Here is a 72,089-nt window from a genome sequence, read left to right as displayed (position 1 = left end):
CTTATAAATGAAATAAGCCATCAGCTTCTCTAATTAATCTCATTTTGAGATCTTTGCAACAGTATTAGGCTATAAATTATAGTATATTAGATGATAATGACAAGAAAAAAGAAAAAGTGCTAATAATTCTCTATTAGCTTGGACTCTAATTCTATATTCACACAAAACAGAGAAAATAACTAATGTACATATTTAAAACACATCAGAGAAGAAAAAAGAAAGGGATAGAGATCATTTCAAGGGACCAGAGAAAGTTTCACACTGTGTAATATAATAGACTAGAAGCCTGGTGCACAAAAATTCGAACACTCAGGGGGGTCCCTCAGCCTGGCCTGTGCCCTCTCACAGTCCAGGACCCCTCGGGGGTGTCCACCTGCCGGCTTAGGCCCACTCCCCAGGGAATCAGGCCTAAGCTGGCAGTCAGACATCCCTCTGGCAGCCCGGGAGCCCTCGGAGAATATCTGACTGCCGAGGAGGCAGGAGAGCTCCCACCACTGCTGCTGCACTTGCAGACATCAGCCCAGCTTGTAGCTGAGTGGAGCTCCCTCTGTGGGAGCATACTGACCACCAGGGGGCAGCTCCTGCATTGAGTGCCTACCCCCTGGTGGTCATTGTGCGTCATAGTGACCAGTCATTCAGCTGTCAGGGTCAATTTGCATATTAGCCTTTTATTATATAGGATTCTTGAAATCAAGGGTTTGGGAATCTTTGTGTTTTTTTATTTACATAAATAGTCCAAATCTAGAATAATTTAATTTATTGATTCAATTTTTAAAGTTATGAGTATAATCAAGTATGAGTAGACAGTCACTCTCTTAAATTACATCATCACCAGATTTACCATTACCCAGGGAATAAAGTCCCTTCTATTACATTCTACTGTTCATAGATATTCACAAGGTCAGATCAGATGAAGGGGTGAGGAATACAGTCTACTTAGTAAGAGGAAATGAAAAGTCATATAACAAAAGGAGTGCATAGGAAGAGTTGGGGCCATTATTGCAATATACTAGAGTCCCTGTGAATGATTTCCCTTTTTCAGTAGGTATTATTTATAATATAATTTCTAATTTTATACAATTCCTTATAATATATAATTTATATATTTTTATGTTTTTTTAATATATTTTATTTTTTTTACAGAGAGGAAGGGAGAGGGATAGAGAGTTAGAAACATCCATGAGAGAGAAACATCGATCAGCTGCCTCCTGCACACCCCCTACTGGGGATGTGCCCGCAACCAAGGTATATGCCCTTGACTGGAATCGAACCTGGGACCCTTCAGTCCACAGGCCGATGCTCTATCCACTGAGCCAAACCAGGTAGGGCTATATATTCTTTATAATGAAAAAATCTCTCTCATCAGATCTAGCTTACTTTTTCAGTTTACCTCCCATTACTTTCCTCTTTCCCCTACTTATAAACTAATTTGGATCCTTCATTTATGTGAAAGAGTGCTTTCACACAAATTATCTCAAGATTGGTGTCATTGCCGTTTTGTAGTTGTAAAGACAAGACCCTTCAATGTTAAGCAAGCTGTCCTGGGTGATGCACTGAGTAAGTGGCAGATGTGGGGATGGCTCTGGTCCAGGCCAGGGCTCAAGTCACCTTACCAGGCTGTCCCTCCAAGTGGGCAGTAACAGTTTAACTCATGTATTTAAAAGTGCCTACACTCCACAAGGCATTTCTGGGGACATTGTAGGGCTAATGGCAGGCAAACTTGACTGCTGACTTTTGAAAGATAGTGATCTTAGACACCACTTAAATTTCCTATATAGAAAACTTTTCATCAAATTTCAAATGAAACAGTGGAGTCAGTTAATGAGAAATCATCCCTTTAACATAAAAAATTCACTGGTCTTTTAGGAGCAGATGCTAAAGAGGTAAAATGGATATTAATGTCTTGAGATATACAGCTTGACTTGCTTTCTTAGAAAATGATAAGTAAAAGCTGCCTCTCTGCTCTGTTAGAAAATAAAAGAATAAAAGGAAAGCAAATGTACCAGAAAAAGTCATTGCTAACCAATGGAAATAACAGCCTTACTCTTATTTCAAAACTGGCCCATTAACTGGCCATTATTGACCTTCCCTATCTGCACACAGTTTTTGATGAATGACCTTGACCAACCCCCTTTATAAACAGCTAATGTTATTTACTAGTGGAAATGTCTTTTAAACATGGTAGTCCTGGATTTTTTCATGTAAACAAACCTAAAATTTATGAATTCATGGAGAATGTCTGTTTGGAATATGTGAAAGTTGTCTAAGCTGTGTGATTCATGAAGTAAGAAATAGATGCCCTCGCTGGTTTGGCTCAGAGCCTGCGGACTGAAGGGTCCCATGTTCAGTTCCAGTCAAGGGCACATGCTCAGGTTACCAGCTTGATTCCCAGTAGGGGGCGTGCAGGAGGCAGCCGATCAATGATTCTCTCTCATCATTGATGTTTCTATCTCTCTCTCCCTCTTCCTTCCTCTCTGAAAACGATAAAAATGTATTTTTTAAAAAAAGAAATAGAGATGCTCCAGTCATAACAGCTCCTTTGGGGAACAATTTTTTTTATATATTGCTCAGAAATTCTAAAACAAAAACAGATATTAATGTAAAGTAAAAAAAGACATTTTTTTTGGAACTGAGTGATGTTTCCAGGCTCCCCTAGGAAAAAATTTCATCTGTGCCCTCTGCTGGCCTGCATCTGTTAATTATTCTTGCTCTAGCTGGTTTGGCTCAGTGGATAGAGTGTCGGCCTGCAGACTGAAGGGTACTGGGTTCGATTCTGGTCAAGGGCACATGCCCAGGTTGCAGGCTCCATCCCCAGTAGGGGGCATGCAGGAGGCAGCCAATCAATGATTATCTCTCATCATTGATGTTTCTATCTCCCTCTCCTTTCCTCTCTGAAATCAATAAAAAATACCTGTATTTACATTAATCATTCTAGGGTTTGATGTCAAGTAAGCACAAGTTTCATATAAATTTACTTTGAGAACTCAACATATTACAGTAACACCAAGAGGAATTTAAGAAATATAAAATAATTAAATATAATCATTCATATTCTCTTAAGCCTGACATATAAAGGGCTATCCCTCTCTTGTCTCTTTGGGGGATGCGTCTAATTAAAGCTTTATCTTTCCAATTTTATATGATTTTCATTTCACATATCATGAAAATAATTAGTAACAAAAATCAAGGGGAAACATTCTACAAAGACACTTTTGCTAGAGGGTTGTCATAAGTTGTGTTTGATCAACACAGAATAAGAAAGTAAATACAGGGGTTTTCTTTTTAATTTCTGTAGTTGAAGAGCATGTAATTAATGTTGGCATTTGATTGCAATTTTATCAAATGCAAATAACATCTGAAAGAGTGAGGTGCTTTATCAGCAAGAGAGGTCAATGGCAGCAATGGGAGCAAGATTTTGAGGTTAAGATCTGTGAGAGAAATGAAAACTTAGGGTATCTTCTAATAATGAAATGTCAACATGATCCAGTTTTTTGGCATTTTAATTACTGGTAACTTATTTTGTGAAAATCAATAGTGTCTTAATCCTTTAAAGTATATTTTTCTTTAGAGAAAGACTAAGGGCCATGCAAAAATATCCCTAAATTGGTAATCAAGGGACCTAGGAATTTTATTCCTGTTCTCAGCTGCAAACAGGAGGTGTATTCTTGTCTTATTAGAGGTGATTCCAGGAAACACGTCTATGGGTGTGGGAACGTGTGACAGGGAAGGGAGTGAAGCCAATAGAGGGTGAGCTATTAGCAGGTTATCACTTTGGCCAACTGAGCTTGATCCTTCTAGGAGACCGTACAACACACCTTTGAGCTATTCACCCAGAAGGGTGAAGGAGCTGGGTATGTATCCACTGGCTCCTGTCTGTCTTTGGTTACGTGCTGCTCCCTGGATGAATTTACTCCCCAGCACTTCCGGCAGCCAGAGAAAGTCTGGGAGCAAACAACTGCAGATGCTGCCAGTTGGAAGCCATAGGTTGGGTGCACAGAGGAACGCTGACTCCGGAGCAGGTGCAGAGAGCCAGCAGCCTCTGCCGCAGGTTGTGCACTGTTGTGGTCTCAGTTGATATTTATTTTTTTAAATAAATATTTGTTATTGATTTCAGAAAGGAAGGGAGAGAGAAAAACTTCAATGATGAGAGAAAAGCACTGATTGGCTGCCTCCTGCATACCCCCACTGAAGATCAAGCGTACAACCTGGGCATGTGCCCTGACAGGGAATTGAACTGTGACCTCCTGGTTCATAGGTAGATGCTCAACCATTGAGCAATGCCAGTCGGGCTCTGTTGGTATTTAGAAATCATATTGTAAAACCTACCGTTCAGTGCCATGAAGGCTATCTTAAAATATATGCTTGAGACAATGAACCCAGAATTCATATTGACTCAGATTTCTATTTTAAGACAAAAAAAAATACATTTTCCTTCTGCTTTAATTGGTAGAAGGCAGACTCTAAAGCATCAGCTCTCAAGTTTTTTGGTCCTCGGATACCTTTACACTCTTAAAAATCAAGAACCCAAAAGAACATGTTTGTGTCAGTTATATCCATCAGTATTTACCATATTAGATATTAATACTGTGGCATTTAAATATAGTTATTTCTAAAGTCGTTGTAAAATAGCAATAATCCATATGATATATAAAATGCAGAATAGTAAACATTTTTATGAAAAATGACTATCATTTCCAAAACAGTGAGAATAGCATTGTCTTACATTTTTGTGAAATAGAATTAGTCTGGTTTAACAGAACACAGCCATATTTTCATAGCTGCTTTTCATCCCATTTGTTGTGATATGTTGTTTTGGGTTGAAGTATATAAAGAAACCCCAGCCTCACCCAGACACTCAGCTGGAAAAGAAGCTCGTGGGCCCTGAGGAAAGGTCTCAGGAACACGCCAGTGGTCCTCAGGACACACTTTGAGAATAGCCGCTCTAAAGCTGATCAGCTGAAATGCAGGAATTACCCTAGTTATGCATACAAAATAAAAGAATGTGTTTCACACCTGTAGTTCTGAATAACCATTTAAAATCCTTGCTTGGGCCTAGCCAGTTTGGCTCAGTGGATAGAGCATCAGCCGGTGGACTGAAGGTTCCTGGGTTCAATTCCAGTCAAAGGCACATGCCCAGGTTGTGGGCTCGATTCCCAGTAGAGGGTGCAGGAGGCAGCCCCTCAATGATTCTCTCTCATCATTGATGTTTCTATCTCTCTCTCCCTCTCCCTTCCTCTCTGAAATCAATAAAAATGTATTTAATAAGTAAAAAAATAAAATCCTTGCTTATAGGGAAAATTGTGTTATTGATTGAAAACTAGAAGGCCCTCTATTTGCCCACATTGTAGTGTTAGTTGGGAGCAATTTTTGCATAATTCCTGGCTTTATATGCTTCTAGTTTCAATAACTTTCACAAGAATGGAAAGCAATGTTGATGCATTTGCATGAAGAGAAACTGAAGAGGAGGAAAGTGCACAGAAACAAAACAACCCGTGGAAAAGGACAGTATAATCTATAAATTGAGTTATTGGACAATTTTCCTTGTCAGAGAATGTGCACTTAGGAGCATGATAAAACACTGCAGTAGTTTTATGCTAACGTACATAGATATTTCCAGCCATCTTACTATCGCAATTTGCTGTTTGCAATGTAATTTCTACTGAGTGATATAATAAACAGCATCATCCCTAAAGAGTCCTTCAGCTGATTCATAGTAAGAAAAACTAAAAATATTGACCTATGCTCAGAAAAACGGACATTAAAAGCCCACACCCCTATGCCCTGATTTTATGAGATTGTCGATTTTCCCTTACATTTTAAAATCAGTTTCTTCCTTGATTTGACAAACATTTAGAATACCGAGTTCATTTTTAAATGTGGGGGTTTTAAAAGATGTAGAATACACTTAGTTTTCCTTCATTTTTAATAAAATATTCCTGAGGAGAGCAGCACCAAAATACAATGGATTGATTTATAATGCAGAACACATATAATTACACACATGAACCGTAGTCTTATTACTCCACCTACAAAATACTAAGCTTTTATTTACCAAGGACCAAATAAAATGCTGATTGGGGTTTTATTCAAACTGACAACAAAAATCAGGGAAACCAAGCGTATCTTCACCCCTTTGGGCCCAGCATTAGACATGACTACTTTGCTTCAAAATGGAATCTAGAAAATGGTGTCAGAGGTATTGTCAGTGAATTTTTAAAAGGAAATTGTTTTCTACATATTGGTATCAAAAGAATAGATTCATTGCTTCAACAGAAAAGGTATCGATTATATGTACTTATAATATTGCTTTCATACTTTTAAAATTACCATTGATTATTTTATGAAGAAATGTTCTGATTAAATTTGTAATTAATATAGATTTAAGGAATTCAACTGTTTCTGACAAAGTATCTAATCATTACTCATCTGTGGAGCACTGAGGTAATCTAAAAACTAGATAGCCCTAGCCAGTTTGGCTCAGTGGATAGAGTGTTGGCCTGCGGATCAAAGGATTCCTGGGTTCAATTCATACCTTGGTTGCAGGCTCCTCCAAGGCCCGGCCCAGATAGGGGCTCATGCAGGAGGCAACCATTCAATGTGTTTCTTCTCTCACATCGCTGTTTCTGTCTGTCTTTCCTTTCCCTCTCTTCTACTCTCCCTAAAAATCAATGGAAAAAAATCCTCAGGTGAGGACTAACAAACAAACAAATAAAAACTAGATAAATGATGATATGGGAGCAAACCAAACATTTACAGCCTGTGCAATGACCCACTGCCTGGCAGAGCCCACGTGCCCTCAGTTGTCACCAGGGTGCACCAGATTGTGCTGCATGGGGACTCTGCTCTGAGCTCCTGCAGGATCCCTTTATTCTACCCAGCAGGTCCCCACCACAGTAATGGGTAGTGAAATTCAGGGCAGGAAGTGAGAATAATCTCCCAGGAGTCATGATGTAACATGATAGGAAAGGGCAATGAAAAACATACCCTGCTAAATTTGGTAATTTTCTCTGATTGTTTTCCAAATGGGAAGATTAAGTATTATCTAGCTAGAGTATGTTTAGTCATGAAGATTTCAGGTGGAAAGCTTGAATATTTGCTCACTTGTTTTAAAATAGAATACCTTGCAACCTTACTGGGGGTCCCAAGACAGGCTTGGGCCAGGCCTGAATCAGAACAAGCCCTCTAGCTCCCAGCCCTGCATAGCTCCCACTTGATAATGTTAGTTCCATCATTTACTGTTAAACAAGAAATTAGCAATTATAACTAATCAATTATTAATGTGAGCATCTACACTAATAAAAGAGAAACATGGTAATTGGCGTACGACCGCTACCCTTTTCATTGGCTAATCAGTGAGTATATGCAAATTAACTGTCAGCCAAGATGGCGGCTGGCAGCCAGGCAGCTGGAAGCGAACATGAGGCTTGCTTGCTGCAGTGACTATGGACTCCAACGTTCCCCACCTCACTTTCTGGCCTCTCAGTTGCAACTCTAAGCAACTATATACTATGTTGCAAATAAGAAGCTAAACAAAAGCCCAGAAACTGGCTATCAGTCAGCCAGGCTTTAGCAACATTGTATTGATGTTTTCAGTGGCGAGGCCTCAGAGCTAAAGCTGACCCAGAATTAAAAAAAAAAAAAGAAAACAAGGAGCGGTTGGAAGCTTCAGTCACTCACTTCCGGAAAACAGCCCTCAGCCCCTCACCCAGACTGGCCAGGCACCCCAGTGGGGACCCCCACCCTGATCCAGGACGCCCTTCAGGGCAAACCAGCCGGCTCCCACCCGTGCACCAGGCCTCTGTTCTATATAGTAAAAGGGTAATATGCCTCCCAGCACCGGGATCAACGTGACAGGGGACAGCGCCCAAACCCCCTGATCGCCCTGCGGCTCTGTGTGTGACAGGGGGCGGGGCCACAACCTCCCTATCTGCCCTGCTCTGTGCCTGATAGGGGGGAGCTCCCCAATCCCCTGATTGCCCTGTGACTCTGTGTGTGACAGGGTGCAGCACACCAACCCCCTGATCGGCCCTGCTCTGTGTGTGACAAGGTAGAGCCATAACCTTTCCATCGGCCCTGCCTCGAGTGTGACAGTGGCGGCGCCCCAACCCCCTGATCGGCCCTGCTCTGTGGGTGATAGAGGGTGGCGCCCCAACCCCCCTCCACGGGCCTTGCTCTGTGTGTGACAGGGTAGAGCCATAACCTCCCCATTGGCCCTGCCCTGAGTGTGACAGGGTGCAGCGCCCCAACCCCCTGATCCGCCCTGCTCTGTGTGTGAGAGGGGGCGGTGCCCCAACTCCCCTATTGGCCCTACTCTGTGAGTGACAGCGGAGAGCTCCTCAACCCCCTGATCAGCCCTGCTCTGTGCGTGACAGGGGGTGGCGCCGCAACCTCCCCATCGACCCTGCCTTGAGTGTGACAGGGGGCGGGGCCCCAACCCCCCAATCGGCCCTACCCTGAGCGTGACTGAGGGTGGCATTGCAACCTCCCGATCCGCCCTGCTCTGTGCATGATGGGGCAGCGCCACAACTCCCCAATTGGCCCTGCTCTGAGCCTGACCAGGGGCTGCACCTAGGGGTTGGGCCTGCCCTCTGCCACCCGGGAGCAGGCCTAAGCCAGCAGGTCGTTATCTCCCGAGGGGTCCCAGACTTCGAGAGGGCACAAGCCGGGCTGGGGGACCGCCCCCCCCCCCCCCCCCGCCGCCCCGAGTGCACAAACTTTTGTGCACCGGGCCTCTAGTTATTAATAATCTATGGATAATTAATTTTAAATCCTGATTGGTTACATTGTGGGCATCAATTTCATCATGTAAGTAAGAATCCAATAAGGACTGATTTAAAGCAAGATGATAAAAATATTGTTTTCCTCTCCATTTGGGTAAGCTGTATGGTTTAGGGACTTTCTGCAAATAGGCACCCATTAGTCAAATCTCTTATATTTAAATATAATTCATATTATAGTCCTCGTTCATGCTCAGGCCCTCCATTTCACCAAGGTTTCATCATTTTCTTATGTGAAAAGACAACGTGAAAAGATGTAAGTGACCAGTTCTCATTATTTCCTCATCATTCAGAAATGTCTTAATTAAATCCCATTATTCTTATTCAGAGATCATGACTCCGTTTCTTACAAAGTCTTAATGTCATTGTGTGTGAACATGCACATATATTCCAGCTTTCTGCTTTAATATCCTTTCTATATTTTAACAGCATTTCTCAGCAAATCAATAATTTAATGTTATATATATTATCTGAGGAGAACATATCATTTCCCAATACAGTGTCATTGAAACATGTTTCAGGAGCTGCAGATTCTTAAATCTATGCAAAAACTTTAAAAATAATCAGTTACTGTGGAAATATTCTCACTGAGTGTGACAGCTCTTTAATGAATTTGGATGTACTTTGTATTAATTAAGCTTTCTTTACTTTTCAATTTTTAATAAAAAGCTCTACATACTTACTTTATCTACCTGACACTGAATTTGATAAATTACATACAACTTTATCTATACCCTAACTCTGCCACCAACTTCATCCAAATACAGACACACACACACACAGAAAAGGGAAATGGTTTATGCCTGCTCCCTCTGTGTCTAAGTTTAGTTCTTACTAATGTAGGGCCATGGCTTCTTTCCATTACTATAATGATTATGTGTCCTTTTATATTACTCATAAGTACGTGCATGGGCTTTTAATATGAGATATCACTACACATGGAGAATAAAGTAATGCTCCTTGACATTTCCAAAACCTCTTATTCACCCAGGTTCCTAACTGATACTGAAATCACATTTGGTCTTAACACATGATATACCTACTCCAATATGAATTACACATCATATGTATATAAAGCGCATATCCAGGTTTATCCTCAAATTCTAAGTGCATCAGTACAAAGCTCAATTCTTCATTTTAATGTAGCTCAGGACACCTTCTAACTTGCCACTCATCAATCACTGTAAGTGACAGTATATTAGAAGAAAAAAAGAAACCAAGCCTCATCTCAGCATGCCTGCTCCCCCTGAGTGAAGGCTGTGGGAGAGATTACTACAGGCAAACCATGTTGTAATATATTTTCTTGAGTTGCAATTCCATGCCTCACTACATTTCAATTCCTCTTTTCAAATAGTTTTCATTTGGATGTTTAAAAGAGATATTAGATTGGTTACATAGTCATTTTTGCGATTTTCTTTTCAAGAAAATGTGCCTTTAAACAGGTTACCATGGCTACACATGGGTCACTATTCAGTTTGTTTTTAACTTGCTATGAACCAAATAACAACGGAACTAAAATGTACAAAGTGGATCTATCCTTACACCTTAGAATTTTCAGATAATGACTGTTTCTCTACAAAATGGGTGTAACTGCTTGTTGCTCATTTAACTATTCCTATTCTCCAATGTCTATCCTAGGTCCTACTTTCAGAATGTTCTTCCCAGCTACTAGAAACCTAACATGTCTCTCCCTGGACCCTCTTTGGAATTTCTCCAAGTGTGAGCCACTGAATCATCTTCATAAAAAGCAGCTGTAATTTATTTCTACTTAAATTTCAGTGTGATCAGTAAATATACGTGGGACTACTTTTACTCCTTTTAAATTTAATGAGACTTATTTCATGTAACATTATATGGCCTCTCTTTCTCAATGTTCCATACCCATTTGGAAAGAATGCTTATTCTTTTGTTGTTTAAAAGTTATTTATAGTTAATATAGAGTTGTACCACATTTGTATGGTTAGCCACAGAATATTATAATGTTTGTCATTGAGGTACACATTATTAACACTTGGAGTGGGGGAAACGAGTTAAGTCGGCTCGCGTGAATTGCGCGTACTCCGCGGGAGCCGTCTTAACTCGGTTCATATAGATTTGCGGTGGAGTGCGGGAAACGTGTAAACTCGGGCCGATTGTAACTGCGTATTACCAAATATTTGTTTGTTTGCCGTTCACAAAGATACCTACCTGCGTATGCGAACCGTTTCATACCCATTGGGGTAATAGGTATCAAAGAAATCCCTGATTTTGCGCGGGAAACCTAAATAATTGCCCGCGCCATCTTATATTTTGGCGGGAAATTCACCCCACACCGGAGTGTTAACACAGTTGATGGGAGTTTTGAGGATCTAACATGAAATGCTTTTTAATCTTATGACACACCCATCATTAATAATCCATGTGGCTTTTCATCTGGAAATGATTAAGGAAGCAGGTGTGACAGAATTTATGAAGAACAGTAAAGTCATACTCATATGTAGCCAAATCTGCCACAGCTGCTAAAAATTATTTAGTTCTTAATTAAATTTATTTTAAATGGAAAAGTTTTTTTCTATCAGCCAGCGAAAAGCTTGGGCCATATGCTTAGAAATTGTGAGTACCCTTTATTTTGGGTATGAATAGGAGAAATTCTTTGTCAGTAACAACTGACTTCCTGAAATCAATATAATACAAATCTAATCAGAATATTTATTTATAAAAGAATCATTGATAATTTTAAAGGTATGAATGTAATGTTATTAATACATATAACTGATACATTTTCTATTGAAGCAATTAATCTATTCTTTGGTATACAGGACAACCCTCCAACCAACTGAGCCACAGTGGCCAGTACTTGACACATATTTTTTTAAATATCAAAATTATTTTTATTGTAAGACAGGCACAAAACAGAAAGGGAAGATGGTGGCATAGATAAACACCTGTACTCACTGCCTCCCACAACCACATCAAAATTAAAACTAAAATACCTAACAGCCATCATCCAGAACTGCCAGAAAGCTGGCTAAATGGAAGTCCTACAACTAGAGAAGTAAAGAAGAAAGCACACTGAGACTGGTAGGAAGTGCAGAGGCACAGAATGGGCTGGTCCGACACCCACATGTGCCTCTTTTTTAATGGGAGGGAGAGCATCTCTGCAGAGGCCTCCTGGAGAAGCAAGGGGTCCCAGCCCCACACCAGACACCCAGCCCAGGGTCCCAGAGCTGGGAAAAGGAGTCCCTATGGGCTGTAAAAAACAGTGTAGATTGGGGCTCAGTGACACGGAGCTGTTACTCTTAAAAGTCCAGCACCACAAACTGAACTTATGAGGTCCTTCTTCCTCTGAGCTCCAGAGCCAGGGCGAGGCTCTGAGGGACACAGACACATACAAGGAGGAATTGGACTGTCTGGCATCGGGGCAGGAACTTGGGGGTGGCTTTCTCACAGATGGAGGTGCTCGCAGGGATCATTGTTCCTATTCTAGGACCTCCCAGGTCACAGGGTTGACTAGAAACTATTTCTGTTTGCTCCATCCTGGTGATTCCCTAAGACCCCACCTCATCCAATTTACAACCACACCCAACCTGTGTGCAGCAGCTTTTGCATCTAAATGGCCTGTCTTTGATCAAACAAACTGCAGCTGGGTCAGAGAGCCACAAACCTATCAATAAAAGGCCCAAGACCCGGCACCAACACCAGCCAGCTTTGCTTCACAGCTGGGCCTCATCTGGGCACTTCCAAACCTGATACAAAGAGGAGGAATCTGAAGATCTCTCTGTAGATCCTGCTGAGTGGCCCCAGGCAGTGGCTGACTTTGCACCTCCCTGGAGACCCAAGAGCCAGTGTACCCAGTGGTCAGTGTCAGACCATATCAGATTACAACTCTACACATCCATAAGCAACACACTCAAGGGGCAGACTCAGTGAGCACCAAAGCCCCACTGAAGCAAGTCCTGCTTCATAGGGGTGTTTCCTGCACAGCAGCTCTCCCACTGTAGTCTCAGCTGGTCCTCACAGCCAATTGGCTTACAGGTCAATTCCTCCCAGTGCCACCAACAGCAATCAAGTCTCAATTACAACAAGACTGTACTCACAGCCCACAAAGAGGTGCACCTAGAGTGCCCAGCTCAGGTGACTGGAGAGGCTGAGCCACGGGACCCTATAGGATACCCACTACACAAGGCCACTATACCAACTCAAGGAGACCTGGCAGCTCTACCCAATACATAGAAACAAACACAGGGAAGTAGCCAAAGTGCTGAGACAAAGAAACATGTCACAAATGAAAGAAATGGAAGAAAGTAAACTACTGGATATAGAGTTCAAAACCACAATTATGAGGTTATTCAAGAATATTCTAGAAACCTCCAAGGGACTTAGTGAGACTTTTAATGATCTTAGTGAGAACGCCAAAAAAAATGGAAAAGGATTAGTAAAAAATTAAGCATACACTGACTGACAGGAGTCAACAGTAAAGGATTCTGAGAATCAAATCAATGATTTGAAATATGAGGAAGCAAAAAACACCCAACCAGAACAGCAAAAAGAAAAAAGAACCCACAAATATGAAGATAGTGCAAGGAGCCTCTGGGACAATTTCAAGCATTATGGGGGTTCCAGAAGAAGAGAGAGAGCAAGACATTGAAAACCTATTTGAAGAAATAATGACAGAAAACTCCCCCTACCTGGTAAAAGAAATAGATTTATAAGTCCAGGAAGCACAGAGAGTCCCAAACAAGAGGAACCCAAAGAGGACCACACCAAGACACATCATAAGTAAAATGCCAAGGGCTAAAGCCAAAGAGAGAATCTTTAAAAGCAGCAAGAGAAAAGCAGTTAGTTACTTACAAGGGAATGCCCATATGACTGTCAGCTGATTTCTCAACAGAAATTTTGCAGGCCAGAAGGGAGTGGCAAGAAATATTCAAAGTGATGAATAGCAAGGACCTACAACCAAGATTACTCTACCCAACAAAGCTATGATTTAGAATTGAAGGTCAGATAAAGAGCTTCACAGACAACAACAACAAAAAAGCTAAAGGAGTTCATCACCACTAAACCAATATTATGTGAAATGTTGACGGGTATTCTTTAAGAAGAAGAAGAAAAAGATAAAAAATATGAACAACAAAATGGCAACAAATACATACCTATCAACAATTGAATCTAAAAATCAAAATAAACGAATAAGAAATCTAATGAACAGAATAAACTGGTGAATAAAATAGAATCAGAAGCATGGAAATGGGACAGACTGACGATTCTAAGAGGGAACAGGGGTGGGGGTGGGAAGAGATTAAACAAAGATCTTACATGTATATATGCATTACCTATGGACACAGACAATAGAGTGGTGAAGGGAGGGGGTGGGATGGGACCTGGGTGGAGGAGGGCAATGGGGGAAAAAAGGGACATCTGTAATAATCTCAACAATAAAGTTTAAAAAGTAATAATAATAAGTAAATAAAAAGAAATACTTCCATTTAAGGCAATAAGCATGGGCCTCGAGAATATTATGCTAAGGAAAGTAAGTCAGTCACAAAAAGCTAAGAACCACATGATTTCTCTCATATGTAGGATATAAAACTGAAACTCATAGCCACAGACAACAGTATGGTGGTTACCAGAGGGAAGGGGGTGGGGGCTAGCAAAGGGTAAAGGGGACCAAATATATGGTGACCAAAGATTATTTGACTTTGGGTGGTGGGCATACAATCCAATATATGATTATGTATCACAGAAATGTACACTTGAAACCTATATGATCGTATTAACCTATATCAGCCAATAAATTTTTAAATAGATGCAAATAAACAAAGAAATTATATAGATTTCAATTGTACATTTCTATAACACATGCTCTGTATAATGCATTGCATGCCCACCACCCAAAGTCAAATATAATCTTATTAAATAATATGCAATCTTATATAATCTTAATAATCAATGTCACCCCAATAAATTTAATTTAAAAATGAAAAATTTTTAAATATTACACAAACTCACAGCTTCATGTACTAAATTTGTTTTCCTATTTAGCCATTTATCATTAAGCAAATGAGCCAGATAAGCTCCCCAAATGAAATGTGGTTTTGAAAGAGATTAGGGTTCTAAGTAGGAGCTGAATTTAAACACTAAAAGCACTAAATTAAGAGACAGGACAGATAAGAATGTTTTCCATTTTGTCGGGTTCTATACCATTTATAGATACTTCCATTGCTCTGAGTGGTTTTTGTACTAGTGGATAAGTGGAAACCTACATAAAAAGCTATCTCCAAATGCCATAAAGATGAGTAATCTAAATATAAAGTTGTTCGAAGTCATTTTTGCAGCAATATGTGGGCAAATTTTCCATGAGAGGCAGCTTACAAACAGGATTTAGATCTTTATATCTCTAATTAGATATCTGGGGTAGAATTAGAAGAAGAGTTTAGATTCAAAAGTTATTTTTTATTGTGACAGTCATGAAATATTGAGAGATCAAAAATGCTTTAATCCAAAATTATAATCACATTATAATTTTTTACATTCCCATAACTATTGCTAATTCTACTATCAAAATAGTTGATCCCTTGTTGGGGTGTGTATGGGAGGCAAGCGATCCATGTTTGTCAGTCAAATTGATGTCTCTCACTCTCTCTCTCTCTCTAAAAATCAATAAAAACATATCCTTGGGTGAGGATTAAAAAAGAATTGTGGAAACTAATTCTTTTTTTTTCTCATTGACTTAGCATACTATTAGGTAATCAGAAATTAGATGATTTGTTCCAGATCAAAGTGGCTAAGCCAGGATTTGAACCTCATTCAATCTGACTACAAGGCCCCTGATTATGGCCCTTTTTACTTTTTCATAGTGTGTTATAAAGATTATATGATAAGATACTAAAAATACTGAGCTCAAATCCTAAAACAAAGTGAGTGTACATTAGTTAATTACCTATGTTATTCCTAAACAACCCACAAGGAGGCCCCCTTTTCAGCCTAGAACAGCGGTTCTCAACCTGTGGGTCGAGACCCCTTTGGGGGCAGTATGATCCTTTCACAGGGGTCGCCTAAGACCGTCGGAAAACACATATATAACTACATATTGTTTACAGCAGCAAAATTACAGTTATGAAGCAGCAATAAAAATAATTGTATGGTTGGGAGTCACCACAACATGAGGAACTGTATTACAGGGTCGCGGATTAGAAAGGTTGAGAACCACTGGCCTAGAACGTCCCAGAATGAGCAGGTACGAGCTTTCCTGAACAATTGATCACCTGTGTATCTTAGGGAGAGGGTCTGAGAGTGGAGGACATAGGCAGAGCAGACTTAATGAGAGAAAAAGATTGAAATCCAACTCATAAAACAAGATATTTAATAACACTTTAGAAAACATGAGAATGCCCTTCACAGATTTTTAATTAACTCAACCAGGAAAGTAAATATTAGCATTTCTAAAAGGAAACAATTTCTGGTAAGAGTATGAATTATAGTTCAATGGCAAGCTAGACAACACTCCTTCCTGTAAATGTAGCATATAAAATACCATAAACACTGACACAAGAATTGACCTCCATGTAGCAATCAGACAAAAACAATTACATAGACTAACTAATCAACCGTTACAATTCTTTTCATATAGGCAATCAATATAAATCTGATAGGTTTCGTAACAAATTATCACAAACTCAGTGGCTTAAAAAAACACTAATGTATTATTGTACATTTCTGTGTGTTAGAAGTCCAACAAGGGTCTCACTCCATAGGGCTTTATTCCTTTCTCAGGGTTCTAGGGGAGAATTCATTTCCTTGTCTTTTCCTAGCTTCTGGAGCCTGCCTACATTCCTTGGCTTATGGCCTGTTCCTCTACCTTCAAAGCCAGCAACAATGGCAGCCCTTATAACATCATTCTGGATTCCTCTTCTGCCTCCCTCTTCTCCTTCTCAGGACCTTTGTTACTACTATACTGGGCCCACCCCAATAACCCAGAATAATCTCCCTGATTAGTAATCCTTAATTCCAATTAAACTCTCCTCTTTGCCAAATACCTAATATAGTCAAGATTCTGGGGGAGTGAAGATGGTTGCATTATTCTTCCTACCATAATCTCTAAGGGAGATCACCTCTGAATCATATAACATTAACCTCTGGGTGTAAATAATACACTGCAACTCATACATACCTTATTCGTTTTCTTCCAACGATTCAAAAATAGAGGAGGTGTTTGGGGGGTTTTTTGACAACTTTAGAACCTGCAAAGCAAAGGTGTTCCATGTTATTGAACAAGAGCAGAAAGAAACAATGCTATGACAGTAAGAGCTATGGGACCTGTTTACACTAGGTGGTGAAAATTTATTATCACTGATGTCAGGCTTTCTTTTGGTTCCAGGAAAAATAGGGTATCAAAATGGAATATCCATGTCAACAAGCCATACAAGGCTGTCTTCACACACCCCTGGAACCTAGCATACCATCCATTTCATCCTTTTGCATCTGAAAATTGCTGTATTTCCAAAGGGAAAAAAATATCTGCTGTATTAACAATAAGTACCTCAGAGTGATGACTTAGAAAGTGAAGCTTTGAATAGTGTGGGTGGGATCTGAAAGCACAGACTTTGTGGAATGAATTTTTCTCTGAATAGGCTCATCTACACAGCATATTTGCTATTATATCAAACTTAAGTTAAATTCCACTACATATAAAAATACTTGGTTGCTTAACTTATTAGGAAAAATTATATGGGATATCACACCCCCAAAAAATATTTTAGAAAAATTTGTTCAAGTTCTATGTAAGCGCATTGTCTAGATCAGGGGATGGAGCCAGAAAGGTAAAGAAATAATTGGATGTGGCCAGGAAGGCGCTGAGCATACTAGAGCCCCTCGGTCCCATCTGAAGAGGCCAGCCACCAGCCACCAGCCACCAGCCACCAGCCACCGCTGATTGTTGTCACATAAGGTCCTCTGATATTTCCATAATTACGAAAATAAAATTTTTATGTGGAATCATTTAAATTTTCCATGTTGGCAACTCAATAATATACTGCAACCCAATGACAGACCAATGAAACACAGTAAAGGACCAAACTTAGCTTATCAGGCAACAGTTTGCATCTTGAGATCTAAATCAGCCAATCCTTGATAACTGCCTGATATTTTACTTTCAAATCAATAGACTAGTGTAACTTATTATCCTAAACTGTCTAATTGGATGCAAACATTACCAAAGCCTAGAAGGGAAAAAAAATGTGTATACACGATGAGATCAAGAGTCCTAGCAACTGAGGGGTTCTTTGTTTCTCGAGGGAACAGATTATGTCTCATTTTTTGTTGTGACCCCAGCACACAGCATAATGTCTGTCACATAGTAGGCTAGAAGTAAATGTTTGTTGAATTAATGAATGACTAAACTTTAAGGGAAATCTTGGTAACTCTGAGGGTTTTATTCGCACTTGTTAATGTAGAGAAGTAGTGGTCTAGTCTTAGAATTTGGTATTGACTTAGAAAGTAAAAACCCTTTGCCCTGGCCAGTGTAGCTCAGTTCGTTGGGCATCGTCCCATAACACCGAAAGATTGCCGGTTCAATTCTTGGTCAGGGCACATGCCCAGGTTGTGGGCTCGATTCCCAGTGGGGGGTATGTAGAGGGCATGCAGGAGGGAGCCAACCAATATTCTACTCTCATATCAATGATTCTCTCTCTCTTTAAAAAATCAATAAAATTATTAAAGAAAAAAGTAAAAACCCTTCATATTTTCCATATTATCAAATATACATGTATTAATTCTAACAATTATTATATATTCCAACAATTTTTATGTTGCAATTACCAATGAGGCCTTTTATAATATAATGGGGCAGAAGGAATTTAACTGAAAATAATGCTGTAACAACAACCCAAACCAAATATTTGTGTGCAATAATTTTTATGTTACAAAGTCCTTTCAGTATGTGATTTCTCTTATCATCAGATCATCTCTCTAAGGCAGACAGATATAATTTCACTTTAAAGAACTTGAACTACAAAGGAAGTTAACTGATTTTACAAAGCCCTGCACAAAATTAGCAATGGAGCTGCACTTAATCTCTGGCTCAGACCAGGATGGTTCTCTCCTAACAGGGAAGCAACGTGGAAGTGTGACAATACAGAAGTGAATCGAATTAATTAAATATGTACAATGGCACCTTCATAAACAGGAAGGGTAGGGAAGGCCGACACTGCCACAGAGGAGGAAGGAAAGTAAGAGCATGGAGAGCGTAATGTTTGTCAAGAGGGTGTGCAGACGAGTACCTAACCCATCATGACACCATTCGCATGCTGGTTGAATCAGTCAGCAAAGTGAGACAGATCAGCTGGACCTGTGTCATTTCACCCGGAAATGCATTGCTCTGTGAAATTTTCATTTCCCACCTGTGTCTGTCTCCCTCGCGAGAGTGAAAACTTCCTGAGGGTCACAGACTAAAACATTTACATGAAGAGCTCCTGAAGCACTCTCTCGCAGAATTCATTCAAATTTCTTGAGTGGTTAATGGGTGACGTTATATTGGTGACAGTATAACAGTGGTTAAGAACAATGGACTTGAAGTCAGTGTTCTGAAACCATGCTGTCAATGATGAGCTGTGTGACTCTGGGCAAGCTACACTGCCTCTGTGGGTCACAGTATCATTTGTGAAAAAGGGTGACAGTGATAAGACTTACTCCCTAAATCTGTCATGAGGATTAAATAAGTTAATGCTTGTAAACACCCAGTAGGACGCTGTGTACCTGACATGCACTCAGTTTTGCTACTGCAACATCCTGAAATGTCAAGTTCAGACAAGTCCTGGAGCCACAGCTGGTGTCCACAGAGGCAGAGAAGGGGCATTTGCTTGGTTCCCCAAACAAACTGAGACACTGAGAAAAAACTTTAGAAAGTGACCCAACATGTATTTTTACAACAAACTTTTAATTTATCCCACATGCCATTTGGAATATAGTAATAGAACAAAGAGGAAAAAAGCATAGGAGCAGTGATTCGTGATCAATAGAAATGATTACAAACAAAAGTAGTTTTCAGACACAAGCTCACCGACAGAAAGCCTTGTGGCAGGTCAAGGTTTACAAAGGAGTGAAGACCTGAGAAGTGGCTGGTCACGGCGGGGCGGGCGGGGGGGGGGGGGGGGCATTCAAAAGGAGGAATATGTGCAATATTCTTTTTTAAGTAATTTACTTTCTTCCCAGAAAGTTTAACTGTCATCAACGAATAATCTTATCGAAGTGCAGCTAACTTACTTTCCAGTGTGTACTTGTTCTTAGATCTTTAATCTTTCAACATACATTTTCAGATCCTAATGGCTCCTAACACACAGACAAAAAGAAGGCAGTGATAGAAGTACATTCAGGGGAGAAAGAGAAAAAAGAGTGTTAATTTCCTAAACGGAAATGACACATACTAAATGATCTCTAACATTCTTAGAGTGGTATTTGTAAGAGAAAACTAAAGGCAAGCAATTAGAACGTTTTCTACGCAAAAGTAGCCGATAAAGGAACAATCACAGAGCAAGTATCACACATCAATTTAGAAGAGAATCTGATGTCAAAACAAGGTCATAAACTACATCAATGACACTTCTCCTTTTTGTGTCTTTAGTATGTATAGGAGCCAACTCATGGAGCCTGACAATTTTTGTCAAGTAACACTCTAAGCCTGAATTTTCAGCTCTGAGGCTCAGAGGGATGATGGCCAAGCTCTTGGAGCATCAGCTCTTGGGCAACCAGATGGACCAGCTCCTTCAAGCCACAGATGTTGATTCAGAGAACATCCTCTATTTCTCCTTTGATTCCTTCAGGGACTGGGGTACCTTCCACTGGCCTGGAAGACACCTCCACTGGAGTTTTCTCTCCCTGCCTCCCGTTACCTTCCTTAGTCTCCTCACGGATCAGGTGTTGCTGGCAGTCCTGCTCTGAGTTACTCCGGACATAGCCGGGTAAAGTCACGTGGCTGTCGGGCTGCTGGCCGGCCGTCTTGGCCGCTTTGCCAGAGAGGAGGACCATGCGAGTGCTGGCTGCCATCTGCGAGTGGCTGCTGGTGCTGGGCGTCATGGTGGTGAGCACGGAGCCGTACCTGTGGCCGCCGCATGGGGGCGTCCTTTTCCAGTCGATGGAGAGATTCCACCGGCTCCACATCTTCTTCACCTCAGTCTGAACCTAAACCACAAGAACCATATTGTGCATCAGAGACCATCAGGGAGACCCTGCCGCTTGCTGAGAGGAATGTCTGCCCTGATTTCAATGACAGTAATAATCATCCATTAAGGGTCCACTGTGTGCCAGGGATAGGCATATATATTCCCTCTGGGTCTCAAAAAACCTTGAAGGCAGGTGTTACTCCTGGAGATGAGCAAACTGAGGCTTGCAGAGAGGAAAAAGGACTTGTCCAAGGTTAGTATTTTTTTTAGTATATTTTTATTGATTTCAGAGAGGAAGGGAGAGGGAGAGAGAGAAAAACATCCATGATGAGAGAGAATCATTGATCGGCTGCCTCCTGCACATCCCCTCCTGGGGAGTGAGCTTGCAACTTGGGCATGTACCCTTGACCAAAATCAAACCCAGGACCCTTCAGTCTGCAGGCCAACACTCTATCCACTGAGCCACACTGGCTAGGGCCAAGGTTAGTATTTTAATGGAGGCTGAAATACAGCCGATAGAAATATCTGACTTGTGGGAGAGGAAAAAGAGGAGGGGGTTGGAGGAGAAAAAGAGATAGTGACAGCTGTGGCTGAGGAATGGCATGAAAGGGACTCAACCTGAAACGTGCCCTCCACCCCATCACCTTGCAGAGGCAGGCGGACCGAAGGAGGAAAGAGGTTGCACACTGAAATGCAGGCCCTGCTAATGTGTTCTCAATAGGGTGGGGCTCGTTTCTGTTCCTTCAGCTGGAGAGTCAATGCCACTGCTAGTGCCCCTTTCCTGGGAAAGCTTATTGGGAATTCCCGGGGGAATGGAAACCCGGGGAGCCGATGTCCCCCTAAAAGAACAGCTCAACCCTGGACGAACAGAAACTGTCCCACCACTACCTGGTAGTTTAAAAAAATGTCAAAATGTTCTCATCGATTTTGTCCCAAGAATACATATTTGAGTTTCTGATAGACCTTGAAATTGATTAATAAGTTCAAGCATTAACTGGAATATGAAGCTCAGCGTCCTTCCAGGTCTCAATATGCATTCCAGGGAGTTGGTTTTTGGTATCAGGGTTTATAACTGAATTGACCTTAGTTTACTGAAATGAATTCTTGTTTTCTCAAAATAATTTATGATTAAAACATCTCTCCTCCCTTGGCCCACTTTGTCCTGTAACTCCTGGGGATCCCCAAGCACTTTGGGCCCCATTGTGGGACTCGGCTCCCTTCGCACCTACCTCTCCATTGCAGTAGCAGTAGATGATCGACACGAAGAAACCCTAGAGGACAAAAAGCATGTTAGGTGCTGACCGTGCGTGAAGATCACAGCACTAGTGTCGTCAAGTGACTCCTTCAGAAAATCTACACATTATTCCCTCCTAATGCTTCCAAATCCTTATGTTTACATTCAATTTGTCTGAGATCTCTCCTTGGGGTCAGCTGAACCAAGCAACTGAATAAAACATGCAAAGATACACAAAGCACTGATTTCTTTTACATTAGTTTCATTTATGTTGCCAGTCAAGATGCCCGGATATCCCTGGTTGGTAAGAGATATTTATACACCGTGAATGCTGGGAACTGCAAACAAAGGGTATGATATGGTAAAAAGACAAACTTTCTTTCATTCATTCAAAAATATTCATTGAGCTTATACAATGCGAAGTGCTCGGTGTGCCAAGGATAAACAGTTTAATCAAGACAGACAAGGTCCCTGTTCTCTGAGGCCTTGCATTCTAGAAGGAAATGCAGAGGGGTGAAATATAAACAAATAGCCACAGGAGAAAAAATGTAAGATGATAAGGGCTATGCATGCAAAATAAGTGGTGTTGACAGAGAAGAATGAAGATGAATCAGACAAGGAACTCCTCTCTGAGGAGGTGACATTGAAGCTGCTTGGAGTGACAAGAAGAAGCCAGGCCTTATGAATAGTAAGGGGAAGAACATTCCAGGCAAAGGGGACAGCAAGTACAAACCCCTGGGGCTGGAATGGGCTTGAGGAACCCTGCCCCGTAGGGCTGTGCACACCAGGAAATGGCATTTGGATTTTATTCTGAGTGCAATAGGAAGCCTCTGGATACTCCCGTCAGATAAGCGACATGATCAATTTATTTTTTATTAATTTTTTAAAAATATATTTCTTTATTGATTTCAGAGAGGAAGGGAGAAGGAGAGAGAGATAGAAACATCAATGATGAGAGAGAATCATTGATCGGCTGCCTCCTGCACACCCCCTACTGGGGATCGAGCCTGCAACCCAGGCATGTGCCCTTTGCTGGAATCGAACCTGGGACTCATCGGTCCGCAGGTTGACGCTCTATCCACTGAGCCAAGCCGGCTAGGGCTCAATTCATTTTTAAGGTTCTTCAGACTAAGGAGACAAGACTGACGGCAGCAGGCGGTGGCAGCAAGTGCACACGCAGGAGGAAGGGTCAGGAGGTGTCTGCAGTAATCCATGTGACAGATGATGGTATTATTTTCAAACAAGAAAGATAAAATGTGCGAAGTCACCTCTTTCTCTTTCTTGTCTTCCTTTTTCCCTCTTCCCTCTTTCTCCTTCTTGTGCGTTCATTCATTGTCCCTACACATGCGGAGATCCCCATTCTGTAGGAGGTTCACAGTTTACAACCACACCCTTTCTACACTGGTCACCCAGGCCCGTCTGTGAAGGACGGCTCCTCCTGTGGTCCCAGGGTACCCTGACCTCTGCAGGATGGAAAAGCACAAGTGCCAGAGAATAGCGCCCTCTCATGGCCCTCGGGAGACAGGGGCCAGAAAGCCAGAGAAGGGCCCGAGAAAGAGGTTGTGAGGGGTGGGGGTGGGGGGAGCAAAATACCAGAACCAAGCTGCCGGAAGGCACTCTACCTGAAAGGAGTTGAGGAAGAGCTCACAGTGCATCCGGATCTCCCACCCGAGCCCCGAGAAGGAGTGGGGCAGGCACACGAACACGATGTAATGCACCCCGAACACCAGCACCAGGACCAGCGTGGATTTGGCGAGTTTCCTGAAAGAGAGTGCAAAGCCTTTGGATTGTTCAATTTAGAGTGCCTTTCCGTGGAGACGGCTCGCTGGGAAAATATCAAGCTACAGAGCTCACAGGGGCTGACTTTTCCCATCTCTTTGGAGCCCACGGCTTCTGCTAGCTTTCCCCCTCCCTCCTCGATCTGTCACCTTTATACTAAATCAGATAGTTTGTTCTCACCCCCCATGATTACTATCCCCTAAATCTCTCTAATCTCATTCTTCTTGCTTAAAGGACACTATCTTCATAAACCAGTTGAAATGTCTTCTCCACATCCTCGTATCTCATACCTGAGTCACCTACAGTCCACTCGCTTTGGAAATTCTGCGGTTAAGTCCATTTTATTCCAGGTGGCATTCCTGGTAAGACCATGGGTTTCTCTGACCTAACTAATCCTTTCAACGTTCAGGGGCTCCTTGGGATGCGCTCGTCCTCCTCCTGAATCCTGACTAGCAAGAACACCCTTTCCATCACTGCATATCCGGGCAGGAGACACTGAACACCTCCATGGCATGGTAATGTGGTCTAATCAGATAAAGGGGAACCTCAGGCTCTACATTTGCAGAACCTTGAGAGTCTGGTCTAAAATCAATCTGAAAGGAAAACTGTGTTTCCTCCTTTCACGCGAATGGGTAAATCCCCCTGGAAACTATTTTCCAGCCACGCTAACTTTGTTCCTCCTGTGTATGCCTAAGAGCCAAAGCCTAGGTTCAAACAAAAAAAATAAAGAGGAGCAGCCCACTCTGAAATGATCACAAATGAAAAAGTTTAGGAACAGTTTGGCTCGATGCAGAGGAAGAAAACGTTGTCAAAGACTAAATTTAGTGGCTATCCTGCTAGCTCGGCCGTCTGGGTTTTCTCTCTTTCCTATGACCAGGCTCATCTACATCTCTCCAGAGATAAAAGTCAATTTGTAGAAAAAAGACAGGATTGAAATTCATTTTCTACTGCTGTGGAACAAATTACCATAAATTTAGTAGCTTAAACCCTTTATTATCTCTCAGTTTCTCTGTGCCACCGGCCAGGCACAACGGAGTTGGGTCCTCTGCTCAGGGTCTGACAAAGTTGGAGGTAAGGTGTCAGCCAGGACTGCATTCCCATCTGGACCTCAGGGTTCTCTCCCTAGTTCGGCCCGTTTGAAATGAATAAAACTAAAAAAAAAAAAAAGACCCTTTTATGTAATGATGTTTACTTTGAATTTATATTAGTTCACACAAACACTCCATCCATGCTTTTGTTCCGGCCCTCCGGTCCAGTTTAAGAACCCATTGTGGCCCTCGAGTCAAAAAGTTTGCCCACCCCTGGCCCTAGTTCATTCAGATTGCTAGCAGAGCTCAGTTCCTTGCAGCTGTAGGATTGCTGGCGGGGTTACTCCGTTCCTACAGACTTCCCTCAGGGCGTCCTCAGGTCCTAGCCATAGGTCCTCACAACATGTCAGATTGCTTCCTCAAAGCCAGTGAGAGAATCTCTCTCCAGGATGCCAGGATGGAGTGTCATATAAAGTGTCCTAATCACAGGACCCATCACCTTTGCCATACAATGTAATCTAGTCAAGGGAGAAACCATCCAATCACAGGGCTTGCCCACACTCAAGGAAGAGCATGAGAGTGGGGATTATACAGGGCATGTAAACCCAGGGAGGCAAGAGTCTTGGGGGCTATCTTAGAAATCTCCCTATCATAGCAGTTCAAATAATTGCTACCCATAGAAATGCAAATTGTGTCCAGTGGAATGCCACTAATGATAGCCCTACGGATGTGCACAAGTTTTGCTAATTTGCATCCATTTGTAAATTCATTTCAGCAGTCATTATTCTCCTTAAAACATATGTGCTATCTTACCATTTCCTTCATTAATAAGTTAAATAAAATCTTTGAAATGTATTCACTTATATAAGGGTTATGATTACATCCTCTTAAAATTTATCCTTCAAAAACAGTGAACAAGTTAGAGCAGCGATGTATCCTAGGCCAGTACATACATGGGCCATCCATCTGTCTATCCTATATAATAAAAGCATAGTATGCAAATTGTCCCCGAGACCGGGAGTTCGTCCGGGAGTCTGACCAGGGGACGGGGCCAGCCAGGGAGAGGGAGGGAGGCCCCAGCCAGCAGCGGCAGCAGGCAGCCAGGGGAAGGCAGGGGCCTCTAGTTCACTTATAAAGATGGACTTTTCCAGACATCAAATCACTCAGCAGTCCTGGGCACTGCTTTGTTTCAGGTCCATCTGGTCAGCGATGCACACTGTACATCTTTGCAGCCCAGCTCTCTGAAAAGGCACAGTTGTCCAATGAGGTGACTCACAGATGAAAAACTGAAAGTGGCCTCTGGCTTGCAGGAAACATGGTGGTGACTCTGGGTCCCCGGGCAAAGCAAAAAAGTGTAATGGTTTGTTGGATTCGGTGTCCTATGTAGAAAACAAATACCCAATTCTTACAATATCTCTCCCGAGCTGATCTCTCCCCGGATGAAAAATCTCTACTTGTCTTTTAACACGTTGCGGACCAGTAGTTTTATTGCTAGCTTTACCCAGGGGCCAGATCAGTTTCTATTGAACGAGTACAAAAAACATTTTACATAAATGTAAAAGGCATGCTTTGAAATTAAATGCCCATTGCATTTTGAAGTTATTTATTACAAGTTCTTACAAGCTAATATCTTTTTTAAAATATGATACTTTGTAAAACACTGTGTAATAACAGAAAACATGAGAATTCTCGTGATCCGTCCACAATGTGTTCAGAGTCAACTTAGCTTAAAAAAACAAAACAAAACTATTTCTTCCTTTTCAACCCTTCTTGGCCTTGAATTAATCTTTCCTTCTTTTCTACACATATAACTCTCTCTCCCTCTCTCCTGATAAAAGCCGTATGAGAGCCCTAGCCGGTTTTGCTCAGTGGCTAAAGCGTCAGCCTGCAGACCAAAGGTTGCATAGGGCCCGGGCCCCGGTCAGGATGCAGCCAATCTATGTGTTTCTCTCACATCGATGTTTCTCTCTGTCTTTCCCTCTCTCTTCTACTCTCTCTAAAAGATCAATGGAAAAATATCCTCAGGTGAGGATTAACAAAACAAAGAAAGAAAAAAAAAACATATGAGAGAGCTTTTATGATCCCTTGTTCAGGTGAAGATAGAAGCTCAAAAAAGGAATGTATTCACCCAAAGTTACACAATTAGTAGTAGATTCAGCCTTAAAATCTGTCCTCTTTACTATCATGCTATGTAACAAATACTGGTTAAATGTATTCCAAAAATAACAAATATTAAGTATGATTTTTGTGTAATATTGCATGAAAAGTCAAATTAGCCAAAACATTCAAATATTCCTTTCCACTAAATCTTGCATTTTTCTTATCTCTCCTGGTCTTCCAGTCCTGGTAATCTTTGCTTACTTTGCAAAAGAATTGAGTTATAATTTAAAAAAGAAAAAATGTATTAGCTCTGTTGTTAAATCTGATTGATTTTCTTCAATCTTGTTGTAAAATAAGTTATTGTAAATTGCTGTTATGCAAGATGTCACCTTCAGGGGAAACTGAGTAAAGGATATATGAGATCTCTGCATTATTTTTATAACTGCATGTAATTCCACAATTATCTCAAAGTAAAAAGTTTTTTAAAGCTGATTGTATTAATATATTAACTCCTTTCAATTTTAAGCCACTGTAACAACAAAGTGATATCATGTACTTTTCAGAAGTCTTTCCTTGTGTTTGCAAGCTCACCTGGAGACTCTCTCAGCTCTGAAATATGTTTAAAAATGTTTAAAAGCTGGTTTAGACACCATGATTTGGAAGTATATTTTTTCATTGCTTTATTTTAAAATAAATAAATATTAACACACATATTTGAACATTTGTTTGACAAAAATAATAACCAAAAGAGCTATAAGTTTAAAGGCACAAAAATGAATGGGTATAAACACGAAGACTCAATTAAGCCTCCTGGGAGGAATATCACTGGGACAGACACAGATTACATTTTCCTCAGACTCTCTGTTTAAAAGTGAGAAGCTATTTAAACCTGATAGTCGAAGGCAGGGGTGGGCAAACTTTTTGACTCGAGGGCCACAATGGGTTCTTAAACTGGACCGGAGGACTGGAACAAAAGCATGGATCGAGTGTTTGTGTGAACTAATATAAACTCAAAATAAACATCATTACATAAAAGGGTACGGTCTTTTTTTTTTTTTTTTTTTTTAGTTTTATTCATTTCAAACGGGCCGAATCCGGCCCGCGGGCCGTAGTTTGCCCACGGCTGGCTAAGGCCTCAGAAACTGAATACTGCATTGAATTCCCAAATCCATGCCAAGTAGGTTCCCACGTTTTTCTCTCCAAAAAAGAAAGTCATTTCCCACTACATTTTTACCTGTAGCTCAACTTTGAACATTACTAAAAATAAATGTTTCGTCAATGAGTAACATATTTTGGCTGAAAAATACTTTCCCTGACAACTCTTAGTCTAGACCATGTTCTAATTAATGACTTCAAACTTAAGAAATTTCTGGGTACCAGATTACTTTAAATCAATTCTGCATTCTTAATAGTAGATTATTTCAGTCCTTGATAAATTTTTCTCTTCAATTATTCTGAGAAATAATGAATAAACTCAAAATATTGTTTGCCCTGTTTTTAAGATAATCCACCCTTTGTCCTCTCCAGAATTGCTCAAATCTCTTAGGCAGCTTTTCACTAAAAACACAAGTTCACATCATTCAGAACTACAGAAATAAGTCGCTTTTATTCAGAACTAGAGAAATAAGCAGCTTCCCAACACCACTGCACTGTTTCGCTTTCTGAAAAAGAATGAAAGGCTACTTATAGTTTCCATTGTTCTATCATTGGGAGAAATGGACACACCCTTAACATAGTTTGATAATGATCATAAACACTCAATTTGCCCATTTCTTCATGAAAGATGGAATAATGGACATGCTCAAACAGTCCATATGAAAGTTAAAAATTTATATATGGTAGGTGCAAATTTGATAGAAAGACTAAAAATAATATAGCAATCCTCTTTTTCTTTTTTTCAGTTATGATATACTATTTTAAGAATGAAATAAGAGCCAAGTCTCTGAGCATGAGCTACCTGTGACTCTGGGCATGGAGCCATCTCCTTAATAAATCCTTACTTTTTTGGCTACAAAAACAAAACAAACAAAACAAAAGAATGCAAATAAAAATTGTCTGCCAAGATCATCAACAAGAGATTTTCGGGAGGGGCTCGCTTCGGCAAAAAATATATGTACTCTGAATTTAAGCATATTGGGCAAGTTTTAGATTATTTATATATTTTTTTCAGATAAGCCACAAATTGAACCAAACAAAAATACACATTCACAAATTTATCTTTAGAGACATTTCAGATCAATTGTTATCTTTTCTTTATACTAAATTGTACCAAAATATTTCTTCTGATGGATGCCTGTCCCGGAATTACCTGTATTGCTTTCTTGTGTCATGCCCAACTGCATTGGTCTCCCAGATTTTGGTAGCCAGAACTCTAACCGTATTCAGAAACAAAATAAAATTCAGCTGAAAGAGAAGGTAAGATTACAAAGAATTATTACGTTTGTCTTCAAGCTGTTTATAAAATTATATAAATTGAACTTCTTTGTGTTCAAGGACTGAAAATTACGATGGATGAAAGGATAGAGCCGACTAGCAGGGGATGCAGGAAACAATTAAGACAGAGTTCCTCTTTCTCTTTTCCTTAACTGATGAATTCAAGATCTCATATTTCTGCAAGTCCCAAAACCTTTCTCTACCCCTTATGACTGGCATCTTCAAGGCCATCTTCTAAGTACTCAGGAGCAAGTCTGATCAGTTTCTGTGATTGCATTTCTATTCCGTTGTTTCAGTCTCTCTAGGCTGACACCAGTGTAGATGCAGGTCCTCAGGGGGCAGTGCCCTGCTTGGTCAGGATTCACCACATCTGTCAATTTCACCATGACCACTTCGAGAGCATGCTGCCCTGCCTGCTGCTCCCCCTGCTCTTCAGGCAAAACATCTTGCTCCCTCGAATGATGCCCTGGAAGGCCCAGGACCAAAACAGAGCTCTGTGTTCTGTTGTCAATTAGCAAAGATTCCTCTCAGGTTTTGATGTTATATAAAAGAATTTTAAAATCATCCTCAAATCAACATCAAGATGTTGCAGGTGAATAATTAAGTTATATTTGAGAGATTTATTTTCAGAATAAAAAAATTAATGTTTCCTAATGACGCTAATTCGCATTAACATAATTTTAACATAATGTGAGCAAAACACAGAAAACAACAGTGCTACAAGTTTAGATTCTAGGATTCCCAAATCAAGTGGTTCCTTCCATATCTGTACTAAAGTCTGTGATTATCTCTAAAATTCAATTATTAGAATTTATTCCCATTAGAACCTATAAATACTCATCCTTTACAAACTCCTTGATTCTCTTAAATTCATTTTGCTTCATATATTGCTCAGAAATTCTGACCACATTTTATCAGATTTTACTCTCAGATATACAAGAATCCAATTAATAGAATCTATGCTATTATAATTTCCAAAGCCAGAATTAAGTGAGTGCTGGGGTCCAATCCCAGTGGGTCCAGGGGTCCCCAAAGGTGTGGACGGAGTCGGCGAAGAAGGAATGACACGAAGACAGCCTTCAGTTGATCAGCAGCCTAGTCAGGACCTCTAGCCAGGATCTCCAGCCAAAGTTCTGGTCGGAGTTCTGGTTAGGAACTGGTTAGGAACTGATGAGGATCTGATGAGGATCTGATGTTTATTGTCTTGTTACATCCGTATTTATACCAGCCGATTTTAATCCTGTCAATTTCTATTACAAAGGTTAGGGCGTTTCTTATCTCCATTCCAGGGAGTAAAGATTATGTAGCTTAACTACCCACCTGGCACTTAATTAAGGGGTTGTATCTCCTCCCTAACCTCAGGGAAAAATCCCCACCTGGGGAAACAACCTTTCTCAGAGAGGTGACCTTGGTTAAAACACATGGCACTAAGGAGAGCAAACATATTAAGAACAATATGCTATATATGCCAGGTCCCTTGAAACATATGTTGTGCAGATGTTTCTTTCCTGCAGCGACTGTGTCAAGCAGCAAGGATGGACCGGCTTCCGGCAAGTGAGGGATCCAACTTACATTTAAAATCCCTGGCATATATGGAGGCTATATATTTACATAAAACCATGCTACAAGTATGTAACACTGAAAAACAAACCATTGATCCTAAAATTAATATATAAAAACACTATAATTTTGCTATAAAGATGGAAAGATAATTTCCCATAAATTCAATAAACAATATTTGTTTATTTATTTACATAGAATGTATTGGACAAGAAACAATCTTGACATGTTTTGGAATGCAAGTGAAAAGAACATGGTCAATAATATATGTTATAGCCCTAGCCGGTTTGGCTCAGTGGGTAGAGCATCAGCCTGCAGACCAATGGATCCCGGGTTCAATTCCAGTCAAGGGCACATACCTTGGTTGCAGGCTCCTCCCAGGCCCAGCCCCTGGTCCGGGTGTGCAGGAGGCAACCAATCAATGTGTTTCTTTCACACTGATGTTTTTCTGTCTTTTCCTCTCTCTTCCACTCTCTCTAAAAGATCAATGGAAAAATATCCTATATATGTATTATAGTCTTTGTTTTGTCACACTAGCCAGGTGACCAATATCTGGGCTTCCGTTTCCTTCTCTAGGAAAATGAAAAGGTTGCATGAAATGGACTCAGAATTTCTGCAATTATACTTGCTTTCTGCTATTATCTCCCGCCTTCCCTCTTACGTTCCCCAGGATATCTAACTTGTATGCCTGTTTTATTTTTTCAACAAGTATTTACTGAGTGACCACTATTTGCCAGGAAACTTGCTAGGCACTAGGAATACAGTTTAGAAAAAATAGGGTTTTTGTTCACTTAACCTTGCAATGTGATGGGCATTCCACAACCAACCACAAGCATTATACACTGTGATGATCTTGAGAAGGGAAAACCCCATTACGGTCTGCAGGTTATGCTAGGTGGCTCAGTGGCTGAACGTCCATCTCTGAACCAGGAGGTCACGGTTCAATTCCCAGTCAGGCCACATGCCTGGGTTGTGGGCTTAATCCCCGGTGTGGGGCGTGCAGGAAGCAGCTGATCAGTGATTCTCTCTCATCATTGATGTTTCTATCTCTCCCTCTCCCTTCCTCTCTGAAATCAATAAAAATATTAAAAATACATAAATAAAGTAAGGAGCAGAGAAGGAAGCGCATCTCAGCCTTGCAGGGGTACAGTGTACAATGAAATGGACAGAGTGGACAAGTTCAAGGAACTGAGCGGAAGACAGGGTCCCTGAGGCACCGCTGCAGAGGGGTGCAGGCATGAGGGACAGGATAGTCCTTCCTAGCGTCTCAGGGATTTAGATCGTATTATAAGTACAGGAGCTCACTGGGTAGAGACAGTGACCCTGAAGTCAGAATCCCAGCTCCACCACTTACTAGCTCATGACCTTGGGCAGTTTCCTCATTTGGAGTGAGGGGGAGGATTAGAAAAATTAGTACAGCAAAGCTGTGGCCAGCAGCGGTAAGCACACTGCAGTGTTCTTTAGCATCAGCATCATCCTTCCTGGCTTCGGGACAAGAGCAGCTCCGAGGGAGGAGCACCGCCGTCAGAGTGCTGAGATGGGGTCCTGGGCTTGTCTCCCCCGTTACAGGCTAGTTCTACAATAGGAACCAAAGGAAACTGTGATAACCCTGACCTATAACAATGCAACAGAAAGGTAACGCTCGGTGAGCAGAAGTGCTCTTTGAGATTAAATGGACTTTGTAATATTGGAAAAACCTTAAGAATCCTTGCATTAGAACTGTCATAATTATACTTCAAGAAGATGCAAATGGCCCTTTCTACCTGTCCCCTCCCAGAATTCTTGAGGGTACCATCTTGTACTTGTTCTTCACTAATGGCGAATCTTTTAGAACCTCTATCACCACCTTCCTGTTTCACTTTGCAAGTTAGAAATCTCAGCAGATAACTTTCTCAGTGTCAGCCACGAATAAGGGTCTGAGCCCCAGCCCAGATTCTCCCAACAGCGACCGCTGTACTGTGACCGTTTCCTTAATCTTCCTAGAACTGTGACAAACTTTCTCCGGGTTTTAGCAGCAGCTTAATTCTGCATCCTTTTCTTTTTTTCTTTTTTAATCTATCCAGGCTTTTGAACTTACCCCGATAGCTGCTAAGATAGGAGCTTGATAAATCCACTTTATGTCTCCAGCACTAAGTTCCCAGCACCTGAGACAGGAAAAAAAGCTTTCGTGAACAAATTGGCAAACAAACAGGCAGTGAGAATTAAGTAGTATTTTAAGTTTTACAAAGAACTCCAGTCCCGAGCATTTAAGACAACAAGAAAACAAATCTCATAAAACACCCAAACCAGTGGGGGAAAAAGTGTAATGTGTCCTGGTTTCCATACCATTAGCTATAGAGTGTTATAAATATTGATGAATTATTTTTATAGTAACAAGAGTCAAAACCACGTTTCCAGAGCCACAAAAAAATTAGTCTTCTAAACGTGGTGCATCTGGTACTTTATTTTTATTATTATTGGAACTGGTACTTTTATTTTACAAGCAATTCAATTTTATAACTTCACAACTTGTAGAACACTGGTAATAATGAAAATCATTCTTATCCCTAGGAATGCAGTAGAAAACCTACAATAATGCACATGATTCTCATTGACAGGAATGTAATAAAAAAACTGAATGCAAATACTTTTTGTCCATAGAAATGAAAATTTTAGCTATGTTCAGTGAAATATAATTGATTAGTGTCCTGATCTGTCCTTTCAAAGCCAGAACTTTGAAATTCTCTGCATCTTGGCCATCTGGAGAAAAACTAAACAGGCTTCGTTTTAGAAGATACTCTAAACTCTATTGAACATACAAAGGGAGGCTTTTTCAGTTCTAAAATTCTATAAGGAGTGTCATTTAATCGCCTTTTCATATAATAGAAGTGCAGGAGTCAGCTCGAGCTGCCATTACATCTTACACACTGGGTGGCTTTAACAACAGACATTTATTTCCTCCCAGTCTAAAGGCTGGAAGTCCCAGATCCAGGTGTCAGCAGGGTCTGTTTCTATGGAGGCCTCTCTTGCTGTCCTGTTGCTGTGCCCACAAGACATATACTCTGTATGCACACAGAGAGGCAGGACGCTCTCTGATGCCTCTTCTTATAAGGGCACCAATCCTATCATCTCAGAGCCCCACCCTTATGACCTCAATCAGCCTGAATTACATCCTTTCGACCCCATCTCCATATACAGTCACAACAAATAAATTTTGGGGAGACACAATTCCATCAATAGCAATAAGTTTGACCATGAGAACAGACAGCAGGCACCTGAATGCTTTTCTACATTTACCTCTTCTTTTTCACTCACCTTGCATCAGCCACGGTTGCTCGTGCCACAGCCCAGCCTGCAACAAATACTGCGGGGAACCCTGCAATCAGAAAGGAATTCAGAGACCAAGTTGTTGCTTTTTTAAGATGAAGAGATTTTTTTTCTTATATTCACCACACATAAAAATATGCTATTAAAGTGGAGAGAGGAAAAACAGACATGGAAAATGTTATTATGTGAACAAGATAAGTTCTAATTTTCATGTTGTCCATTTGAGAAGTGAGCCAATACAGGGATGTTACTTGGTCCCAAAAGTCTGAGGCTGAAGGTTGGCCCAATTTTCATATGAGAGATGTAAGGTCAAGCTCCACTGGGAGTGGACTGAAGTTCCTGAGGCCAGAAGCAAGCAGTGGTTGGTGCATTTTGAAAATAACACATATTATCAGAACAGGCAAACAAACAAAAAATAACATAAAGGGTTACACTGCATGCTTCTTATGTGTGGTATCTCTACACATATCTCCGTATTTCAATTGTATTTACTGCCAAATGGATGATCAAATAATGTTTACTAGATTGAAGTCACTTCACACAGAAATAATAAAACTGGAAATGCAGTGCCTTCTCCTGATTACTTTCAGAACATGAAAATATTCTACATACAAGCTTGGCAATGAGAACATGTCTACACAGTATAACCAGAAAAGGTGCTTTTTCATGATAAGATGTACATTCTGACATTTCATCTTGACAGTTGATAATTAAGAATGGCTGCTGCCCTAACTGGTTTGGCTCAGTGGATAGAGCGTCAGCCTGCGGACTCAAGGGTCCTGGGTTCGATTCCGGTCAAGGGCATGTACCTTGGTTGTGGGCACATCCCCAGTGGGGAGTGTGCAGGAGGCAGCTGATCAATGTTTCTCTCTCATCGATGCTCCTAACTCTCTATCCCTCTCCCTTCCTCTCTGTAAAAAAATCAATAAAATATATTTAAAAGAAAAAAAAGAATGGCTGCTGATATAGAGGTAAATTACATTCAATAAGGATAAAGAAACAAGACTAACACCTTTTAAGTATATAACTAGCTATATTTTTTAAATGAGTGATTGAAAGAACAAAATGGAACCAAGAATAAAGTGCCACATTTATGAGGAAACTGAGGCAGAGGTGGGAAAAATGAAGAATGAGGTTGGCTAGAAGAAAAGAAACATAGTCATCATCAGTATTTGCCCGTACTCTTCTATATACCTTGTTTTGTAATAATGATGTGTAAAAACAGTCATTCTATATAATAAAGGGGTAATATCCAAATTGACCATCACACCATCACACAAGATGGCCACCCCCATGTGGTCACAAGATGGCTGCCACAAGATGGCCGGCAGAGGAGGGCCATTGTGGGTGATCAGGCCAGCAGGGGAGGGAAGTTGGGGACGACCAGGTCAGCAGGGGAGGGCAGTTGGGGGCAACCAGGCCGGCAGGGGAGGGCAGTTGGGGGTGACCAGGCCGGCAGGAGAGGGCAGTTGGGGGTCAATCAGGCTGGCAGGGGAGTGGTTAGGGGGACAATCAGACTGGCAGGCAGAAGTGGTTAGGGGCAATCAGGCAGTCAAGCAGGCAGGCTAGTGATTGGGAGCCAGCAGTCCCAGATTGTGAGAGGGATGTCCGACCAGCAGTCAGACATCCCCAGAGGGGTCCCAGATTGGAGAGGGTGCGGGTTAGGCTGAGGGACACTCTCCCCCCGCCCCCCCCCCGCCCCCCCCCTCCCCCCGCACAAATTTCATGCATCGGGCCTCTAGTTTTAAATATTTGTCTTCAATTTACTAAAGGTCAGATGTGGCATCTGCTCCTCTTTAGACTGTCACTTCCTTCCCTTCCTACTGATTGTTAAAAATCAGCAAAATCAATGTAAGTAATGTAACTCCACACCCAGCTGAGGAGAGCTGAAAGCTATAATGATTGGTTCCAAATGAATAACAAAGGAATCCAAGCAAACTCTCTTCTCTAGTGAAGCCAACAAATTACCTCATTGAAAGAAAGTAGGAAGCTGGATTCACTGTGAATTATTCTAGCAAATGATCCTGGCAAGGCAGCTGCAATGTTTTTTATCATTATTTTCCTCATAGGAATTTGGAACAATGCATAAGAAATAAAAATGTTTTAAAATTAGATTCTCAGTGTTGAGATGAGGGAAAATAGTCTGCTAATCAAATAGCTATTTACTTCAATAAATAGTAACTATGAGCAGTAGAGAGAGATTCTTCAAATAATATTACTGTTCTTTTAACTGTATATGCCCTAAACTAGAGCATTTACTTGTTTAAAAAATACAGTTCAAAACAGAGGAAGTCAGAAGATAGACCAACTCTAGAATAATAATGCTATAAAGATTGGTTATTAGTGTTTTTAGGTTATGGTTAATTGAGTGAACATATATTTCACATAAAAAAGCTTTTTCAAAGTGAGTTTTCATATAAACCCTACTTGCTGTCATGTATGTCTTTAAACCATTTGATAAAACAAGTTCAAGGAATAATGCTTATCTACTGTAGTTATCATTCCTACGCCAAAAATTTTGTGGACAGATTAATAAAAGTTGTAAAAAAAAAAAAAAGGTAAGAAACTCATACTCACATAGAAGCTCATTGAAAATTCTTTTTCATAGAAAGACTTAACTAGTTTCCTGGATTTCAGTGAGACAAAGTCCTGACTCTAAGGAAGGATGGACTTGACTGATATAGCCTAAATAAGAGTTGATGAGGAAGTTAGCTATCAAACCAATAAGTAAATAGAGGAAAAAGAATTTATTACAAGTGTGACCAGTGCTGTAGAAATCCAAAAAGGAAAAAGAAACATAATTCAGACAAATATCTACATTTATTGTTAAATTTTTTATTAATACTTTTGCCAACATCTGGTAATTATATTGGTACACAGATATAATTTGACTTGAAGTCAAACTACCAAAAGCTGTTCAAAAAAATTTCAAAGGACCCTAAAAAATGCAATGTATCTTTTTGGTTTTTTTCCTGTAACTGCTAGTTAAAGAGATGGGAGAGCCTTAAAGCCAACAAGCTCCCTTCCGAAATAAAACTTTATTCATAACAATCATTATTTCATAATAAATGAAGTGTTAGAGTAAGTTGACCCTTTGTCTCCTTTTTTTTTAATATATTTTTATTGATTTCAGAGAGAAAGGGAGAGGGAGAGATAGGAAGGAAGAGATAGAGATCATTCGCTGCCTCCTGCACACCCCACACTGGGGATCAAGCCCACAACCTTGGCATGTGCCCTGACCAGGAATAGAACTGTGACCTACTGGTTCATAGGTCAACACTCAACCACTGAGCAACACTGTCCAGGCGACCCTTTGTTTTTTTTAAAGGTTATTAACTAGAAGGAAATTCAATATTCTTCACTTCACATTTTCTTTTTTTTTTTTAAATATATTTTATTGATTTTTTACAGAGAGGAAGGGAGAGGGATAGAGAGTTAGAAACATCAATGAGAGAGAAACATCGATCAGCCGCCTCCTGCACACTCCCTACTGGGGATGTGCCCTCAACCAAGGTACATGCCCTTTGACCAGAATCGAACCCGGGACCCTTCAGTCCACAGGCCGAAGCTCTATCCACTGAGCCAAACCAGTTAGGGCTCACATTTTCTAATGTTAAAACAATTTTAAGGCAAAATGGGCCAAGAAATATTCTAATTTTGGAAGGGGGAAAAAAACCTTCGAATTTGATCTTGAGCCACCTAGTTCATTTTTTTCCTATGCTGAGCACTTCATAATTTAAATGTTAAAATAGCAATTGCAATGTGCAATTGTTAATCGTGAAACTTAATTTTAACCACATATGAGTTTTAATTTCTCTTTAATTTTAACAAACAACATCCTTTTCTCCATGCCGTGCATGTAGCATTAGTCCTTCGTCCAATAATCCCTCTAATCCTAATGAGGCAGTTTTGAAATGTGAGCTGACTATCTTTTTTTTAAATTAGTGATCCCATAAGTTAATTTGAATGATTTCCATCTAAAAGATATGGTCTGTCTACATAATTAGTTTGTAATTTGTATTGTTACATGCAGTCAAGATAACCTTGTAAATTCCTTTCTGGTATTTTCATCACACAACCTAGAAACACAAGTCAATGATGAGCCATTATAGCTTAAAATTCAAAAATCAACATTTTAGGATGAAACTATTGCTAACTCAGGACATTGAATAAGCTATGGACAGAGCAGTTCTAAATGTGTATGGCTAACAATGTGGTTCTCTTATGTTTCCACCAAAAAATCTTCTCAAGAATGTGGCCTCAGAGCACTAGCCATATGCTAAGTTTGTTACCACTGGGAGGATTACAGACGTGCTCTTATACTTTTCCTTGATGAACAATGAAAGAAAAAGAAGGAGTGATAGAGATAAGATGAGGAGGGATTATTCTAGGGAAATCGCTGAAAGAATGTTAATAATAGGCATGACAGAAAGTCCTAAAATCCATAATGCAATTTAAAAGAAAAAGAGTAATTTCCTTACCCCAGCCTATCAAGGTGAAACCCCACAGGTATTTGGTGTCGGAAAAGAAAGCCACAAAGATTAGACTATGCAGGTAGAGACCTTCCACCAAGATCCAATAGTAGTTTGTAGCCAAGAAGTAAATAAACATCACAACAGCAATCTTGCACCCAATCTGTCACAAATAAACCAGAATTGCACCATATTAGAATTCCTAATTGTACTGAATGACAACATTAGATGATTGAAAAGCAATTCTTCATTTTTCTTTTTATAATCTATGTCTCTTGTACATAGGAAGGCCAAGGGTTTTGAAAGAGACTAGGAAATAATTATTTTAACATAGCATTTTTAAGATTATAGGTTTGATTCTATTTTTAAAATAACTATTTTCTTTAGAAAAAAATCACTTTTCCTTAATTTTTCCTGTTTAGAAAAAAATATCCATGATCAGCAGATTAAATTTTATTTTTTTTAATATATTTTATTGATTTTTTACAGAGAGGAAGGGAAAGGGATAGAGAGTTAGAAACATCGATGAGAGAGAAACATCCATCAGCTGCCTCCTGCACACCCCCTACTGGGGATGTGCTGGCAACCAAGATACATGCCCTTGACCGGAATCGAACCTGGGACCTTTCAGTCCACAGGCCGATGCTCTATCCACTGAGCCAAACCGGTTAGGGCAGCAGATTACATTTAAAAAAAACAAACAAACAAACAAACAAAAAAACCATATCCATGATCATTAGAGAAAATTAGGAAAATACAGAAAAGCATAAAGAATATATTATCTGGCAGAGCTGCCTCGAACAGACTGTCAAACTACAGCGGGAAGACCAGGGAGGGTTGGGGGGCAGGGGGTAGGGGGTGGGAGAGATCAACCGAAGGACTTGTATGCATTCATATAAGCATAACCAATGGACATAAGACACTGGGGGGTAGGGGAGGCCAGGGGATTGTCAAGGGCGGGGGAAAAAAAAGGAGACATATGTAATACTCTTTGTAATACTTTAAGCAATAAAAAAATTTTTAAAAAAAGAATATATTATCTATTATTCTACCATAAATTTACTTATTTTCTGGTCTTTTCTTTATGCCCCAAAAGTTAATGACTTAAAATAATGAACATTTAAAAACATCTTATGAATCTAGGTGATTCTGCTGATCTGCGCCAGGCTCAGCTGATCTCGGTTGGCTAGGCTTGCGCATACAGGTCTGCCCTCACATGGCACACTATCACTTCTACTTTCTTCTATTGTGTAAAACAAGTCACAAAGCCAGTCTAGAATCAGAATCAGCATGGAATACAAAGCTACAAGGCAAAGAGCAGATACAGATAGGGTATGAATTTGCACCAATTAACTACACTTCATTTCCAGATATGTTGCTTTAAGGATCTAATTAACTGAAATATTGGGTGGTTCTATTTAATAAATAACACCAGGACATTTAACAGCAAAATCAAGTACCATGGAAGTCTGTTTGAGTCTACAACAAAGGATCTGAATGTCATGAGCTTTTAAATCCCAAGCTTCTGGGTTTGCAAGTGGGCTTTTTATTTTTGCAAACGGTGACAGCTGCTATGGGTCATACATTAAATGCCATTCCGATCATGTGCTTTTTGCACTTTCCATTCGGAACACTCTTGAATGAATAATTAGGCATGAGAATTGAGGACAGAATTGAATAGGAAGCATCAGTATACAAATTGGTCATCTATTTCAGGAAGTCCACAGATAAGATAAGCCAAAACAATATAACACATATTTAGTGGACTGGAGTGTTTTACTTATGTGTAATGTTATATAAGTCAGTAATGAGAGAAAATGGTGAAAACACTTACATATTGTGATTTGTCCATAGACGGCGCATCTATGAAATTCTGTAGGTCATCCTGCATCATCAGGGACTGCAGCTCCTTGACCCCTATGTGAGCATGGACCACTCTGTCCTTGACAAAAATGCTTGCAGCTCTCAGCATGAAAGATGCAAATAAGTGCAGGTGGATATAATTCCTAGTGCAATGCAATCGTCTATGGAGAGAAAATAATCAACTATAAATTTGGATAAGAACAGAAAAGGGCAAAGAAAATACATAAGTGAGCCCAAACTCCTCCCCAAAACAGCGGAAAATATAATAAACATGAACAAAGACAGAAACCCATTCTCATATATTTCCAATAGAAACAAATGGGATCAAAAACTAAAATGTAACTTTTTGGGAATTAATTTCAAATTTATCCTTATCTGCTACCATGCTCATCCAGATTTTGCAGTGTTAAATATTATACTAAGTTATACTAGAGCATTCTATTATACTGTATATTAAAGTAATAAATGATTAATGGAGAATCACTGAGCAGAGATAAACATTATCAAAACTGGAACTTTCACATTTTCAATACCTTCTCTGTAAGAAAATGTAAGATTGTGATAGCATTACATAATTTTATTTGCTACACATGTTGGAGAGGAAACAAGCTCATCTATAATAATCTATAATAATAAAAGCATAATATGCTAATTAGACAGGACATCCTTCCAGGCAACCTTCTGGATGAAGCTGGGGCTGTGAGGGAAGCCCAGGTCCCAGGTGCCTGCCAGCAGCTGGAGGGAAGCCTGGGTCCCAGGTGCCAGAGGGAAGCTGGTGCCAGCAGCCAGGGGAAGGAAGGTCTATTCTTGGACAAATTTCGTGCATCGAGCCTCTAGTTATCTATAAAGTAATTATATAGAAAGAATCCGCTGTTAAACAAAACCCTGAATTTCTCATAAACAAAATTGTCAGAGTCAAGTCATATAATAACACTAAGCTAAATTCAGAAACTTGTGTTAGGAAAAATACTGGGGGACACAAACTGTGAGACCTCTGTGTCTTCGGTGGATAACAATGAGAATGGGAATCACTCACCTGAAGTAGCCAATGATGAGAATAGCCACAGCCAGGGAGCCAAAGGAGATGGAATATCCAACAGTGTACATGACATACAGGCGTTCAAAGAATTCTTGCTGCAGAGGAAGAGATTTAATTAGAAAAGCAGGTTTGAGAAAAGCACAATGAGACTCAGAGGAGGTGCGGAAGTAAAGTGCAGAGGTATGAAGGTGCACGTGGAAAGGGCTGGCAACTGAGGACACGGTTGTCTTTGTCAATCAGGAGGGAGTCTCAAGCTCCTGACTGCTCTGAACTCCAGTTCCGGGTGAGTCTCTAGGGACCCAGACTCGTATGGGAGAAACTAGACTGTCTGGCATCGGTCCGAACTCGAGGGAGGCTTTCTCTCAGAGGTACTTGCAGCAATTACTGGGAGACTGAGAAGCGGGGCCTCTTAGGGTAGGACTGAGGAGCAGCCATAGCTGCTTGTTCCGCCCTGTTGATCCCCTGAGACCCCACCCCACCCAAGCTGTGCGCAGAGGCTTTTGCATAAGAAAGGCCTGGCCCTTTGCAATCTGAAAATTACCTAACAAACTGCAGCTGGGTCAGAGAAACCCAGAACTTCCAAAAGAAGGCCCAAGGCCCCACAGCAGCTTGCATTGCTTCACAGCTGGGCTCCTGCTGGGTAGCCTCAGGCAGAAGCTAAACTAGCACCTCCTTAGATCCAAGAGCCAGTGTACCCAGTGGTCAGAGTGGGACCATCCAGATTACAACTCTTCAGATCCATAGGGACACACTCAGGGGGCAGACTCAATGAGCAACAAAGCCCCACTGAAGCAAGTCTTGCCCCAAAAGGGCAAAAGACAAAGAGAGAATCTTAAAAGCAGCAAGGGAAAAAAAGTCAGTTACCTACAAGGGAGTACCCATACGACTGTCAGCTGATTTCTCAACAGAAACTTTGCAGGCCAGAAGGGAGTGACAAGAAATATTCAAAGTGATGAATACCAAGAACCTACATCCAAGATTACTTTACCCAGCAAAGCTATCATTCAGAATTGAAGGTCAGATAAAGAGCTTCACAGGTAAGAAAAAGCTAAAGGAGTTCATCACCACCAGACCAGTACTATATGAAATGCTGAAAGATATCCTTTAAAAAGAGGAAGAAGAAAAAGGTAAAGATACAAATATGAACAACAAATACACATCTATCAACAAGTGAATCTAAAAATCAAGTGAATAAATAATCTGATGAGCAGAATAAACTGGTGAATATAATAGAATCAGGGGCATAGAAAGGGAGTGGACTGACTATTCTCAGGGTTGAGGGGAAGGAGTGTGGGGGGTGCAGGAAGAGACTGGACAAAAATCATACGTACATCTATGGATGAGGATAGTGAGGGGGAAGGGCAGAGGGTAGGGTGGGAACAGGGTGGAGGGGAGCTATGGGGGGGGGGGAAAGAGGAACAACTGTAATAATCTGAACAATAAAGATTTAATTTTAAAAAAATAATAGAAAAAAAACAGGTTAAAGATAAAAAATAATAGAGCTACAAATATCACATCATTCCATTGTGCACCTGAAAAGAGTGTGTTATATGTCCATTACATTTCAATAAAACATAAAGTTTAAAAAAAAAAGATTAAAAAACAGAAGAATATGTAATTTTTTGGAATATTATTTCTAGCTTTCTTTAACTTTCTTATTGAGCTGTAATTTACATAAACTAAAATGTACAAGCCCTTTTATAAGCATGTGGGTTTTGACAAACCAAGTTCACTGTGACCCTACAAGTCAAAAAACCACCCACTACCAACCCCCAGCTTACTCCTGTTGCAATTTCTGGCATCATAAATTGCTTATCTATTCATGTATTTCACATACTTTTTGACTGTTCATGGAGTTCTTAGAATTATATAGAATACACTCTTTTTGTCAACATACTGTTTAGATACCCAGTGATATTTCATGAATCAATGATTCATTCCTTTTTAACTTTTTATTTTTAATGAAAAGTTATAAATTCAAAATCTTCAAAGTGCATGCAAGCTGCTCCCCCCAGGGGGTCCAGGCTGAATGTTCTTGAGCATCTCCAGGAAGGCCCGCGGGGATGGTGCCTCCACATTCTGGAAGGTGTTCTGGACTCTGCTGAACAGGATGAAGGAATTCACCTCAGGCCAGATGAACCCGCAGTGGTTCTCATCGAACAGGATGAAGACTCCAGGGTGGCGCCCGGTGCGGGCAAAGCCATTTAAGGCAAGAGTATAAGTAACAGTGTCCACGCTATAGAAACACATCCTACAAGTTCGGGGGTAGTTCTGGTCTATTGGGAGCACGCCCACAGGCAGAACAAACGGAACAGGCTGCTCCTCTGAAGCTGCAGCCAAGGACTCTCTGACACTTTGCTGGGCAGGGCTCTGCCAGCCATGGCCCCCGCTTTCCTCAGTCCCGTCTTCTTGCTGCTGCTGCTGCCGCCGCTCCCGGATCACCTGCTTGTCGATCTCCTGGACCACGCGGGAGAGCTCGTTGAAGTTCCGGAAGATCTCACCATCTGGCAGCTGGATGCGGCGCATGAGGTGGATGTCTAATCTGTGGTTGCAGCCTCCGGTGACCTTCGTGAGCCTGCCATACTTCCCATGGAAGCTGAGCATGGCAATCGATAGGCTGTTGTCATAGGTGTTGCATTGGAAGAGGCCTGGCCTGATGAGGTCGTCCGGGTGGCTCGGCGGGAGGTAGAGGCGGCGGTAGGTCAGGCAGTCATACCGCTGTCTGACCTCCCGCACCAGCACCCGCCCCCATTCGTCCCTAAGCCGCGTTGGTGAATCCTTTTGGTGGTTTGTCTTCTTGCACCGGGTGGTGAACCTGTCCTTCCAAATCTGCATGTGGCAGCTGTGGGGCCTGCTCTGGCGGCCTTCCATGCACTCCACCTTGGCTGATTTCCGCTTCGTCAGGCGAATTCTGAACACGGGCTCAAATTGTATTGGGCCATCCACCTGGGTGTTAAGGCAAGGCCTGAACGTCCAACCAGTAATGCATAAGCCGTCCACCACGACATTCAGCAGTGTTCTATAGCCATGATCTAGCTGCCACAATCCCAAAATGTGTCTGTATGGGTGGAGTAGCTTCGCATAGACTTCTCGATAAGACATACCGATCATCTCCAGGTTCTGCAAGTTTTCACAAACGCCGAACTCCTCCCGGCAGCGCCGTCTCCAGATGCTGTCAACGTGCAGGATGTGGTGGAATTTGGTGCAGGCCAGGGCCAGGCTGGGCAGATCGGTGACAGGGAGCAAGGCAAAGATCTCCACCAGCAGCTCCATAGGCAGGTCCTGCAGGGAGCAGCGCGGGGGCGGCATGGGACTCGGGATTTCTCCACTCCCCGCATAGCACCCCACTGCCTCTTCCGCCTCAATGTGCTTTTCTTCCGGGGCCGGGCCTGGTTTGCTGTCGGCTGCTGCCATCTCAGCTGGGCCCTGGCACTCCTGACGACACTGCTTGCCTTCAGCTGCTGCCCTCTCAGCTGGGCCCTGGCACTCCTGACAATACTGACATCCCCGCGAAGAGCCCACAACGCAGAGGCAAGCGCACTCCTCCATGCCTCCAAGGAGTAACAGCCACCACAGCCTGGGCCACTGAGCTTTAAGCTGGCTCATCCCGCCCTGAGAGTCACGCCCGCCAGGGCCTAGCCACGCCCCCTCAGAGGAGCCAATTGTAGGACATTAGCAACACTTCCAAAAGAAACCCATACCCATTAACAGTCACTTCCCTTTCCTAGTGCCCCCTCCCTATCCTCCCGCCCTAGCCCCGGGCAGTCACTAATCTGCTTTCTGTCTGGATATGCCTCCAGAGATATGCCTATGGGGAGGTGGGGGGACATTTCACATAAATGCAGTCATATCTGGTCTTTTGTTACTGGCTTCTTTCACTTAGTATAACATTTTAAAGTTTTATGTATACTATATTCTAGTATATGGGTATACCACATTTTGTTTACCCATTCATCAGTTGATGAATATTTGGGTTGTTTCCAGTTTGAGGCTCTTTTGAATAATGCCGCTATGAAGAGTGTGTACAAGTTTTTTGTGTGAACACGATTCCATTTCTTTTGGGTATGTACCTAGAAGTGGAACTTCTGGGTCATCTGGTAACTCTATGCTTAGCATGTTGAGGAACTGCCAAAAACGTTTTCCAACGTGGCCTCGCTATCTTACATTTCCACCAGCATTGTACGAAGGGTCCAATTTTTAAACATTCTCATGAATGCTTTTTTCAAAAATATATTATAGCTATCCTACTGAGTGTTGAGCGGTATTTTATTATAGTTTAGAGCAGAGTTATTGACTGTAGGTTGACTTGACCTTGAACTCCATAAGGGAAATCTCTTCTATGCTCAGCCTTCACCCAGCCTCTGCCAAATCTCTCAGGCCCCTGGTAGGAATGGGTTCCTACATGTGAGCAAGGATGGACTCGAGTTCTTCACTTTCAGTTGACCTCAGTTCTTCACTTTCAAGTGACTAACCTTGCTAATTCCTTGGGTGAATGGATGCCCTCAAAAAAAAAAGTTCACAGGATCTGCCCACTATGAACATAAGTTTCCTATGGGCTGAGACTGGCCCTGCCCATTCAGACAGGCTTCCATTCTCATGTTGAGAGCAGCTAGATCCCTTCTCTCCACTTTTCTGGATTCCTACCAGAGAAACACTCTCACCTTTGGAGGGTCCTCTTAGTGCCCTGGGAGGAATTTGATTTGCCTTTTGTCAGGAATAGACATTTAGGGTGGTTTATTTGATAGAGGGGTGTAAATTCCATCTGCCACAGACACTGACTTCGATCATTTAAACACTAAAATCTCCCAATCCCTCCTTTGAAGAATAGCCATATGTTATTATTGGTATGTAACCGGGTAATGGGTGTAAAGACTCTTCTTTTAGGATCCTGTATTGATGGGGTTTTGAGGGACGATCTCCAAGGGTACATGTGTGTCTGGTGGGTCAAGGAGAACCTAGGAATGTGAGTGCAGCTGGTGTATGGCGCTAGGAGGGCTTGATCAGCTAGTGAAGAGATCCAATCATCTTTTCTCTGCCAGGATTGAGAGAGCCAGGGACACCACCGCCCTAGGAAGAAATCTGTGTAGGAAGGTCAAAGGCAGGTCAATAGATCAAAGGAGAGACAGAGGCTGCTGCTATGGTTAGAGGAAGAAAAAAAATAGAATATTGGGGGATTAGTTATGGTTGTGGGAAATATTAATTGTGCTCTGTTAACCATGATTGCCTTGCGTTGGTTCAAGAAAGGACATTCTGACCTGGCTAAGAGTTGTATGCTCCTGGGACCTGGAAGTCAGTCTTGGACCAGGGCCTTAGCCTTGGAATGTGGTCCATTCTCATTCAAGAACAGCCTATTATCATGGAAAGATTAACAACTTTGTTGCCCAAACAATGGAGTCCCACCCCAGCCTCCTACTTCTCCATGCCTGTAATCCCTACATACCCAGGTAATCTTTGTTTTACCACAGATAAGCAGCTGGCTTATAGGGGGCTGCAAAGCAGATTTTTGTGGATGACCCATTGCTCTCCCATACTGCTGGCATTATAGGAATAAACACTCATATATGATTCAAAAAAAAAAAGTTATAAATTCAAAAGAAGTGGAAACAATAGTAAGAAAGGTCAAATATACCCTTCACCCAAGATCCTCCAGGGGTTACATCTAACATAATTAGACCAAAATATCAACACCAGGAATTTGACGTTGGTGCAACTTGTGTATTTATAGTTCTATGTCATTTTAACACATATGTAAATTTTAATAACCATCAAGGCAATCACGACAGGAAGTGATTCCATCACCACAAAGATCTCCCTCATGCTATCCCTTTACAGTCAGGCCTACCCTCCTCCTCCTCACCGTCCCGAACACCTGGCAACCATGAATCTATTTTCTAGATCTCTAATTTTGTCATCACGCATTTTACACATGAGGTCTGAGTAATAGGAGTTTAAGCATGACTTTTTAAAAAATATTTTTTCATTTATTTTAGAGAGAGGGGAAAGGAGAGGAATAGAAAGATAGAAACATCGATTAGAGAGAACATCAATTTGTTGCCTCCTGCATGCCCCCTAGTGGGGATCGAGTCCACAACCCAGGCATGTGAGCCCTGATCAGGAATCAAACCATGACTTCCTGGTTCGTGGGTCCACGCTCAACCATTGAGCCATCCCGGTTGGGCTAAGTATGACTTGTAAAGCACCGTGTATAACTTAAAAGTAACTACCCAGAAGTTTCAAAGTTTACATACAATTACTATCCTAGGAGCAGCACCGCTGAGGGATTTGTAGATCAGGGCTCTGCTTTAGGCCTGCCATCAGTGAGCTGTGTCATCTCTGGTTCTGTGTAAAATTTGGTATTATGCTGGAAGACTTACAGGATGCCCCAGGCCTCTTTAGTTCTACAACTCTAATCTTTCACACACTAATGAATCAACCACTGGCAAATCTTAGAAAATGGAAAATAATCTCTAAAATACAAAGCTCCTCCTGGAATACAGAGTGAGATGAGATGCAGCCATTTACAGGTAATCAAGAGAAATCATGCATCGTGTCACTGATTACCTCTTTAAATCTTTATACATAATGTAAACATAATGTAATGCAACAATACACACAGAGACACATATTTATACGTATGTCTGTATATGTCTCAGCCAAGTAGCTCTAACTTTAAGAAAATACCTTTCCTTAACCAGGTATCTGAAAAGATTACAACCTTGTTTTTACCTTTTATGATCTTTGTTGTCTTAGGAATAAGAGGGTTTTTCCATATAATGGTTGACAATCAAAGACTGCATAAAAATCATTATTCTGCTTCCCCTCAGGGGTTCACACAAAAAACAACACAAAATTACCACTACCTTCCCTGGGCTGATATCAGGCCGAAGAAAGCGAAGGCAATCTGAATAATTAGACCAGGTTTTATTTAAACTGTGTATAAAATCCCATGTTCCATTGCGGTTACAGCGTCGCAAAGCCACTCCTGTAAAGACACGAAGAAAAACAGTGAGAGTGCTCAGGTCTCTTAGAGTCCGTTACAAAAATAAAATGGTAAATTTTGTTCCAAATTACCCATTTCAGAAAAACCCATTACCTTTATGATTGAAGTCATAAATATAAGGAGGGCAGGGGACAGCCAAGATTTTCCCCACTGTTCCTCTGGGCCAACAAATGAGTCCATCCCATTCTGGAAAACAATTTCCCTCTGATGAAAAAAGAAATTAAAAAGCACATAAACAAAAATGCAGTGAGAACCAGAGAGTAAATGCATTCAAAATGCAAAATTTCAAGCCACTGCCTGTAGCAAAATATAAAAAAAAACTAGCAATTTTGGAAACTAGAATGAGGTAGATAGGGTGCAAATATCCCAAAATTCATCCACTTAGCCTCGAGGGGCCATTGATAGGAACATTTGATTTGCATATATTAAAATATTTTAGTGATTCCAATATTAAGGAGTTATAGCAATTAATATATGAGAAACATTAGAATTCATGGTGAACTTCTGTAGTAAAATTCTTCCAACTAGCATAGTTGTAGCTATATTTTTTACCCTAGATTTTTTTAAATTGCTGTTAAAAAATGTAACATATGAAATAGATTGAGCTTCAGAGGTAAGCTCCACGATTTGGGTTTGCCTTTACCAATGAGTGCCTTTACACTCATCTCACACAAAATTCTCATAAGCTCTACTCTTCCCGAGATGCATCCAGGACCCTCTCACTTCTCAAACCTCCATGACCACCAGCATGGCCAAGTCCTTCGTCTCCAGCCTGCATTACTACAATAACCTCCAACTGGTCTTCCTGACTCTATTCTTGCTCTCCTCCGTTTATTCTTTAATTACAGTTGACATTCAATACTACATTAGTTTGGGGTGTGCAGCATGGCGGTTAGACATTTATATAATTTACAAAGTGATCCATAAGTCTAGTACCTATCTGGCACCATACATAGTTATCACAATATTATTGACTATTACACCCCATGATTATTTTGTAACTGCTAATTTATACTTCTTAATCCCTTCACCTTTTTCACCCAGTCTTCCAAACCCCCATATCTGGCCACCATCGGTCTGTTCTGTGTTTCTGAGTAGATTCCACATACAAGTGAAATCACATGGTATTTGTCTGTCTGACTTATTTCGAAAAGATACATGGAACCCTACGTTCATTGCAGCATTATTTACAGTAAACAAGATATGGAAGCAACCTAAGCGTCCAGCAATGATTAGATAAAGAAGATGTGGTACATATATACAATGGAATATTACTTGGCCATAAAAAAGAATGAGATCTTACCATTTGCAACAGCATGCATGGATCTAGGGGGCATTATGCTAAGTGAAATAATAAGCCCTTCATTTATTCTTAACACAATAGCCCCAAAGGCTTCCCTTCTCACTCTGAGCAAAAGCCAAGTCTTTACAATGTCTGAAGGCCCCGGCAGGATCTGCCCTCTCCCCTAGATCATCTCCCCGACCTCAATTCCCGCTAATGGCCTCCTTTCTCTTCCAGGAACTCAACCCAATTCCCCCAGAGAGCCCCAACGCTTATTCCCTCACCTCCTACAGACTTTCACCCAAACTTCAACTTTGAAGTAAACTTTCCTATTTGAAATTACTTCCCAACACACTCCTTATCACCTTTCCTGGTGTATTTTTCACCTTCCAGTGTTGTTATTTTGTTATTGTTTTCTTGAACCGCAGGGTCGAAGGACCCTGAGGGTAGAAGATTTTGTCTGTGTTGTTTCATGCATTCATCACCCAGCATTTGACGGGGGCTGAACAAACATTCAGTCAGTGTCACTGTTCTGCGGGGCCTGTCCACTAGCTGTGCATTGAGCTTCTAAGAAGAGAGCATATCAGCCATGTCAGACCCCGACATCCCCAAAACAGACCATTTTAACGAGTCCTGTTTTCATTTTCTATTGCCACCTTCACACATTACCACATATTTAGTGTTTTCAAATAACCAAGTTTATGATCTCACTATTTCTATAACTCAGACGTCCAGCAAGCTTGGCTGGATCTCTGCATATAGATTCACAAGGCCAACATCAAGGTCTGGGCAGGGCCGCATTCCTTCCTGGGGGCGCTGGGGAAGAACCTGTCTCCTTGCTCACTTCCATTGTTGGCAGAATTCAGTTCCTTGCCGCTGGAGGACTGAGGTTCCCGTGTCCTTGCTGGCTGTCAGCCGAGGGCTGTTCTCAGTTTCTAGCAGCCACGTGCATTTCTTAGCTCATGATCCCCTTCTTCCATCTTCAAAGTGAGCAGAGCAGGTTGGGTCCTTGTCACAGTTCGGGTCTCTCCTCCATGCTCCTTTTCTGTGACTCTCCTGCCTTCCTCGGCCACTGTTAAGGTCTCCTTAAAAGTGACTACATTGAGCTCATCCAAACAATCCCGGATAATCTGCCTATTTTAAGGCCCAAAACCTTAATTCCACCCGTGATGCCCCTTTATCATGAGCCATGACATATATAGGCCTAACACCAGATACTGGGGAGGGGCCATCTTTGGGGGGGCATCTGTTGCCGGAAGCCGGTCCATCCTTGCTGCTTGACACAGTCGCTGCAGGAAAGAAACATCTGCACAGCATATGTTTCAAGGGACCTGGCGTATATGGCATAGTGTTCTTAATATATTTGCTCCCCTTAGTGCTATGTGTTTTAACCAAGGTCACCTCTCCAAGAAAGGTTGTTTCCCCAGGTAGGGATTTTCCCCTGAAGTTAGGGAGGGGATAAAACCCCTTAACTAAGGACCAGGCGGGTAGTTAATCACTTTAACTACGAACAATCACTCTTAAGCTACATAATCTTTACTCCCTGGAATGGAGATAAGAAAGGCCTTAACCTTTGGAATAGAAATTGCAGGTGGGTAGTTAATCACTTTAACTACGAACAATCACTCTTAAGCTACATAATCTTTACTCCCTGGAATGGAGATAAGAAAGGCCTTAACCTTTGGAATAGAAATTGATAGGATTAAAATCAACTGTTATAAATATAGATGTAACAAGACAACAGAAAACAGAACTGGGAACTGGGAACGGGACTGAGAGAACCTAGAGACAGAACCTAGAAACAGAACCTGGCTACAGAACTTGGCTGGAGAACCTAGCAACAGATCCTGGCTAGAGATCCTGGCTAGACTGCTGATCAACTGAAGGCTGTCTCCATGTCATTCCTTCTTCGCCGACTCCGTCCACACCTTGGGGAACCCCTGGACCTGTTGGGTCTGGACCCCAACATATGGCGCCTAGCAAGAGAACCTGTACCCAGAACTTGGTTGGAGATCCTGACCAGAACTTGGTTGGAGATCCTACCCAGAACTTGGCTAGAGAACCAGAACTTCGCTGGAGATCCTGGCTAGGCTGCTGATCAACTGAACGCTGTCTCTGTCATTCCTTCTTCGCTGACTCCGTCCACACCTTTGGGGACCCCTGGACCCCAACAATCTGTTACCACAGGTGCTATCCATTACAGCTCTCAATGTTCAGTTATCAATTACACTAACTCTAGCTGAGGATGTTTGTTCTCAGTAACGTTCATGACGTCAAGTGTGTTTGTTCAGTTTTGAACAGTCAGCATAACAGAACCTCACACAACCGTTTGATCTCTACACAAAGGATTCCAGCACAAACCTGAAATTAATGTCTAGTGTCCACCACATCACACAGAAACAAATATCTGACTTGCTTTGTGAATTGCTGAAGTGATGAAAAGAAATAAAACGTCCTCCCGCGCCCCCCGCTGTTCTTATCAAAGAGAGCCTTTTCCGGGAAACAGCCTCACTTTGCCCACGTAATAAAAAGCCTGGGCTTTCAATATCACAAGCCACCCGGGAGCTCAGCACACTGGCTCCTGCTTCTGATGCACAGCTTACCTGCCTCTTTCCACCACTCCCTGCTGTTTGCTTGTTTTCTCTTTTACACAGAGTATAATGAATCCATCTCTCCCATCAACTCTGCCCTAAATGCTCTTCTTTATCTTGATAGCATTCCACATGGCTTCCCATCCCTTTACTGTGTTTAACAAACCATGCATCCTTATTAATCTGCACTGCCCAACCCTTCACCAGGAAGATACCCATCCTGCAATCTACAAAAATTGAAGCTGAAAATGCATTCCTGCGTTCTTGTAACCAGTTGTCCCTCTAAAATGTATGCAGCAATGTCATATGTTTCACATCTTCACAAATGTTAGATGTTATATAAGTTTAAATCCAGAGTACTCACTCTTTTTATGTGTAACTCCTGTAGTGTGTGACTGATTCACACTGGCTTGTCTTTAACTGTCCTCTTCCCTCCGACAGGAATGTCTTTTACTTCCTCCTCTACACATGGAATTCCTGTTCCTTTCATTTTAAGATAAGATGACTATTCCTTCAGGGAGCCTCCTCCAATCCCTCCCCAATGAATTAAGCTGCCTTTCCAGGGATTCCAAATTTTGTTGCCTCTGTTGTTAATAACACCATACTGAACGGTATCATTGTCTCCAGGGGTAAGGATAGAATCTGATTCACTTTTTCAGTGCTTAGTACAGATGCAACGAACTGTGGACACATAATGTATTTGTTGAACTGTTAAAGGGACACTGACGATGATAATGCTGGACTGAGACATCTTCCAGCTCAAAATTTCATGAGACTTCAGAGCAAATAGTTCATTCAGCCCTCAAAGATTCTTTATAAATTCCTTCCCGATTGTGGCAACTTCAGTGTTCTTCAAAGGAAGGATGAGTGAGTCTCCTTTTTAACATTATTGGTCTGGCCGAAACCGGATTGGCTCAGTGGATAGAGCGTCGGCCTGCGGACTGAGAGGTCCCGGGTTCGATTCCGGTCAAGGGCATGTACCTGGGTTGCGGGCACATTCCCAGTAGGGGATGTGCAGGAGGCAGCTGATCGATGTTTCTCTCTCATCGATGTTTCTAACCCTCTATCTCTCTCCCTTCCTCTCTGTAAAAAATCAATAAAATATATTTAAAAAGAAAAAAAAAAAAGAAAACAAATAACATTATTGGTCTGGCCATTCAGACAACTGCTTCCTAGTGCAACACCCCTGCAAAGGCTGTATTAATATAAACACATTCTTTCTTAAAACATGGCTTAGCTTAATTGGCTGTAAATTAAAAGAATAAATCTGAGGCCAGAAAGTATTCCATAGGATCAGCAAGCATTGCATTTGAGGTTTTTCTAGGTTAATCACTAAAATAATTAAATATAACATATATTTTCCAAACTAGTAGAGGAAGGACGGATGAAATAAGGAAAAAAAAGTCTCAATTCAAAAGAAGCCAAAAGAAGGTGGGGGTGAGGAGTGGAAGGCAGGAAAAGCTGGTGAAATGAAAAGTTCAAATAAGGTGAATTAAATAAGTATAATTAGGGGGAAAAGGAAGATAGTGGCGTAAACGCCTGTACTCACCGCCTCCCACAACCACATCAAAATTACAACTAAAATACGAACAACCATCATCTAGAACCACTGGAAAGCTGGCTAAATGGAAATCCTACAACTAGAGAAGTAAAGAAGAAAGCACACTGAGACTGGTAGGAAGTTCATAGGCACGGAACCAGCTGGTCCGGCACCCACCTGAGCCACTTTTTTAATTGGGAGGGAGATCATCTCAGACCACAGCTAATTACAACTCTATACATCCATAAGCGACACACTCAAGGGGCAGACTCAATAAGCACCAGGCTGCCTGGAGGAGTAAGGGGTCCAAGCCCCACACTAGACCCCCAGCCCAGGGTCCCAGAGCTGGGAAGAGAAGTCCCCATAACTATAGGCTGTAAAAACCAGTGTGGATTGGGGCTCAGTGACACACAGGCTGCTGGAGACCCAGCTGTTCCTCTTAAAAGGCTGGCACCACGAACTAAAGTTACAAGTCCTGCTTCCTCTGAGCTCCAGCCCCAGGGCAAGGCTCTGGGGGACAGAGACACATACAAGGAGGAACTGGATTGTCTGGCATCAGGACAGGAATGTGGGGGCGGCTTTCTCCCAGACAAAGGTGCTCACAGGGATCATTGTTCCTATGCTGGGACCTCCCGGGTCCCAGGGCTAACTGGCAGCCATTTCTGTTTGCTCCGCCCTGGTGATTCCCTAAGACCTGGCCTCATCCAATTTAAAACCTCGCCCAACCTGTGTGCAGCAGCTTTTGCATATAAATAGCCTGTCCTTGCTCAGGATAAAACCTCTCAAACAAGCTGCAGCTGGATCAGAGAGCCCCAAGCCTATCAATAAAAGGCCCAAGACCCAGCACCAGCCCTAGCCTGCCTTACTTCACAGCTGGGCCTCATCTGGGAAATTCCAAACCCAATACAAAGAGGAAGAATCTGCAGATCTCTCTGTAGCTCCTGATGGGTGGCCCCAGGCAGTGGCTGACTTTGCACTTCCCTGGAGACCCAAGAGTCAATGTACCCAGTGGTCAGTGTAAATCATATCAAATTACAACTCCACATCCATAAGCAACACACTCAAGGGGCAGACTCAGTGAGCACCAAAGCACCACTGAAGCAAGTCCTGCTCCATAGGGGTGTTTCCTGCACAGCAGCTTTCCCACTGTAGTAGCAGCTGGTCCTCACAGCCAATTGGCCTGGAGGTCAATTCCTCCCAATGCCTCCAACAGCAATAAAGTCTCAAATACCACAAGACTGTGCACACAGGCCACAAAGGGGTGCACCTAGAGTGCCCAGCTCAGGTGACTGGGGAGGTTGAGCCACTGGGCCCTATAGAACACCCACTAAACAAGACCATTCTATCAACTCAAGGAGACATAGCAGCTCTACCCAAAACATAGAAATAAACAAAGGGAAGCAGCCAGAATGCTGAGACAAGAAAACATGTCACAAATAGAAGAAAGCAAACTACTGGATATAGAGTTCAAAACCACGGTTATAAGGTTACTCAAGAATCTGTTAGAAACCTCCAAAAAAAATTGAAAAGGACCAGGCAGAAATTAAGCATACACTGACTGAAATAAAGAATAATATACAGGGATTCAACAGTAGAGTAAAGGATTTTGAGAATCAAATCAACAATTTGAAATATGAGGAAGCAAAAAACACCCAACCAGAACAGCAAAAAGAAAAAAATAATCCAAAAATATGAAGATAGTGTAAGGAGCCTCTGGGACAACTTCAAGCATGCCAACATTAGTATTATAAGGGTGCCAGAAGAAGAGAAAGGCCAAAACATTGAAAACCTATTTGAAGAAATTATGACAGAAAACTTCCCCTACCTGATGAAAGAAATAGACTTACAGGTCCAGGAAGCACAGAGGGTCCCAAACAAGAGTAACCCACACCAAGACACATCATAATTAAAATGCCAAAGGCTAAAGACAAAGAGAGACTCTTAAAAGCAGCAAGAGAAAAGCAGTTAGTTACCTACAAGGGAATGCCCATACAACTGTCAGCTGATTTCTCAACAGAAACTTTGCAGGCCAGAAGGGAGTGGCAAGAAATATTCAAAGTGATGAATAGCAAGGACCTACAACCAAGATTACTCTACCCATTAAAGCTATCATTTAGTATTGAAAGTCATATAAAGAGCTTCACAGATAAGAAAAAGCTAGAGTTCATCACCACCAAACCAGTGTTATATGAAATGTTGAAGGGTACGGTGTGGTAGGGACAACCCCAGTCAGGTTGAAACAGCCCCGGTGTGGTAGGGACAACCCCGGTCAGGTTGAAACGGCCCCGGTGTGGTAGGGACGACCCTGGTGAGGTTGAAACAGCCCCCGTGAGGTAGGGACGACCCCAGTCAGGTCGAAACGGCCCCGGTGTGGTAGGGACGACCCCGGTGAGGTTGAAACGGCCCCCGTGAGGTAGGGACGACCCTGGTCAGGTCGAAATGGCCCCGGTGTGGTAGGGACAACCCCGGTCAGGTTGAAACAGCCCCGGTGTGGTAGGGACAACCCTGGTCAGGTTGAAACGGCCCCGGTGTGGTAGGGACGACCCCGGTGAGGTTGAAACGGCCCCCGTGAGGTAGTGACGACCCTGGTCAGGTTGAAACGGCCCCGGTGTGGTAGGGACGACCCCGGTCAGGTTGAAACGGCCCCCGTGAGGTAGGGACGACCCCGGTGAGGTTGAAATGGCCCCCGTGAGGTAGGGACGACCCTGGTCAGGTCGAAACGGCCCCGGTGTGGTAGGGACAACCCCGGTCAGGTTGAAACGGCCCCGGTGTGATAGGGACGACCCCGGTGAGGTTGAAACGGCCCCCGTGAGGTAGTGACGACCCCGGTGAGGTTGAAACAGCCCCCGTGAGGTAGGGACGGCCCCGGTGAGGTTGAAACGGCCCTGGTGAGGCTCAGACGGCCCTGGCGAGGTTGAGACTACTCCAGTGAGGTTGGGACAAATAAAGGGGACCAGTATGGACTGATGAACAGGGGTAGATACAGAAGCAGAGCAACATTGAACAGAATGTTAAACTACAGTGGGAAGCCTGGGGAGGGTTGGGGGGGGGGGGGGGATTAAGAGACCAACTGAAGGACTTATATGCATGCATATAAGATTAACCAATGGACACAAGACACGGGGCGGGGGGGGGGCGGGGGGTAGGGGCCGGGGGAATGTCAAGGGGGGGGGAAAAAGGAGACATATGTAATACTCTTTGTAATACTTTAAGAAATAAAAATTATTAAAATTAAAAAAAAAAAGAAATGTTGAAGGGTATTCTTTAAGAGGAAGAGGAAGAAAAAGAAAAAGATAAAAAATATGAACAACAAAATGACAACAAATACATACCTATCAACAACTGAATCTAAAAATCAAAATAAACAAGAAGTCTAATGAACAGAATAAAATAGTGAATAAAATAGAATCAGAGGCATGGTAATGGAACAGACTGACGATTCCTCAGGAAAGGGGGGTAGGGGGCAGGAAGAGATTAAACAAAGATCTTATATGCATACTAGAGGCCCAGTGCATGAACTCGTGCACGGGTGAGGTCTGGCCGGCTGGGGGGAGGGGCTGTGAGCAGTTGGCTGGCCGGCCCCACCCCCAATCGAGGTGGTGGGGCCAATTGGAGGTGGGGCAAGCTGGGGGGAGGGGCCACAGGTGGTTGGCCAGCTGGCCCCACCCTCTGGTCGAACTCCCGGTCAAGGGGACAATTCACATATTAGGCTTTTATTATATAGGATATGCATTACCTATGAACACAGACAATAGCATAGTGAAGGCCTGGGGTGGGGCGGGGAACTAAGAGGAGGGGGGGTAATGGGGGGGACACCTGTAATTATCGCAACAATAAAGATTAAAACAGCAAAACAAAAAATAAGCATAATTAAATTCAAGTATTGTATATTAATAATCACAATGTAATTGGACTAAATACTTCAGTTAATAAACAAAGATCATCAGAAGAGATAAAAAAAGTCCACGTGTGTCTTATTTATAAAAGATCACCGCCAAACATAAGCACACTGAAAAGTTTAACCAAAGAATGTAAAAAGAGAGGGAGTTGTTTAATGGATATAAAGTATCAATTTTTGCAAGACAATTGGTTGCACAACTGTGTGAATGTGCTTAATACACATGAACTGTGTACTTAAAAATGTTTCAGATGGTAAATTTAATGTTATGTGTATTTTATAATCAAAGACATTTGTAAAGGATGGAAAAAGATATGCCAGGCAAATACCTACCAAGAGAGAAAGAAACAAATGTTCTTTATTAAGAACATTATATATGTTACTTTTAATATAATGATTTCATATTATACATTTTTTAATCCTCAACAAAGATACGTTTATTGATTTGAGAGAGAGAGAGAAACATTGATGTGAGAAACATGGACGGTTGCCTCCTGTATGCACCCCAACCAAGATTGAACCCGCAACCTGGGTATGTGCCCTGACCAGGAATTGAACCCACAACCCTTTGGTTTGTGGGAGGACACTCCAACCAAATGAGCCACACTGGCCAGGGCTATATTATATATTATTTGATATTTAAAGCAAAAGTACACTAGAGGTAAAGAGGGCTGCTTCCTACTGATAAAAGGTTTTACTTACCAGGAAATATAACATTTCTTAACTTGTATATACCGAATAACATTTTCAAAATAGATGAAGTAAAAAATTCCCCATCATAGCAAGAGATTTTAATATATAAACCTCAGACAAGAATAGGTCAAGCAGATGAAAAATCACGGACACAGAATACATGAGCAATACAATCGATAACCTAGTGGACACTGTGAAACAATGTGCTCATATGGAGAATCACATGGCTCTGAAGACCACACGGAACATTTACCAAAATTGACCACATTAGCAGCCATCAAGTCGCAACACATTCCTAAAAATCAGTACCGTGCAGACCATGTTCTTTGATAATAATCAACTGAAAAATCAATCACAAAACTTTTTTAATATTTGGAGACAAGAATGAAGCAGATATCAAACTACATGTTTTATTAGGGGGCATAGCTTTAAGGACATTATCTGCTGTGTTCAGATTGTTGGGAATTCAGGGAGCTCAGTAAATAGTAGTTCCCTTCCCAGTTGTATTTGAAAAGCTACATAAGGAGTCAGGCAGATGGAGATCAAACAATCACTTTATTATGAAAAAGGCTTTTTGGAGAACATGGCCTACGTACATGTAAATGGGCTTGCTTACTGGCTCCTCCGTGATTTTTACATACTACCAAAAACTGTAGGTAATACCCACAAGGACAGACCCTACTCCTTGAAGCTTACTGTATGATCACAGATAAACCACCATGCATGCTCTCTAGTCAGACAGATCCTAGTGAGGCCAGAGGAACAGGCTGATATGCAGTCAATATTCCCAAACTCACATATCAGTTACTCCTCCCACAGGGAGGGAAAAGCTAGTGAGTTAAAGAGATGAAAAGAGCCTTATTCTGCTACACAACCCTCCACATGGGAACAGAATGACTAATGAGGGTCTCCTAATATTAAATAAGGGGAATTTACAATCTTGGTGAGGACTGGGGTAGGAGCATGAGGACGACACAGTTTTCTTAGCATCGTTACCTCCTTCCTGGAGCTGAGCTGTGATGTTGAGTTCACATTCTACTTTAGCTTTCAGCACAAGAACAATCTGCTCTTCTGTAGTAATGGTGCCACCAGAATCCAGCTGCAGAAATGAACAAAACATAAACAGTGAAAAACATTCTCATAATCTTTTTTTAAGCCATGATACAAACTTGCACTATTTTACCTTCTAATATAATGGAAAATTAAAGGTTTGATATCAAGCTATTTGAAACAGTCCTGTATCTGAATCAAAATCCAATATCCATCAATATATAAGATTTTAAGATAATCTTACTTTTACCAGATTTGCCTAAAGAAAAAAATCCCATGCCACAATATTTTTTTCTTCACAACATTTTAATATAACTAGGTAATATGTATAATATAATTAGAAAAAATAATAAACAGATGGTAAATTTCCTAGAGTATTTTATTAATTCTCCTGCAATGTGTCAGTTATGGCACACAGAAAGACAATGGGTTCAACCAGCATGGCTCAGTGGTTGAGCATTGACCTATGAACCAGGAGGTCAGGGTTTGGTTCCCAGTCAGGGCACATGCCTGAGTTGCAGGCTAGATCCCAAGTGTAGGAGGTAGCCAATAAATGATTCTCTCTCATCATGGCAGTTTCTATCTCTCTCTCCCTTCCTCTTTGAAATCAATAAAATAATAGAAAAGACAATGGACTAGAAGACTAAATTTAGTCTACTGGAAAATTACTGTGAAATCTTGGGAAATCACTGGCTCAGAACAGAGCCTCTTATGGGATTGCAGTGGAGACATCAGCCATAGACGTTGTCACCTGAAGATTTCACTGGGACTAGAGGATCCACCTCCAAGGTGGCCCACTCACATGGTATTGGCAGGGGCCTCAGTTTCTCCATGGCTGATGGGAGGACTCCTCAGCTCCTCACCAGAGGGCTCTCTCCATACAGGTGCTTAAGTGTCTTCACAGCATGTCGACTGGCTTCCCAAAGAGCGAGTGATTCCAGAAAGAAAGCAAGGGGGAAACCACAATGCCTTGTATGATCTCTAGTCTCAGGTGTCACTCATGATCAGTCCCATCATATTCTGTTGGTTAAAAGCAAGTCACCAACTCTCACTCAAGGAGAGAGAAGTTAATCTCTAGCTCTTTAAATATATTTGTAAATATATTTTAAGCAACCACAATTTTCTGCAAGTGATCGCCTATTTTCTAAAAAAAGAATGCTGAGCACTATGTGTTCTGTAGGTTTATTAACAATAATGTGGTCCAGAGCTTTGCAGTTCAGTTTTCAGTTAGAGACTTAGAGATTCTTAAATCAAATGAGATGATGAAACTTATCAGTTTATCTAAGTGGCAAACTCCCTATAACACAACCCTTTGTAAATCTAAAATCTTTCATTTCAGTCTGCAAATACACTTATTCTCTAGAATGCTTATTTAAGGAAAGTGGAAAAACAAGCCTTTTCATGTTTTATTTACATTATGCACTGAACATTAAAAATTGAAAGATGTTTATATTATTAGCCATAGGAAGTACAATTAGAGATTATTAGTAATTATGGTTTTAAATGATACAAAATGATAGACTGGCAGGTTAAACTGAAATGAAGGATATCTATCATAAGAACTAATTTTAGTGAAAAAATGTGTATTATTCCTGAAAATTATGAGTTTATTATTTTCTAATATATCTATACTAATAAAAGGGTAATATGCTAATTAGACCAGGAGACCTTCTGGATGTCCTTCTGGACAAAGCCATAGTGGCAGGGCCAAGACAGAGGCGGTTAGGGGCGATCAGGCCAGGAGGGGAGGGAAGTTGGGGGTGATCAGGCCGGCAGGGGGGGGCAGGAAGTTGGGGGCGAGGAGGCCAGCAGGGGGGACCAGTGGGGGTGAGCAGGCCATCAGGGGGGGCAGTTGGGGGCAATCAGGCTGGCGGGGGCAGTTGGGGCTGAGTAGGTTGGCGAGGAGGGGAAGTTGGGGGCAAGAAGGCCAATGGGGGGGCAGTTGGGGGAGAGCAAGCTGACATGCAGAGTGGTTAGGGGTGATCAAGCAGGCAGGCAGGTGAGCGGTTAGGAGCCAGCAGTCCTGGCTTGCAAGAAAGATGTCTGACTGCCAGTTTAGGCCCAATCCCACAGGGATAAACTGGCAGTCAGACATCCCCTGAGGGGTCCTAGACTGGAGAGGGTGCAAGCCGGGCTGAGGGACACCCCCCCCCCCCCCCGCATGAATTTTGTGCACCAGGCCACTAGTTTATAATATAAAGGGTATCTCAATAAATAATCAGATGAATATAGTTTTGGAGATTGTTGGATATTATTCATAGCTCAGTGCCCACATTTATTTTAATAATTTGTTTTCATAAAAAAAGAAAATAATAAAAAACTAATTGTGGGGGGGTGGCATACACAACAGAATTTAACTATAAGGTTAACACAGTGCAGATTCAGAATTAGAAGTAGCCACACTAAAAGTGAGCCATAAAGTCTCACATATCATCAAAGGAGAATGAAATGAAAACAGATGAGTCATCTGAGTGAGCAGGGATGGAAAACTGACTTCTCCATTCATTCTCCAGAAAGTCAGGCAACATTCAAGTTGTTTGGGTGTTATTTCTTTCTGGCTGTATTTTCAGTTGAATAGTTATTTTCTTTGACTTAAATCCTAGAAACTATGGGGCAAGCTGTAAGCAAGTTTCAGAACTATAAATCTGATTCAGAGAAATTTGATTTAAATATCAAACATAACATTTCAAATCACTCCTTTTACCCGTTTTACTTGAACAAATACATTTTTGTTTTCTTCTATGCATATGTGGCCCTTTTACTGAGATAACCTTTTCAAGAACATAAGCATTATGGAAACTATAGCTTCTCAAGATATTTTATTCTAAAAATATGGCCAGTTTAATCTAGGCACAAATTTGGTTAGTATCCTATATAATAAAAGCCTAATATGCTAAGTGTCTGGTCGTCTGGTTGGCCATTCAACCAATCAAAGAGTAATATGCTAAGGCCACTCAACTGCTCACTATGACGTGCACTGACCACCAGGGGGCAGACGCTCTGATTGGTAGGTTAGCTTGCTGCCGAGGTCCGGCCAATTGGGACTGAGCAAAATGGCTGGACACACCCTGGAGCCCTCCCACGGTCCCTCCCCAGCTGGCCAACCTCCCATGTCCCTCCCTACCCCCAGTTGTGCACTGGTGGGGTCCCTCGGCCTGGCCTGTGCCCTCTCACAATCCAGGACCCCTCAGGGGATGTCAGAGAGCCAGTTTCTGCCCGATCCCATAAGCCAAGCCAAGAAACCCCACTGGTGCACAAATTCGTGCACCAGGCCTCTAAAATATATGTATATATATTTAGAGAGAGAAAGGAAGGGAGAGAGAGAGAGAGAGAGAGAAACATCGATGTGAGAGAGAAACATCAATCAGTTGCCTTCCACATGCACCCCTACTGGGGATCAGACCTGCAAGCTGGGCATGTGCCCTGACTGCACATGGAACCCGAGGCCTTTTGGTACAACCAACTGAACCACACCAGCCAGGACAGGATGTACTAATTCACAGTCTGTTAAATTGATCTTTAGTCATTTCAAGTGAGAGTTAAGAAAATGCTTAACATCTTTTATAATGTTTTTTCTTCCTCCTTTGTTACAGATACAAGTGCTCATCACCATAGGCATTAAAATCATAGTTTTTTTAAAACAGAACATTTTTCCTACTCAGTGTTTTATATTCAATGTTACTAAAAGCAACAATTGCATTCAAAACAAAATGGTACTTTTAGAAAAATAGATGTTAGTAATTTTTCCTGGGCAAGTGATCATTTACAATTTGAAATAAAATGTTGAATTTCAATCTACCACATACTTGATAGCTAAAAGGAGCCCTAATTTGATCATGTGTATCCTACTGAAAGTACCTAAAGTTGTCATTATAGATATTGTTAATGTCAGAGTATATGAATCCTCATAATTACAATATTCATGTTTATTCTCTTTTAAAGTCAACATTAATTCATAAATTAGATATATTTAAAAAGAAGCATTCTGGAACTTCAACTTCTGTTGTAATGGAGTAGGCATATTTCCTCTATTCCTCCCAGTAAGAACAACTAAAAACTCTGGACATCCTATATAATAAAAGGCTAATATGTAAACTGACTGAACAGTGGAATGACTGGTCGCTATGATGCACACTGACCACCAGGGGGCAGATGCTCAATGCAGGAGCTGTTCCCTGGTGGTCAGTGTGCTCCCACAGGGGGAGCGCTGCTCAGCCAGAAGCCCTGAGCCAGGTTCACAGCTGGTGAGCGCAGTGGCAGTGGCAGGAATCTCTCCCACCTCCGCAACAGCGCTAAGCATGTCCGACTAATGGCTTAGGCCCTCGGGGAGCTGACCTAAGCCATCAGTCAGACATCCCCCGAGGGCTCCCGACTATGAGAGGGTGCAGGCCGGGCTGAGGGACCCCCCCTCCCCCCCAACCCCCAGTGCACGAGTTTCATGCACCAGGCCTCTAGTTATATATAAAATGAACATAAGATGATTCCAAAAGTGGAGAACAGAAAACAGGCCAAGAACCTCAGATCCTGAAGAACAATACAGTGGAAAATTCTTTGAGTTTTCTTTTTGTCTCATGTGTTCCTGACTTGGATTTGTAGAAACTGGCAACTCTAAAACACCAACAGGCGCTGACCAAAAAAGAGTCTCATAAAAACTCTGCTCTCTATAGCAAAGAAAGAGGCAGCCTGACAAGACAGAAAACTTTTAGAGAATAATAGCTCAAACCAAACAGAAGAAAGCCACAGTCCAACCCCAATCCATGCCAGCAAAGGCTAACTAGACAAAGGTTTAAGGAGATGCTATGAGAAGGTGCCCCTACATTCTCCCCACAGTGGTTTCACAGCAAAGTAGAGAGCTGGGACTTCCACCTACATGGGTCTGTAACAAGGCTACTCACGGTCCCTCCACCTCAGGTGGCAGTGGAGACCAGGCTGGGATCCTGGACTTCCACCCCAACCTGGCAGTCTCAAGGTGTCCCTCCACCTCCCCGCTGGGGAAGTGTCAGAGAAGACCTAGAGGGGAGTCAATCCAGCAGCAATGTCCCCTCCCCCCACTTGTGGTAAAGGTAAGACCACGTGAAAACAGAACTCACACCCCCACCCATCAGTAATGAGGAGCTCCGCCCCTTGGGTGTCAACGGTAGCTGGCTGGGGCACCTAAGCTTCCACCTCCACTGAGAAGAAACAAGGTCAAATTTCTTGCACATGTATGTGAATCCACAGGCAGAGTGGGCTTCAGGAGAACAAGAGAATGTAAAATTCATGAGAGCAGAGATTTGCAGTTTTGCAGGGTTTTTTTTCAGTGTATCCTTATTCTACCACTTACTTGTCTTTGCCACACAATTAGTGATGAATAGAATAGGATGTTGGAGAGGCATAAATATGCTCATTGCCTTCTTCATAAGGTGGTTGTGAGGATTAAAGAAAATAACCCATACAGAGTGCCTAATTAAGTGCCTTTATAGTGAACATTGTATAAACGGTAACTATTACCACTGCTGGTATCACCAAGTTCATACTTTTACCACCTTCTAAATGTATTTGACCAGAATAAATTTACTGAGGCAAACAGAAAGAAAGTGCTGAACACGAGAAACCTAGGGCAGAGATCCACAGGCCTTTCCGATCCCTAGTGAGGGTCTACCATGTACACTGCACATTATAGGGAAGCAAAAGGCAGACTGGATACAGAAATAAGGAAAACGAACAGATACTGCAGGAGGGGAGATGAAAGTCAAGATCAGAGGCAAGAAACCCATCTCTGCATTATTGGCAACCTGTCTCCCTAGTGAACGCTTCTTGGAAGACAGGGCCATGTCTTAATCCCTTTAAGAGCCACACAATGAGCATCGTGCAGTCTTACTGAACTGAAAAGGAAGAGACCTGGGGGGGAGGAATTTTAATTGAGGGATACCTCCTCATGCTCACAGAAAAGACTTCTTTCGGCTTATTCTACACTGTGCCGGTTTAGCAACAAGGACTGTTGAGGATATTTATTCTATAAGTATTTGGAGACCAGCCATGGGGAAGATACTATGCACAGACAGGGTGGCAGAAGATAGATACAAAAAGAATCCAAGTCCTGGATCTGGCCCTGGGGGAGGTCAGGAGGTCAGGAGGTCCACTATGGCTCTTGGGTACTTAGTACACATTTACATTGAGTGATACAAAAAAATGCAATAGACTCACAAACAAAATGCCATTACTGATATGTTAACCATCTGGTGGAACTAGGAGTCTGCTGTATCTTTCGGATTGATTTCAAAAGGCATTTCTGAGGCTACAAGAAAGCCCCATGGGTTTACTCGAGGTTTCATCTAGTTCTTAGATGTCTCTAAGATATCTCTAAATTCAATTAATCAACATGAAAATTGTGCTTACATTTTTTGTGGGGTTTTTTGTTTACTTTTAAAACATCAATGTGAGAGAGAATATTTATTGGTTGCCTTTCATATGTGCCCTGCCCGGGCATCGAACCCCCAACCTAGGCATGTGCCCTGACCAGGAATCAAACCCACAACCAACTGAGCCGCACTGGCCGGGGCTGTGCTTAAGTTTTGCTCAAACGTGTCTACGGCCATACCACACGGAACGCGCCCAATCTCGTCTGACCTCAGAAGTGTTGCTGACATGACTACCAGAAGCTCCTGGGTGCTGTGTCTTCCAGACTTCAGTCATCTAGAAAGTAAGATGCCACATCACACGCTGAGAGGAGAAGCTGAGCCTCGGTACTTATTACAGGCATGAGTGCCTCTCTGAAGGCAGATTCTCCTGGGGGCGGGCAGAATGTGCAAGCTTAGACACCTCATGCCCACAGTCTTGGTTTAAATGCATTGTTAAACACAGACTGACTCTCAAAAAATGTCCTTACCAAACAACTGGAAAACTTTTCCTCATAGAACACAGAGCTGCCCTGATTATATAAGTAGGAAAGTGACAGGAGTATAAATTATTCTCATTTAGGAAATTTCAGGCAGTTTGCAACCTGATGTAAATGGTTTCATAAAGAAGAGGCAGAAGTCTGCCTTCTGGAACTTTCATTATACATTTAAGTCTGTTCCAATTTTGTCACAAAAATATCTGGCCAATATGTTTTTATTGCTTCATGGGTTGACACTCAACCACTGAGCCACACCAGCTGGGCTACAGTTTGTTTTTATAGTGTTTTTAAATTCAATACTCTCTTAATAAATTCAATAATCTATGAGATAAATGGCATTCTTGTCCCTAGTTTAGAATGGAGGAAATGGAGACTCAAAGAGGTGAAATAAACTGCCTAAAGTCACATTGCCATTAAAAGATTTAAAGAATAACTCAGAGAAAGAACAAAAACTAAGCAGAAAGGAAAGAAAGGAGATGATTTCTAGTAGACGACAAAACCAATGGAAGCTCAAGATAGGAAATTAAATGGAATATACTAGTAAGCATGTTAGTTGAAAATGCTCTCTTTTTCTTCACAATGAATTGAGAAACTAGAGCTTATCCTTCTCAGTGAACTGTAGAGAGATCAAGTTTAATGCCCAGGGAGGTTGCATGTTAGCAGAAGAAGAATTTGAAATCAGCTTTCTGGGTTCCCAGGCTAGTGCTCCCCCCGCACAAGAATGCCCATGGCACTGCTGGGATTCCACTCAGGCAAAAACAAGCGGTAACTTGAAAGAAAAAAAAAAACACCCACTGGCATCTGTTCACACCTGGGACTCTACGGAACTTATGTACTTGCACTCAGTATGTCATTGGCTTCTGGGAATTTCTTTTAGTTGTGCTGATGGATTTGTACTCACTTCCTCCCCTCCTACCCCCCCAAACACACACACACACTGTCTGAGAGCCACATGGGGCCTGGAGAAGGTGACTAAGTCATGTGGGCTCAGGCCAGCCAAGCCAGTGTTGTTCCTTGATAGTTATGTAGGGGAGGCAGCCATGGAGGCGGCCACTGAGACAGCCCTCCAATAAAGACCCAGCCACTTATCTGTACGGAGGGCAGTTGGCTGCCAGCCTCCAGCTGCACTGCTTTCAAGCATCTGTCTCAGTCCTACAGCCAAGTCTGTGATCCTCTACACAACCCCAGCCAATGATGGGGCACAATGGGAGTGCTGGGACCCGGCCACTTTGTCACCACCTGGGACTCCTCTGATGGCATCCTTTGTCCCACAGCTCTCCATGGGATTGGCCAAGACTTTGTCAGATTTGCATCCTGATCTGAGGCTGTCCTTATCCGATCCTGCCTCCTCACCCTTTCATCTTTCAAAGGCATTAACCTCTCCCAATAAACCTAATACCATCTCAGTTTCTTTCCAGGAGGACCCACTGACACAGTAAAGAAAATACCTCACATATTCATACAGTGGTCCTCATCACCATATGATAATCTGATTTTAAGAAATATATTTCTGGGCTCTGCAATGACACCTAATGCATGAATGGATTAGTTTTGAACTGTACACTGTGTCAAAGGCAGCATCTTTTGTAAAAAATATTTTTTTTATTGATTTAAGAGAGGAAGGGAGAGGGAGAGAGATAGAAACATCAATGATGAGGGAGACTCATTTATCAGCTGCCTCCTGCATACCTCCCACTGAGGATTGAGCCCGAAACCCGGGCATGTGCCCTGACCAGGAACCGAACCATGACCTCCTGGTTCATAGCCCAATGCTCAACCACTGAGTCATGCCGGCGGGCAAAGGCAGCATCTTTGCCAACCAAAAACAACAGAGATTTTTTTATTCTATGTTATCTATTTTGTGATGTGATTCAATGTCTATTGAATATTAAAGAATTATTCTACACAAGCTAATTCTGCTTAGATGAGTTCTCTTTATTTGTCTATCTGTCTCTTAAAATTTTGTAAAATATAGGTGTTAGTTGGGAATGAAGAAGAAACTGAAGATTAGAAAAAGTGTCCATGTGAATCACTTTAACTTTCAGATTTTGTTTAAAGTGCTTAAAACGCAATACATTATCACAAACTGTCATTTCATACAATTCCTAATCTATAAACATAAATGGAAGTCAGTTTAAAGCAATGGGTCTCAACCAGGGGCAACTTTGCCTACAAAGGAACGTTTGGCAATATCTAAAGACTCTTTTTGTGTCATAAGGGGGCAGGGACAGAGGATGCTACTGGAATCTAGTGGAAAAGGATGCTGCTCATTAACCCACAATGTATAAGATAACCCCGAAACAAAGGATTATATGGCCCAAAATGTCAATAGTGCCAAAGTTGAGAAACTTTGGTTTAAGTTATAGAACAGAACGTTTAATGTCCTGATTGTTTTCTTGAAATCTGAAATTAAAGGAAATATTCTGTCCATAATCCCTTAGTGATTTTTTGTTGTTGTACTAATCAATATCTTCCCATTTTCTTAGAAAAGGTAATCTAGAACACTAAGCAAGATCAATGGGTAGAATTGCCCCTTATATGGGGAAACAGTATTTTTAAGCATATTATTCAAATAGCTTCCAAGATAGAAATGCAGGAAATACATTACAGATCACCAGAGTTCTGTGTCACCAAATTCGTAAGTTTTTTTCCCTCTCGGTCATATTAATACTGTTGGTGAAAATTTTCAAGTTTAAGCAAACCCTACTCTTAAGCATACATTGCTAATCTTATTGTAAATATGTAACACCATATTGTTTGATTTTTTAAAAAGAGAACAAGTTTACGGAAACATCCTGGTTAGGTTATGTAAGGCCGACGTGCGTCCTTTAATTTATGTGGTTATGTACAAAAAAAAACAATTGCACTTTTAGAATAATTGATATTTAAATTGGTCATCTGAAAGCCAATACCCTAGTATTAAGTTTATGTATTATCAGTAATAAATCAACGCCTAATTCTCTCACAGTGAAAGAATTTAAGAGGGGGGGAAAAAACCCAAAAACTTGGGGTTTCATTTGATGGTCAAGATGCGCCCCCTACCGAACAGAAGGGAGAAATAACGTTGATTGAGTTTAAATTCACAGGACTCTTAAACTGCTTTTTACACGCGCATTTCTTTCCAGCTCATTTCGTCCTACCCGTGTACACCTGTACATTTCTTCCTAGCTCATCTGAAGAGCTGAGCGTAAACTCTAATTTTATTTGGCACAAGAAGAATGTGCGGCTGAAACGTGCGCTGCACATTTGAGAGGCTGCACCGTTCTGAAAGACAACCCAGAAAATCTCTAAACGATATTTGCAGTACGAAATGACAACTACCACTTGTTTCTTAACATTAACCACTGAGCTTGACTTAACAGGAAATTTTTTTCCTATCTCGTCTCTTTGCTTTGATAATACGTGATTCTGTATCCTGGAGAGCAGTCATCTTTCCAGGCAGTGCTCACAATCGATCATAGAAGTTTAAGTTCTCAAAAGTGACAGCAAATGGCCAGCAGACAAAAAATAATTTGGATTAATTCAACGGGGACGGAGGAGACTACGCGTAAGGAAAGTTCCTTCACTCCCGGCCTCGCTCTCCTGACCCAGGACCCCACTGCTCCTTACACCCCCCTACTTCGCAGATGCCCAGATGATGCCGGTCTGGCTGCGCCCACCCCAGGACGCCACTCACCTAAAGCATGTATCTTCGCATCTTCACTAAATGCATGTGCGTGTGCATGTGCGTGTGCATGAGTGTGCGCGTGTGTGTGCATGTGTGTCTGTGTGTGTGTCAGCATGAGCCCCTTGAGTCTCGCTCTGGGTCGCCCCGAGTCCAGCCGGGGCTCGGGAAGCAGGTGCTGCGGGTCCCTGGCTCTTACCTGGGCTCCAGCGAGGAGACCACCGCCGAGCAGCAGGCACCCCAAGAGGTGGCGCGACGCCCCGGGTCCGGCCATGCCAGGACCAGCCGAGCCAGACGCGGGCCGCTCTGCCCGGCGGCCGGGGAGAGCTCCGCGCTCGCAACTATGCGGGCGCGGGTCCAACTCGTGGCCGGGAGCGCAGCGCGGCTGGGGTGGCCGGTCCGGGGCCGGTCCGGGGCCACCTGCCGGGGCCGCCCGGGCCGGGCTGCGACGCCCGCGTCTCGGGTCAGGTCCGTCCTGCCGCGCGGCGGCTCGCGGCTCGGTCTGGTCCTCCCGGGCGAGCGGATCGCGTCCCCGCCTCCACTCTCGCCCCAGGTGGAGAGGGGAGGCCCCAGGTGGGAAGGGGCAGCCTCCGCGCCCCCTGCTGGAGCGGCGGGGAGGCGTTCGCGCTCCTCCCAGGCACTGCGTCCCGCCGCCCAGAGCACCAGAGGGCGAGGGATTCAGAGCGCAGCGGCCACCCGCAGCTCTCACCACCCCTGTTACCCTCCACTCTGTCCTGGTCCCAACGCCCCGTCCCTAGGGGCGCCCTAGGCCCCTCCCTGGGGAGTGGTCCCTACTGTCGAGGCGTGCGCTGATCACCAGCCAGCGGAGGCTGGTTCAAGGTTTCCGAGGCCGCTCTGTGTTCAACAGTCAATACAGCCCTCTAAAGTTCTCTGATTGCTTTTCTCCCAACTAATAATAGTGTGTGTGTGTGTGTGTGTGTGTGTGTGTGTGTGTGTGTGTGTGAAAGAGAGAGAGAGAGAGAGAGAGAGAGAGAGAGAGAGAGAGATTGATTCTACGCCACCAGAAATCTGAGTCAAAATTCTTTGTCTTGTTTTGTGAGTTTTGGATCCAGGCATTAAAGAAAGACAACTAATATTCTTTATCAGTTTGTGTGTGTGTAAACACCTTCGTTTTGGGCAATGTCTGTTCCTCTTTTTCTTGGAGGCATAATCACCAAGATGCCAGAGACCTTGCTTTACAGACATTTGCGCTGAAGCATGCCGGGTCTCCCAGGACCTGATACAGTTAGGAAGGCGTGATTCCCGTGGGTGAAGCACAATAGTCCCTCATCTCCTCCTGACAATGAGGATCTGAGATCTGTCCCGCGGGCTTTCACTGGTCTGTCAAAGTGAAAACAAGGTTTGCTTTTAAAACGTCTATATTATGAATGGCTGGCTGGCTCTAAGGCACTAGGAAGGGGTGGCTTTTGCTTCTATTTCTATATGTCTGAAAATGCCCAGCCCTATCTCTATTTTAATCGCGTTCTTTGTATTATGTATTATACCATCTCATATGCTTTTTGAAAGTCGCAAGATACAAATTATACAGCATACACTCATAGGCACACACCTGCAAAATTACCAAGTAAAGTTCACTTTCCACTTATTCTACTAAAGATTTTAGGTGGGGTTTTTTTGGAGGGGAGGGGTGCTCTTATTCAAAATAGAGCTCTCTGTAGGTCATCTCCCAGCCAGCCAAGGCCAATCCTGGAGACTGGCTTTCTTGGGAATGTGCAGGATTTGAGCAACCCAGGCCTGCCTAGTTGACC

At 42.1% G+C, this 72,089-nt stretch overlaps 1 protein-coding gene and 1 pseudogene across 1 annotated transcript; both read right to left on the bottom strand.

The window, feature by feature from the left end:
* Positions 1-19,715: 19,715 nt before the first annotated feature.
* PTH2R (parathyroid hormone 2 receptor) lies at positions 19,716-70,600 on the bottom strand. The gene is made up of 13 exons (XM_070423298.1): positions 70,520-70,600; positions 59,726-59,828; positions 48,819-48,929; positions 48,586-48,707; positions 41,723-41,820; positions 40,658-40,847; positions 38,833-38,986; positions 34,340-34,400; positions 33,123-33,189; positions 29,361-29,455; positions 23,768-23,906; positions 22,141-22,182; positions 19,716-20,930 (listed from the first exon to the last, which is right to left on the bottom strand). Exons 1-13 carry the CDS (start codon positions 70,592-70,594, stop codon positions 20,535-20,537), a joined length of 1,653 nt encoding a protein of 550 aa, XP_070279399.1. The 5' UTR covers positions 70,595-70,600; the 3' UTR covers positions 19,716-20,534.
* LOC139015412 (F-box only protein 31 pseudogene) lies at positions 43,712-45,274 on the bottom strand (annotated as a pseudogene).
* Positions 70,601-72,089: the final 1,489 nt, after the last annotated feature.

Source organism: Myotis yumanensis, unplaced genomic scaffold, assembly GCF_028538775.1.
Source record: "Myotis yumanensis isolate MYYU_CA2020_CCGP unplaced genomic scaffold, mMyoYum1.0.hap1 SCAF_8, whole genome shotgun sequence".
Lineage (NCBI taxonomy): Eukaryota > Metazoa > Chordata > Mammalia > Chiroptera > Vespertilionidae > Myotis > Myotis yumanensis.
The sequence above is the reverse complement of the archived record's forward strand: the minus strand, read 5'-3'. Positions and strand labels throughout refer to the sequence as shown.

Excerpts from the sequence above, each read along its gene's own strand:
- PTH2R (XM_070423298.1), bottom strand. The coding sequence starts at position 70,594 with ATGGCCGGACCCGGGGCGTCGCGCCACCTCTTGGGGTGCCTGCTGCTC. Across the intron at positions 41,821-48,585 it reads CTGATATCAGCCCAGGGAAG|CAAGAATTCTTTGAACGCCT; the intron begins GTAGTGGTAATT and ends CTTCCTCTGCAG. Across the intron at positions 40,848-41,722 it reads CTCATCATTGGCTACTTCAG|ACGATTGCATTGCACTAGGA; the intron begins GTGAGTGATTCC and ends TTCTCTCCATAG.